This window comes from Acipenser ruthenus, chromosome 2 (assembly GCF_902713425.1).
Source record: "Acipenser ruthenus chromosome 2, fAciRut3.2 maternal haplotype, whole genome shotgun sequence".
In the NCBI taxonomy this organism is placed as follows: Eukaryota; Metazoa; Chordata; class Actinopteri; order Acipenseriformes; family Acipenseridae; genus Acipenser; species Acipenser ruthenus.
The window spans coordinates 13358387-13430100 of record NC_081190.1 but is presented as its reverse complement, the minus strand read 5'-3'; the positions used below and the strand labels follow the sequence as shown (position 1 = coordinate 13430100).

The 71714-nt window shown below is 37.9% G+C and overlaps 5 protein-coding genes and 1 long non-coding RNA gene across 10 annotated transcripts in view; 5 read left to right on the top strand and 1 right to left on the bottom strand.

Moving 5' to 3' along the window:
- LOC117403669 (C-X-C motif chemokine 10-like) overlaps positions 1-2783 on the top strand; it is a 4684-nt gene extending 1901 nt beyond the window's left edge. Inside the window, exons 2-5 of the mRNA XM_034005946.3 lie at positions 822-1179; positions 1533-1659; positions 1761-1850; positions 2266-2783. Coding sequence (XP_033861837.2) covers positions 1125-1179; positions 1533-1659; positions 1761-1850; positions 2266-2281 — 288 coding nt within the window. The 5' untranslated portion in view covers positions 822-1124 and the 3' untranslated portion in view covers positions 2282-2783. The remainder of the gene's footprint in view (positions 1-821; positions 1180-1532; positions 1660-1760; positions 1851-2265) is intronic.
- Positions 2784-4243: 1460 nt separating this feature from the next.
- Positions 4244-6523, top strand: LOC117973867 (C-X-C motif chemokine 10-like). The gene is made up of 4 exons (XM_034927304.2): positions 4244-4675; positions 5015-5141; positions 5722-5808; positions 5989-6523. The coding sequence occupies exons 1-4, from the start codon at positions 4621-4623 to the stop codon at positions 6002-6004; spliced, it is 285 nt and encodes a 94-aa protein (XP_034783195.1). The 5' UTR covers positions 4244-4620; the 3' UTR covers positions 6005-6523.
- A 9109-nt stretch (positions 6524-15632) lies between these two features.
- Positions 15633-21010, top strand: LOC131697914 (uncharacterized). Its single transcript, XR_009307540.1, has 3 exons — positions 15633-15763; positions 20056-20124; positions 20689-21010. It is a non-coding gene; the product is annotated as an uncharacterized LOC131697914 (long non-coding RNA).
- Positions 21011-31480: 10470 nt separating this feature from the next.
- LOC117403838 (alveolar macrophage chemotactic factor-like) lies at positions 31481-33694 on the top strand. 2 transcript variants are annotated; one of them, XM_034006284.3, is made up of 4 exons: positions 31481-31616; positions 32328-32457; positions 33025-33108; positions 33335-33694. In XM_034006284.3, exons 1-4 carry the CDS (start codon positions 31553-31555, stop codon positions 33366-33368), a joined length of 312 nt encoding a protein of 103 aa, XP_033862175.1. In that variant the 5' UTR covers positions 31481-31552; the 3' UTR covers positions 33369-33694. The 2 variants fall into 2 exon arrangements, with proteins under 2 accessions (XP_033862175.1, XP_033862174.1); XM_034006283.3 differs by having other exon boundaries at positions 32325-32457.
- An 8587-nt stretch (positions 33695-42281) lies between these two features.
- On the bottom strand, positions 42282-59300 carry LOC117404095 (CCR4-NOT transcription complex subunit 6-like). 4 transcript variants are annotated; one of them, XM_058989756.1, is made up of 13 exons: positions 59234-59262; positions 57635-57770; positions 55378-55499; positions 54146-54332; positions 53677-53762; positions 52234-52323; positions 51757-51825; positions 50748-50905; positions 48614-48768; positions 47547-47698; positions 46172-46405; positions 45664-45866; positions 42282-44947 (listed from the first exon to the last, which is right to left on the bottom strand). In XM_058989756.1, exons 3-13 carry the CDS (start codon positions 55487-55489, stop codon positions 44735-44737), a joined length of 1659 nt encoding a protein of 552 aa, XP_058845739.1. In that variant the 5' UTR covers positions 55490-55499; positions 57635-57770; positions 59234-59262; the 3' UTR covers positions 42282-44734. The 4 variants fall into 4 exon arrangements, with proteins under 4 accessions (XP_058845739.1, XP_058845746.1, XP_058845743.1 ...); XM_058989763.1 differs by lacking the exon at positions 59234-59262 and adding an exon at positions 58732-58841; XM_058989760.1 differs by lacking the exon at positions 59234-59262 and adding an exon at positions 58732-58841 and having other exon boundaries at positions 57635-57765.
- On the top strand, positions 59286-71078 carry LOC117404096 (large ribosomal subunit protein uL1m-like). The gene is made up of 9 exons (XM_034006791.3): positions 59286-59367; positions 60443-60551; positions 60835-61105; positions 63478-63561; positions 64723-64794; positions 65127-65238; positions 66919-67019; positions 69537-69618; positions 70884-71078. The coding sequence occupies exons 1-9, from the start codon at positions 59337-59339 to the stop codon at positions 70985-70987; spliced, it is 966 nt and encodes a 321-aa protein (XP_033862682.3). The 5' UTR covers positions 59286-59336; the 3' UTR covers positions 70988-71078.
- Positions 71079-71714: the final 636 nt, after the last annotated feature.

Below are 71714 nucleotides of genomic sequence, written 5' to 3'. Positions count from 1 at the left end.
AATATTGTATCTTGGATGTTGGCTCCAGCTGCAGTGGTCAAAGTAATATTATAGTACACAATGTAATTAATGTTATGTAGACTTTTGCTATGCTATTATTTATTTATTGATTGATTGATTGCATTTATATAGTGCTTTTTATACAAAATTATCGCAAAGCACTGTACAGTACATAGCAGAAAAAAAGAACAAACCACAATACATTTCACAATGCATGTCACACATACAACTGCCATAATCAGACCATTTAAATAACAGATTTAAATAACAGTATACACATAATACAAAAGCAACAATCTTAAAGTTACATTAAAACCCAGTAAGATAAGAAAGCATTTTTAGTCTTGACTGGAAAACTATAAAGGTCCCAGCTTCCCTGACAAATGAAGGCAGAGCATTCCATAATTCAGGAGCTCCACAAGAAAAATCCCTACATCCTGTGTTGCTTTAGTTGACCCTAGGAATAACCAGCAGCCCTGCATCCTGTGATCTCAGAGTGCAGTTTGGAAGATAAGGGGTCAGTAACTCCTGCAAATAACTAGGTGCTAATCCATTCAGGACATTGTAAGTTAACAGCAAAATCTTAAAATTAGTTCTATACTGCACAGGGAGCCAGTGTAAAGAGGCCAAAATGTGTAATATGTTCACTTTTCCTGGTTTTAGTCAGAATTCTAGCGGTGGTATTCTGAACAAGCTGCAAGCGGGATACCGCACGTTTTGGGACACCAGAAAAAAAGTGCATTACAATAATCAATTCTAGATGAAACAAAGGCATGCATTGTGTTTTATTTATTTATTTCCCTTTACTATCTTTTTTTTAGAAAGGAAACAATAGATTACATTGGGGTTCATTACCCAGCATCCTGTTCAAGAGAAGAAGTGATACTCAGGATTTATTTGAATGCTTGGATATTTCTTCTAAATCAGGTGTCTGTAGAAAGAGAATCTGTAAAACTGGACTTTCCCGCCTGTCTTGAATTTCTGCCAAAACAATGAAGCTTAGCAATGATTGGTAACCCAGCGTAAACAGTATAAATAGAAGAGCTCTTTCTACTCTGCACTTCATTTGAAGTTCTCAAGACAACAGAGTCCAGAATCCAAAAGAAACTCTAACAATAACAGCAATGAACTCCACAGCCGTCCTCTTTGCTGTTTTTCTCTTGTTTGCAGCTGTTGAAGGTAAGGCATCATATTGTATTTTAGCTCAGAAATGAATACTATTCTGCATAGAGAAATGTTTGGGAATCTGTAGACAAAAGACAAAATACTTAATGTATGTATTATTATTTTTTTTTAATACAAATTCAGTATTGTCATCATTTTTTTTTTTTTAAATACTGGATAAGTCAGAGAGTATGCTCCAATAATACTGAATACTGGTGTCTTTCAAACCTGTTAAGTAGTGGTGTTGTTTTATCCTCTTCCTTTTAGCTCATGCATTTTTAGACAGCAGACTCTGTCCTCATTACAGGTAATCTGCAAATATATCCAATATACGCCATGTTTATCCTTTCCTTGTGTATGTTTTCCAGGCTCCCCACTTTACAACAAGGGCCGTTGCCGCTGCATTGGGAGCAGTGCTGACTTTATACATTTAAAACGCATTGAGAAGTTTGAAGTGATACCAGCATCCCCAATGTGTCAGCAGATAGAGATTGTGTAAGTATCGGATCAGTTAGCATCATTAGGGAGCATCCTTTACTATCTGAATAAAGCTTATTGCATTATTTTACAATACTGACTGTCATTTTATTTTCTAGTGTTACAATGAAGGACACTGCAGAGGAGAGGTGCATGAATCCCAAGTCAAAGCAGGCACAAAATATCATCAGCAACTTGCTAAAGAAAAGGTATGTATTTACAGTATACTTCCCTTCAATGTCAATGCAGAGGGTGACTCTGGCAATACAATGCTTCTGTACTAAAGTACAGTGGCAGCCCAAGGACAGCTAGGATGATATGAGCCATTGGTAGAATGGACTTGTACCACAGTGTTAGCATTTCATATTTTGACATACTAAGCATGTTACAACTAGACAGTGGTAATCCATTGCTGTACCACAGTACCATATCAGAATATCCAGAGCACTGTACAGTACTAGTTTGAAATCCATTGCATTGCCATTTCTGGCAATCTTTCAAATCATTTTATTGTATACTTTTGAAAGTAATGAGATTTAGAATGAGTAGGTTTTTTTTGTTTTGTTCTGTGTGTGTGTTTTATTATGATTTTGAAAGATTAGTAATCAGTAAACTTTGTTCTAGGTCCTCACAGAAGTAAAACCACCAAGGCAATCCCAAAGCAATTCCGATGTGACCCACAGACAATTCTTCAGGAAGCTCTAGGGTTCTTTAAAGTCCCAGTTGTCATGGTTACTGTTTCAGCCCAGTCTAAGATTTTTTCCCCCCCAAGTATTAATTTTGAAAACAAATGTGTGACAGTTTGTTTTTAGTTTGAAACTTTAGGCATTGTATTTTGCCATATAAAAAATGTTTGTGTTACTGTACCTTAATATTATAGTACAGTATACAGATAGAATCTAGTGAATGACTGCATTTTTTGGTATTTCATCTGGGATCCTGTTCAAAAAAACAAAAGCACATTATACCTTTTTATAAAGGAATCTGTTCAGACCTGTGCTGAATTACTATACAGTACATCATTTGTAACATATGTACAGTTGCATGCATTGTGTAAATACACTTTTGTTGTTTGTGTTTTATGTAAATATAATGTACTTCTAACTTATCATGTTCATAATTAATGAACCTGTTTTAAAATGTTGAAAATATGTAAATAAATGACTGAATTTCAGAACATTGTGTGATTACTTGCCAAGTTCATGGCTTAAGAAGTTCCTTTATTTGGAACTGCTAACAACTATACCAATCAGAATACTTTGGTAACCCCATGCCCTCAAGGGAAATGATAATGCACCGCATCATAAAACACATTTAAAACCTGGAAGTGTAAAGAACACATCAACATAATGCAGCTTTTTACACCTTAAACATTATAACCCAGTGGGTGTTTCCTTCCAGCTGTTTTAAATATGGTTATAGCTCTATAAGAGGTATATATCTGTCATATATCCTGGTCCAGTAGTTGTAACTATTTACTCTGCCATGATGCTAGGGCCGCGCAAAGGTGTCAATGGTTTTGGATTGGATTTATACTCAGATTGGATGTGATATTCGTTTGAGTCAATTGAAAGTAAAGAACAAAGAACTGAACTAAAAAAAAAAAAAAAAAACATTTTGTAATGTATACATAGAATAAAGCTGAACATAACATAAATTAGAATATGTTACATCATATCACTATCACCACAGATGTCTAAGTTGTCATAGTCACAGGATAAGCTCTACTGATCTTCTCCGTGGTTCGCTCAAGAAAGTTTATAATCTCTGAACGATTATAGCCAAAATAAGACTGGGGATCTGGAGGATACAAGGTGTACACAATTCTGATTTATGTTTTGACATTAAAGCTTTAAATGCTCATATATCAAATGAATCATTTTGTTAAATAAGATGCTCATGCTCTCAGCCAGCGATGTTGTTTGTGTTACTTTACCTTAACATTAAAGTATAGTATACAGCCCTTTAAATTATACGATTAAATAATTAGAATCTAGCGGTGCTGTAGTGGCGTTATAGTCACACATGGTGGCAGAAAATGAATGAAATACATCAAAACACATACTTGTGGTAACAGAAAATACCTGTAAGATTAGACCTTGCTGTGCTGTTTTCTATCTTCCAGGATTACTTGAAAAAACTTTTTCAGAATTATGAACTGCTTGGGCAACTCTGATCTATCCCAACGCCTGGTGGCACTGTTTGCCGGAATTAGCGTTTTCATTCTTTCTGGTCAAGTAGCAGCACGGTGTACCCCTACAAAAGTCAGTGGATGCACCTATTCATTATTGTCAATCGAGAGTTTCCCAAAGCTAACTTTTACAGACAATATCTGCAGCTGCTGTGAGCCTGGCATCGCATGCAGCAGTATATGTGGCTGTGTTTCCTAATTATACCAATTGCAATACTCTTGCTGGCAATAGGTGTCAGCTGGGATGCAACTGAGGAACTGAACAGGCTGAATGCTGCATGAAGCTCATCTGTGTACAAAATGATGAACCAAAACCAACAGCCACTACCACGATCACATCTAAGAATGCATTGACATTCTGACTGCTTCTTCTCTCAACAAAGTACACACATAGATCTCCGGAACCTACTATGAAGATATTTATATTGGGCTGCAAACAATATATTAGATACGTAGGGTTTATTAAAAAGCATGTATGGTTCTTCTAAGTCAGATGCCAGGCCTTTGCAGAAATGAAAAATACTTGCATCACTTTAATAAGAAGAAGTGATACTTAGGATCTGTTTGAATGCTTGGATATTTCTTATAAATCAGGGGTCTTTGTTGAAATGGAATCTGAAGTGGCAAAACAGGACTTTCCCTCTCTGTCTTGAATTTCTGCCAAAACAATGAATCTCATGAATGGCAACCCCCATGAAAACAGTACAAATAGAAGAACTTTTTCACCTTTCACTGGTTCAGTACTCAAGACAAAAAAGAGTCCAGAAGACACCTGAACAAAAGCAGCAATGAACTCCACAGCCGTCCTCTTTGCTGTTTTTCTCTTGTTTGCAGCTGTTGAAGGTAAGGCATCATATTGCATTTTAGCTCAGAAATGAATACTATTCTCACAGAGAAATGTTTGGGAATCTGTAGACAAAATACTTAATGTATGTATTATTATTTTTTTTAATACAAATTCTGTATAGTTGTCATTTTTTTTTAATACTGGATAAGTCAGAGAGTATGTCCAGTAATACTGAATACTGGTGTCTTTCAAACCTGTTAAGTAGTGGTGTTGTTTTATCCTCTTCCTTTTAGCTAATGCATTTTTAGACAGCAGACTCTGTCCTCATTACAGGTAATCTGCAAATATATCCCAATATACACCATGTTTATCCTTTCCTTGTGTATGTTTTCCAGGCTCCCCACTTTACAACAAGGGCCGTTGCCGCTGCATTGGGAGCAGTGCTGACTTTATACATTTAAAACGCATTGAGAAGTTTGAAGTGATACCAGCATCCCCAATGTGTCAGCAGATAGAGATTGTGTAAGTATTGTGGCGAAGTGGGGTATTCTTTGTCATGCTTCAGGACCTTTTCACTGTCTTTCGGTGTAAAATAAGTACTTAAACAACAGCAGCTAGGGTGAAAACAGGGCAGTGCCTGTATATTTATTCATTAACCACAAAAATGAAACAAACAAAACAAAAGCCTAACACTTAGTGAATACGTTCTAAACTATAACTCGGCGGCTAAGCCATTTAGCAGTCCCCAAACAAGACTACCTTTTCAATAGATTTTCCAGGCCTGTCCCCACAGGTCTCTTCTCACAGACCCAGACCTAGCATTTTAACCTGCTTATATATCTGCCTGATTAATCCCAGGCAGGTGTCCCTCATTAAATTAGAGCCAGGTGATTCCATGTCTGGCTCTACTCTGACCCTATGGCATTCTGGGGGATGTAGTCCTGCAGCAAACCCCTGGACTACATATTTCCTCCCCCTACTCTGCCACAGTATTGACTCAGTTAACATCATGGGGGATCATCCTTTACTATCTGAATAAAAATTATTGCATTTTTTTTTAAATAGATTATGTTACCATACTGACTGTCATTTTATTTTCTAGTGTTACAATGAAGGACACTGCAGAGGAGAGATGCATGAATCCCAAGTCAAAGCAGGCACAAAATATCATCAACTTGCTAAAGAAAAGGTATGTATTTACAGTATGATTGCCTTCAATGGTATATAGAGTTGTGCTATGCTGTTTATATCCTTTATTGTGTCATAGTTAGAACTACTTTTTTTGTTTTTAAGTACATTGGCAGCTTAAAATGGTTCTGTGTTTATGTAGCCTGACATTATAAATTCTAGTCTGTAAATTATGTTCTAGGTCCCCACAGAAGTAAAGCAACCAAGGGAATCCCAGTTCTGATGTGGCCCTCCCCATCTGTCCTTCATGAAGCTCATAGGCATCCTCAATCCCAGCTGTCATGGTTACTGCTTCTCAGAATGTTGATAATGATTTAGGTACATATTATAAAACAAATGTGACCATTTTTTTAGCTTGTCTTTTGCCACATAATACAACAACATGTGTTAAATTACCACAATTGAATTGTATAGCATACTGCCTTTTAAATTACATGGTTACCTAATTAGAATCTAGTAAATGTCAGCATTTTTGTGGTTAGCAAATACAGCGTTTAAGTGAGACCATCTGCCCAAAACACATTAAGGCACATTAAGGAATCTGTTCAAATATGTGATGAATTTGCATGAATCATTTGTGTACCAGTATATAAACTTTGCTTGGATGTTTTGTACGAATATTATGCATTTCTAACATAATTTTTTAATTTTTAATTTTGTGTTTTACATTTTTTTTAAATATGTAAATAAATTACTTTCAGACTATTTTGTGGTTACTAGCCAAAGTGCTTTGGAGCATAATGAAATATGTGATTTAATCATACAATTACTGTAGGCTATATTACCAAAAAATGCTGCAGTGTAATTGTAACAGACTGATTATTATTTTATTAAAACACCCATCCATCCATTATCTGTAACTGCTTAATCCTATAGAGGGTCGCGGTGAGCCAGAGCCTAACCCAGCAGAAACAGGGTGCAAGGCAGGACTACACCCTGGATGGGATGCCAGTCCATCACAGGGAAACTTAGAGAGGCCAATCCACCTAGCCAGCATGTCATTGGATTGTGGGAGGAAACTAAAGTACCTGGAGAAAACCCACATGAACACAGGGAGAACATACAAACTCCACACAGACAGACACCTGAGGCTGGAATTGAACCCAGAACCCTGGAGCTGTAAGGCAGTAGCATTAACCACCGTGCCACCCTTTATTAAAACATTTTTGCAGTAATTGTTTTACGATAGTGTTGGTGTCCTTTACAAAAATAATTCTGATTTAAAGCTTTGTAAACAGGTCCCTTAGCTTTGCAAGAAGCTGGCCCAAAAAACATTCACTTTTCATGTAAAATAAAAAAAACAAACTGAAATATAAACAACATCCTATTAATGGATCAACTGGCAAAATGTTTAAAAGTGGTAGATCATGACAATAAAATGCATGCATATGGTCATTTGGGTTAAGATTAGATGCATACTGGCCATTGTTTCTTGCACATGTCTTGTAAATCTCTAGCCTGTGGTCTCATACGTTAGCTTTAGTGAAAACAAGGGTCTGTGACCCTGGAGAGAAAGGCTGCTGCAGAGGTAGAGTGAGGAGGCGGCTATGTGAAAATAAAACAACAGTGAAGATAACAGCATGAGTTTAAATGGGTTGGGGTCCTGTACTTTTTTAAAAGAATAATCCATTAATTTTTAGTGAAACTAAGTTATTTTCCCCCCAAAAAATGTCTCAGCATAATTTTGGAATTAAAACACAGTGTTTCCTTTCAATCAAATGTAAATACATTCAGTAGCGCTGTTTAATGATGCACTTGTGTTCCATATTTTGAAATGGTCCTGCAATTACATGCAATGTTGATGGATTCAAATAATCAGAATTTAAATAGATTGTTGCAAGCTTGAACCTGTGGGTTACCAAACTTTTTTAAAGGATTGTGATACAAAAGGCTTTGTAATTACAGTAAAAGGATAACAGTATATCAGATGACATGCATTATGCATAGATTGCCATCCATGTCAGAAATGATTCTTATTTGTATGAAAGGAATTGTACATTTATATTTAGATGTATAAAGGCAGATTCCATTTCAGATTGCCACACAGGATTATAAAATTCCCCTTGACTGAACGGCACAGCCTTTCATTTTGAAGCTGAAGCTTCCAAGGCAAAACATTTGTTTTTCAAAGTAGTTCAATGAGACACAGAATATTACTATAACTAAACATGAAAGGGTTTGATAAGCTCTTGCTTATGACAGGGGGGATAGATAACTGTGCAACTGTATTTCCTGTAAATTAATTCTAGTGGCATTTAAAAATCAACCTCACTTCACAAATCCAGACATTAGTTAGTAATCCTGGTAAATAGAGGACATGCAATAGTAGTATATTAAACTTCCTGTCATAATGTAAATAAGAAATAGAGCATGCACAGTAGTTTTCTTTTTCTTTCTGCAAAGCATTTTACAGGAAAACAAAGAATGATAAAAAGGGAACTTCGTTCATGTGGGAAAATTGACTACCTCATAGATTATAGACTGAACAGGAAGTAGGAAGTTCAAGTTCAAGGGTTAAGACTACCATCATTTGGTTATTGTTTATAAGTAGGGATTCTAAGATTAGGTTTTATAAAAAAAAAAGAAAAAAAAGAAAACAGGATCATTTAAGAATTTCCCTTTTCCCTTTCTCTTAAATAAAAGAATTAAAGCATTACATTTTTATATACGTCCATTTAATACACTTAATAATAGAATGTATTTACTCGTTTTTACAAAACAGATCCTGATCATAGCTCAAGAAAGTTTTGTTGATATATAATGGCACTGCAGTATTAATTAAGCTTTCTCTCTGGTTAATAACTTTTTGACATGTTTTTAATTAACAAAATCCTGTACCATAACCATGAATAATGAAATGAACTGCTACCATATATTTAATATTAGCAAGAATATGTATCAATGCAAATACTACCGTAGTGTAACACACGGACAAATGTTAAATTAAAAAACAAAACATAACAAAAGAAAATCAATCCCTTTTTTATACAGTAAATGTTGCAACATTGACGATATTTCATCTGAAACTTCATTATACAGCCACTGAGGTTTACATTAAGCAGTTTATATTTACTCTTATTCACTGTACATACAGTATACAGTATACTGTTCACTGCCCTGCTCATCATTGTGAAGTTGAACATCTCTTTTGCTTCATTACTGTGAAGCTCCATTGAAAGAAGAGCGCTGTAGTATAGAAACTCCACGACCTCCATGCAGGCCCACAGGTATTATAATCCCCTGGACAGAGCAGTGTTACTTTAACAGGAAAAGTGAAATGAATTACTGTATACACACAAACTAAATTAATGGCCTTATACTCCTGCAAGCAAACCTCATAACATGATTGAAAAGCCTGGTTGTGTGCCAGGTGAAAGCTGTATAATTGTCAGGATGTGAGTGGTGAATAAAGAAGTTAAGGTTCAAAACAGGTTGTTATAATTACAAAACAGCCCGTTTTTAATAAAAAGATCCACCCCATATACCAGCAATGGTATGGGGGGCAAACGGCGAGTCCCAAACAAAAAAGGTTTCATAAAAAAGTACAATAATCCACAAGTGCACGGCAAACTGCTCCAAGTGCAGGTACAGGGTGCAGTGATGCTGAGCTGTGCAGGGGTAGTGGTGCTCTGGGATTTGTGTGCTGGCTCAGTGGCTGTAGCTTCCCAATCTCTACTGGTCTGCAATATAAACAAAACAAAGGCACAGCGCTCTGTAACGTTAGTGTTTCAGCGTAAGGAGCTGTACTCATGTAGCTGCGTCCCCTTTGTACTGCCAAACTCCTCCCTCATGATCAGCCCGGCGCCACGGTCTATCCAATCGCCGCGTACCCACCAGCTGATCTCAATGGAGTTGTTTAGTTGTTTTACAGCTACACCCTTTCACCAAGATGGCCGACTTCCGGTTCTGTCATACCATCAAGTTGGCCCATCCCTGTGAAGAAGTACCACCAACCTTGCCTAGCCCCCTTCTTGGTTGGGAGTTACCAGCTCAGATCCATTCTCTCCCGTTCACAATACAGTAGACCCCCGTTAATCCGTGTAGATTGGGGCCGATTTGAGCCCGAATTAGTGAAAAACACGGATTAGCCGTGAGTTTACTGTTTGGGAAATCCCTATGTTAACAATTGAAAACTCGAAAAATGCAATAATACAAAAAAATATATAATGTCCCAACAATGGTAAACATATATAATGTACATAATCAGCGTTGTTCAGAGGCGGAGAGCGCTGTTTTAAAAAACTCACTGATCTTGCTCTTAAAGTCTTTAATTGTCATAACTGCTCTTCATATTCAGACTGCCAGGCTAAGAGAGTCTGAAGTGTGCTTTCAGCTCGCTTGTCACTGGTTTCAGTAACTACAATACAGTACTGTCCGTTGCACTATACTGTACTTGCACTATACTGTACTCAATTTAATTGAATTAAATTAAATGATGACCGTCCGCTTCCGCACAGATACGCTGATTTCCGCACTAATACAGCACGCAAATATGCGCTTGTGTATGGATCAGATGATTTCTGCACATTTTGATAACGTACATAAACCGCACAGATTATTGAAACACAAAATAATGAAACACGGATTAACAGGTGTCTACTGTAATACATTGTACTGAGCATGCTACAGTGTACAGTGAGGAAACTGCAAACTGCAAAGCCCAAGGCAACATTTCAGAAAAGAATAGAACTATTTCAATCAAATCTTCCTTTAATTTTCACACTTTTTACATTGTAGTGCAGCACCTGCTCTCTACTGTACATCCCATTTTAAAGTGTATTTGATCATGTGGTGCATTACATTTGTAAATGCTGATTGTAGTTTATAACTTTCCATATAATGCCTTAATACATTTTACATGACTTACATCTTGTGGCAGAAGCCGGTAGAGGTGATGTGGGGCTTTTAGCATCAGTAATTCACACTAAGATAAAAGTTTAATACCGCAAAATATTAAATAGAATTACAATAGTGAATGAGGCAGCAGATTTATATGCACAGATTTTGTATTTATTACAAACTGAAACTATTCTAAATTGCATTAAAACAGAACTACATTTTCTGGTTTTACAGTACAATGCAAAGTGTATACTGGCACCTAACGAAACTTTACAGGATCACACCCATAATTATTTAGTATGTGGAACTGTATTTTAGATTGATAAAGTGAAATATGCAGTCTCTCTACAGAAACTCTTGAATAAAATAGGTGTGGACTAGGGCATTTGGGAGATTTTCTATGTAAAATTTAATATATTCTGTCAAGTGCTTTTTTTTTTTTTTTTGCCTGAGTCCTGAGTGTTCTTTAGTTCCAGTTGCCTGTTACAGACATACAGTATGTAACGTAGGCTAGATCAGCCAGAGTGACCCTCTAGTGCACTGCTGCCTGTCGCCAGAAATTAAAACGTGGTGCTTGTCTCCAAATTAGCTGTTCACTAGATGGCGCTGGTGCTTATTTCTACAAAGACACAGCAGGTTTTTTTTTTTAGTGTGTGTGTATGTGTGTGTGTATATATATATATATATATATATATATATATATATATATACACATATACAGTATATATATATATATACACACATATATATATATATATATATATATATATACACACACATATATACATATATATATATATATATATATATATATATATATATATATATATATATATATATATATATATATATACTGTATTGTGACAGTGATTGAGGGAAGATACGTTACCCCCCGTTTAAACAGAGCTTCAGAGCTTAATTGGGATATAGTTTTATAACTTAATGATCAGTCCTCATGTGATATTTTGCCTATGGGCCCCCCACCTTTCATGTATGTTCTGGGGACCCTACAGTTTACGATCCCCTGATAAAGACAAAGTAGGTGGGACTAGCAGACTTAAAAGGTCAGATTGTCACATGATTTGAATGTAATGAGAAAGGCTGTTCCATCCCAGGGCTCCAGACAACTCAAACAATGCAGGCTTAAAGCCAGGTTCAATTTATAACAAAGTAGCATCACAGCTGAAATTATGAGTTCATAAAATAGTGGTGCTATATTTGACTGGCTTGTTCGAAAATTGTTCTGAATCATAGCTCCAATAGCAGCTAGGAGCAGGGGAGGAAATCCCAAATATGAGGCTATTTTATGATCATGAGAGCAAACTGTAACTGCTTTGATGCTATTAGGGGTTCACATATGTGAGCTCACAAATAGCTGCTGTCCCATCTTTTGTTCGCAGTACCATTTCTCACACATTTTTACATATAGTGAACTGCTTTTACAATGTGATGAAACTTGCAAAGCCATAACCTCCTTGCGGTATTTACTCCACATAAACCTATCCTGTACATTACTAGCCTTGCTGTCAACCGGAAAAAAAAGAAACATTGTAAAAATATAGTTAAAGTATTATTAATACAGTATCTACTGTAAAAGGGGAGAACCAAACAAACCTAACAAGTTACTGAATTATTGCTCATTTAAAAAAAAAAAAAAACGTTTACTGCACAAATTGTTTTGTGAATGCACAATGGTTTATAATCCAGCCTCAGATCTCTGAAAGCTTTCTGGCGCACTCTGCTGGAAAAAGAAAGTATATATTTTAAAGACACCACCAAAGTGGCTTTATATTAGGTGTCCAAAATTATCACCAAAATACAAACCAACCCTGGTCCAGGAGTGCCACAATCCTGCAGGTTTTGTAGGTATCTCTTAATCATCATTTGCTAAATACCTGGAACACTTGGTAATTCTGACCAATTAAGCCAATCATTGAATCAATTAGGGTTTGGGTAAAACAAAAACCAGAAGTGTCTGTGGCACTCCAGGACCAGGGTTGCCTACCCCTGCTCTAAATCACTGCAAGAAGAGCGATAAAAAACAGTTGTATCAACACGTGGGTGCAGATGTATAACGCTGTATTTAAACAGTTGTATCAACACGTGGGTGCGGATGTATAACGCGGTATTTAAACAGTTGTGTCAACACGTGGGTGCGGATGTATAACGCTGTATTTAAACAGTTGTGTCAACACGTGGGTGCAGATGTATAACGCTGTATTTAAACAGTTGTATCAACACGTGGGTGCAGATGTATAACGCTGTATTTAAACAGTTGTGTCAACACGTGGGTAGGGATGTATAACGCTGTATTTAAACAGTTGTATCAACACGTGGGTGCAGATGTATAACGCTGTATTTAAACAGTTGTATCAACACGTGGGTGGGGATGTATAACGCTGTATTTAAACAGTTGTATCAACACGTGGGTGCGGATGTATAACGCTGTATTTGAACAGTTGTATCAACACCTGGGTGGGGATGTATACCAGAACCCGCTACTTACTCTTTAATTATTTTCATTTTTGCATTCAATCTTGATTTGAAATTCTGTAGATTTGACTGAATAAATGTACTTTTTATACAACTTGATTAATCAACTCCAGCTAACAGTTAAATAATGCAAAAATAATTCACTTTAAATCCATACTTATTTTGCTAAATGAATGCTCCTAAATCCAGAAATGATTAAGACCTGGATAAACAGGTTTCATATTTGGTGCAAAGTTTCATTTCTGTTCTTACTGTACTGCGTTGGAGTTTTGTATAGGCAGGAAGTTCTTGCCTTTCTTCTTTTTATATATTTAAGGTAAACCTCTTCCACCCGAAACCACCCCTTGCAAGCATGCTTACAGTAAATGTACACTATTTTTAGATATGTTGAGCTAACAGAAAACAAATATTACAGCTGCATAGAAGTCAATGCTATTAACTCTCATTATTTGATCAATGGTACTGTATACTATTGCCATGTATTTGGAATGTTTTACAGTAAATACGCTGTCACGAATGAATCTAAAACCTGTCTTCCCTTGTACAAGGTGCAATCACCTTTTTTGAGTGAAAGGTTTATGCGGCAGAGATAGATGTCTCTTTGATAGAAACAGTTTACTTTATTTGAAGTCTTCCCACTGATGATGGGAATGGGAATATAGAGATGGAAGCTCTGCTAACAAGATTTAAGTTTTTGCAGGTATCAGGCTTTTAAAGACACACCTGTGGTGGCTTTGACAAACTCACTGAGAGCAGAAACTGATCATACTGTAAGATGGGCATATTTGGGTAAACTGGAATGCGAAGAAGGTATTCCTGCTAGAGGTATCCAGATATTTTGCAGGTATCAAGTGGAGGCTATTGTCCTTCACACCTGTGATGTGAAAAGATGGCTACTTTATCTTGTTCTGGACTTCACAGAACTACTCAGAGCTGAACCAGAGAGAGAAGTTAAATCATGCTGGAGCAGGGCTGACTTGCTTGACATCAATGGGAGAATCTAAGATGTTGAAGTATCCTACTTCTAAATGTAATATGCTATATTCTTTGTGTTAGTTTGCAATAATATACTATAATGTACCTTGTTATTAAGCCACTGTATTATTGTTTAAGTATATTTCTTTGTAACCAATAACAATGTTATTAGTGGAATTGGATGGAGTCTGTGTAAAGTGGTTCTTTGATAGAAACTCCTGTTAGCATGTTGAAGTTCGGGGCCTCTCTCTTATCAAGAGGTAGGATCTCTAAAATATACATGGCGCCTCCTTAGCATTCCAATCCAGTAAAGCAAAGGCAAGTAAAATGAAAATAACCCAAATAGTGTAAGGACAGTTAGAATTGAATTAAAAGAAATAATGGTTTATGATTTTACTGTAAGGTTGAACAATAAGAAGTGTATTAGCAGAAAGATTATAAGAATTTGGAACTAAGAGAATATTGTGCAGAAATTAACGTAAAGTAAGAATGTTAGTCAAAATAGAATGGTACCAGTCTGTGTCAGGCATACCGCAAGCTTACAAAAGAGAAGGTCATTAATCTTGGTAACCCTTACTTGTTTATAGCCTTGGAATCCAAGGTTTACATAATGAGTTATCTATTACATATAATAAATATCTCTTGGAACAAATGAGGGGGGCCATAGCATAGGACCATGGTATGCCATACATCTGAGAAGATGCTTACAAAAGAGTCTTCTATCAATGATGGATGACCTTGATAGAGAAGCAGGTGGTTCAGAACTTGCCTGAACAGGATTTTTGTAAAAAAAAAAAAAAAAAACAGAGAGGTCACTTTTAGTTTAAAGCACTGAATGGCTAAAATGAGACTGTTATATTTTGATTATGTTCCTGATAGAGTGAATTTAAGTGAGAATTATTGGATACATAGTTGCCTGCTTAAGAAGTTTGCTATGAGCCTTCTACCAGCCTCTATCCAATATATTTTAGTTAATTGTTAAACCACATCTATGCATGTAATGAAGCCAACCAAATAAGGAGAAGGTCCTTTGATGTATAAAGGGACATATATATATATATATATATATATATATATATATATATATATATATATATATATATATATATGTGTGTGTGTGTGTGTGTATCTATATTGACTTATTATTGGGATAATTACACCAGGATAGGTGTTATATATTAAAAAACACTTCTTCCTATGTATTTTTATATACTTGAACCGTATTCACATGCATGCTGTGTTCAGGAACTCTCTGGTACCAAGAAAAAATAACATTCAAAAGTTCACTCTACATATTTCTTAGATGTAGGAGAGGTGGACTAGGGGATGATGGCTAATTAATCTTATGAAAGGAGTTACCGGGTGTTTTAAAAGTGTTATTCACCTGAAGGACATGAGCTGTTAAGGCTGAGTAATGTTCATAACTTAATTGAGACTTCTAACGCAAGAAGCGAGGCAAAACCTCTATAAAAACCGAGGTAAAATCTTAGTCAAGTATCACCAACTTGCCAACTACAAGTTGTGTGGTCCATCCTCTGAAGATCTCCGATCGAGCTGATTGCAGTTTGGGTCGCGTTCAGAAGTCTTTGCCTTTGAAGACAGTTCCTGTCCTTACCTTATACTCTACACTTCCATATATAATCGGGGAGGTATGAACTATTTGGAATCTATATCTCTCCTATATTGATGCATTGCTATAAGGTATATGACTTATGTTTTAGTCTATGAGATTGATATATTGGATGTTTTAGGACTTAGCGGTGAGCATCTTTAGTTTTATGCATGCGTAGCCTAAGGGCAAAACATGTTGTAACCATAAATGTATTGTATTAATAAGTATTAATGCTAACAACTGTTAAGGCACTGGACTGCCCAGTTTGCCTGTCAGCTGAGATTCTACGTAGTCTGTAACTACTCAATCCATTTTTTAGCAGTTCATAATCCGAATGGGGTACTAATACTACTCTGATTCGTTAAAACTTCAAATTAAATGAGTATGTGAATTTCTTGATTATTAAAAGTCTTCTGGATACGTTGCAAGCCCAGTGCACGAACAATCCACTTGCAGGAGTTTGAAACATCTTAATGTCCTCCTGAACGTCTCCCCTGAGTTTAAGAGTGTGCTTAGAGTATATATATATATCTGCTATATATCTGCTAAATAAACAAATAATATAAAAATAAAAAGAGTACGTGTGAACCCGACAACAGAAACCACCCCTCATGAGAAACAGTCCAGTTGAGTGCAGTTACTTTTCTAAACATTACAAAACCTGTTACGTGTGCTAGAGTACGTGCTTACAGCATTTACAGTGGCTCCAAAACGTATCTGGACACCCCTGCTGGTTTGTGGTACTGTGCTTGAGGGCAGGATATTTTATTGTATGTTTTACTACTCAGACCAGCACCTCAAGTATTATCCATTTACTACCAATGCAGAGCGGACAAGTGGGATATTTGGTCTTTATTTCCCTAAAAAAAAATTAAAAAAATTCTGCAATGCTCGCCAAGACAGTTTGCTGTCTTTTTATGGGTATTTTATTTTAGTTAAATAACCATGTGATATGCAAATAGTGTATGGGCTTCAATAGGGCCCCTGCTGGGCTTTTTTTTTTTTTTTTTACTGCTTTAAAATAGGCAAGCAGCCAGACCCCCATTTTAAAATGGTATTTCACCCCTCTTTGGTGTCTCCTGAATACTCTTTGCCTTGTCCATAATAATCTGTATTCATTTACTATATAGTAGTGATTTTAAATTGAACAAACAACCATTGTGCTTAAGTGTTCGCTCTACATGTTTATTAGCACTGAAAAGTATACAGATTAAAGGAACTCAAGAGAAGTAGCATTTTTACTGTTGTATAGACATAAATACATTGTATTCATATATTAAATATGTGTTTCGGTGCAGTTAAATATTAGAGAGCTGTGCAACTGCTCAGCACAGAATTTGAATGTGTTGCATAAATCCAGGGTTTAGTCCATCGTCAATTTTATTGAAGCGGGAAAAGTCTGATGAAGAGAATACTGTAAAGTAGCTGAGGTACGTGGCCAATTGTGGTGTCACCGTTTTCAATGGACTTCAAAAAGGTGCCTCAGGTATGATTTTTTAAAGTAGGTGACATCAGCTGTGAAGATATAGAAAATACACCACGGTAAAAACTGAAAGCAGGACAGCTGATGTCATGAATAGGGTTTCTCTATGATGTTGTGGACTACAGAAGGTGAGACGTGAGCTTTGATTGGCTGAAAGATCCTGACCAGTCTCTGTAATTAGAATCTAAACTGAAAGGGTTACAGTACATTGGGTTGCATCAGTGTTCAGTAAAGTAAAAATATGTATTAACCCATTAACCACAAAAGTTAAGTCTAAATGTAATGTATCAAATTACATAAATACAACTTGTATTTATATTTTTTCAAAGAAAACACGGTTGGTGCTTTTTGGGTTAAAGGCTACCGGTAGTAAACAAACCCATCTGCAGTCCGTTTCTGTTCTTTTTGTTTTGTTAAAGGATACTGTATGCATATACTTTACTACACACACAGGGTTACTTAAGGGATGTACCTGTGGTTGAAACAGGTGCAGATCTTTTTCTTTTAAAGTTTGGGCAACAGTGTTTACAGGGGTAGAGAATATCCCATCATTGTCTGCAAAGCACTGAACCATTTATCTTTCATATACTCCATACATATTAGTGTATTCTGATTAATGTACTTAGATACCTTAACTGATACAAATTTCAGATGGGATATTTATTTTCCAACAGAAATACACTATCACTATGTAATTAAATCTACATGATAATTCTTAACTATCCTCTACTGAGCATGGCTTTCTTATCCTGCAATCCTGTAGGAAAACTCTTTGAATGCCAGAAAGGCTTTTGCAGGAACCATTTCCAAATGTAACAGATAAAAGCACTGGTTCATTTATGACACAACCCATAATGTTAATACAAATTATGAAGACAAAGCTGATCAAATTAAAAAATCTGTCAACATTTGTAAAAGGGCAGCACATGCTATATTTTAAAATGTATATGAAAATGAATTAGCTTTACCCAGCAGTATTTGGGATTGTTGAAATAACTGTGACAAATGCTAAATATGAACACAATTATCACCTTTGACCAGCAAAAAAATGAAGATGTCAACAAAAAATGAAAAATGTAGAACTATCAACTTTGACAGCTTTGGGGATTTCTGCTCTGGGTGTTAGATTCTGTTTTCTGGCTGTTATGGGGATGTTTGGCTTTAATCACATGCTAATCTAAACTGTATGGTAAATCTCCTTTAAGGTGTAATAAGCCTACTGTCCTAACTCCTAGTTCTACTCCTACTGTATGGATCCCCCAGACCTTGCCTGCTTCGGTAGTGAAAAAGATTAGAAACTGATCTCTGACTATTGTTCCAAGACTTTCTTTTTCCTCCTGTCCTCCTGCACCTTTGCTACAATCACCCTCACATAAGGTTGCTTTATTTAACACACGCCCTCTTGCTTCTAAGGCCCCTCTTATTGCAGACTTACACAGTGACTACACAGTGAAATTACATACACTACACAGTGAAATCACATACACTACACAATGAAATCGCACACAACACAGTGAAATCACATACACGATACAGTGAAATCACATACACTACACAATGAAATCGCATTCACTACACAGTGAAATCACATACGCTACACAGTGAAATTGCATACACTACACAGTGAAATCACATACACTACACAGTGAAATCGTATTCACTACACAGTGAAATCACATACACTACACAGTGAAATCACATTCATTGCACAATGAAATCACATACACTACACATTGAAATCACATACACTACACAGTGAAATCACATTCATTGCACAATGAAATCACATACACTACACATTGAAATCACATACACTACACAATGAAATTGCATTCACTACACAGGGAAATCGCATACCCTACACAATCTCATATATACTGAAATCTTATACACTGCATAGTGAAACCTCATACACTACATACTGAAATCTTTAAACCTCATACACTACACAGTGAAATCACATACATTACATACTGAAAACACATACACTACACCAGGGATCTCCAACTCTGGTCCTGGAGAGCAGGTTTTCTAGGTGTCTTTACATCATCAGATCTAAAGATCTGGAACACCTGTTAATCTTGACTAATTAAGCCAATAATTGGTGCAATTAAGTATCTGAGAGCTTGGCTGAAACAAAAACCAGAAGACCCAGTAGCTCTCCAGGACCAGGGTTGGAAACCACTGCGCTACACAGTGAAACCCCCTGCGCTACACATTGAAACCCCCTGCGCTACACATTGAAACCCCCTGCGCTCCACAGTGAAACTCCCTGTGCTACACAATGAAACCCCCTGCACTACACAGCGAAACTCCCTGCGCTACAGAGTGAAATCACATACTTTACATAATTAAAAAAGATTACTTTATTTCTTACTTTCGTTAATATTTTAATATTTTACAAACTAACAGGAAGTAAATACTGAAAGCTACACAAATACACAAACCTGCACTAAAATCCTAATTTTTGACTCGAGAAAAGATACACCGAAACTCATGGAATATTGAGGAAAATGTTTGTATTCATTCACAACTAAAACTAGTGCTGCATAAATAAAATAAAAAAAAAACTAACAGAAATGTACATTTTTTAACGCAGCCATTTTCGAACAGCAATATAGCCCTCATAAGAGAGTTTTACCATCTGGTAAGGCCATTTTTGGCTTGGGATATTTAACTGCACAAGGTGGGTCTTACCAGACAGTGAAGCCCTCTTCTTTGGGTTCTGTTGCTTAAATAATACATGATAATAATGTTTACAACAAACTTGTTTCAAATGAGATTCAAAGAAATCAATCACTATTCATTTAGTAAATAGCTAACCCGAGTGTCGTTCTCCTCCACAGACCAGGTGGCAGTTTTTGAGTCTATCCGACATGGAAAAACGGCAAAACACAGCGTGAAAACTTTTTCAAGTAAGTCAAAATTGTTCACAATTTAAAAAGGATGCATGTACAACACTATGATGTGTGGATGGCTACATGCACACAGCATGTATGTGTATATTGAAAAGACTTGTTCAACAAATATTTAATAAAATCACTGTGCACATCCTACTGTAAGCATTACAGCTGGCCTCTACTGTATGTGATGCTGTGACAGAGACAGAATAATTCTTGGTGATAAATCTCCCTCCCGGTGTGTGAGGGCGCTGTGTAAAGGGAACAGAGTGTCCTGGACTGGATGGCCAGATAATTCATTCCCAGGGTTAGGTGGAAGTCGGCCATCTAGAAAGGGGGCGGAGCTACGGTACACCAAGTCATCAACCCGGAAGGGAAGCGATGTGGCAGCCGTGGATTGGAGGAGCAGTTGCCATCGTTTACCAAGGGAGCGTGATTGACAGTACTTAAGGGGACATAGCGAGGTGATCTGTTCCTTTGTTATGGTTAACGCTAACCCGGAAGGAGAACTGTGTTATATATCGTGAGTGTTTTCTTTGTTTTGTCGTGTCTAATTATATACTTATTTGTTGTTATTAGACGGCAAACACGATCCGGAGCTGTCACTACAGACCAACACAAACCCGGACAACACTGCACTTGTGTCACGATTAACTGTATTTGCACCACGAGCACTACAGCACTCACTGTGGACTTGTGACCGTGTTTGTATATTGTGTGTGTATTAAAGACTGTGTTTATTTTTTCGAGACTGAACCCCATGGTTTCACTGAGCAATGCGCATTGTTGTGTATTGCCAGTTAACGTTATTATTTACTGTTGTCAAGTGACGTTGGATTACAAAATAAACCATCATTTCACCAGTAACGTTGTTGTCATTCTCTTTGAGCGCTGCATCACCTCTACATCTCCACACTGCAAACCACTTGCCACAGATGCATATCATTGCAAATGGTTAAACATATAGGAAAAGTTCACCGTGTTTAACACCTGGAAAACTTCAAAAATCGAAACTGTTAACATGCCCGATTTCTGCAGATGAATTTTTCAAGCCATGTATTTTAAAGGGTTTTCTATTTCTACCACCCTGCAACATAGCTTTATTTAAACATGTCTCCAACCAGAGGATGACAAAAGCTTGTTTTTTAAAGATGGATAAAAAAGGCAAGCAAATTAATTATATTTTAAAAATGAACTTTTTTATATTTAGTAAACACATAATGTATTAAACATAATTTGAAAGGATTATGAGGGCAACCAAATAAATTACATTTCAAAATGAACTATGGTATGTAAAATTATTCTCTGCATATCTTTACATTTTAAATTGATCTTTAACAATAATAAAACAAATGCTATCATTTCTGGTAATTCGTATTAGACTCATTAAGTGTGAAAACCTAAACTCACATTTGAACATATTTACTGTGGAGACCAAAAGTATTACCAGAAATACTTAAAAAAAAAAAATTTAAAAAAAAAACGCAGACATTTTGACTAAAAGTGAAATTCCCACTTGTGGTTGCAGCTGCACACGATAAACAACAATAACAGCTTGCCTCTTCCTCTTACTGAACATTTGTATAGCTAAATGACACACATGGCTACATTGATTAAATTTCCATTATGTATTACTGTACCTATTACAAGTAAGACCAAAATAAAATTGCATATAGTGCATTTATAGCATGTGGGTTTTCTCATCACAGTATTTCACCTATTTTTAAAATTGCGGGCCTGACCTTGCTTCGCTTGTGTGCCTGACACAGCCATGAGTGAGCAGGAAACCACCCTCACCACGATTAGACACTTTTAATAACATTTAGGAAACACACTGGAACAGGCAGGTCAGTTATGGTAGAATTTGATTTTGCACACACTTAAAGAGTCACTTCAATGACTTTTTACATATATATTTTTTTTTATCCTACTTCCCCTTACCTTTTTGTGATATTTGCAATCGCTCTGAATAGTTCAGAGGGTCATTGCTCAAATACAGTGCTCCCTCATTATAAGGCAGCCCTTCATACCGTGGAGCAGGTTATAGGGAGGTATGGCCTAGAGAAGCTGGAAGCTTTAATCAGTTCATACATCAGGAAATGGTTGGGAGTTCCACGCTGCCTCAGCAGAGTGGGACTTTATGGTAAAGGAATACTGCAGCTACCAGTCTCTGCTCTAACCGAGGAGTTTAAGTGTGCCAAGGTCAGACTGGAAATGACATTAGTAGAGTCACGCGATAAATGCGTAAGGGAGGCAGCACCTGTGTTGAAAACTGGAAGAAAGTGGGCGGCAAAGTCACTTCAATGACTTTTTACATATATATTTTTTTTTATCCTACTTCCCCTTACCTTTTTGTGATATTTGCAATCGCTCTGAATAGTTCAGAGGGTCATTGCTCAAATACAGTGCTCCCTCATTATAAGGCAGCCCTTCATACCGTGGAGCAGGTTATAGGGAGGTATGGCCATAGCTCCCTTTGCCTGACAATGCCATTATACTAGCAATAGTGTTCTCATTAGAAGGCACAATATAAATTGCACAATATAAATTGCATTATTACCCCTTTCTGAACCTGCTTTGTTGGAGCCTCTGCCATGTTTACTGCAGGTTTTTTTTCTTCGAATTTTACCTAGATGTGCACATGTAATTAGTGATATCATAACACTGTTATCACAAGCCTGGAGTTAAATGGCCAAGAGCTTGTGAGAAAACTGCATGGGACACAGTAAACACAGATCTCTGCGTTGCATTGGAAAGATTAAGTGGAACAGTTGAAAAGAAGCTGGATAAATTTGGGGACATCATCTACGCATATGGAAGTGAGAGGTTTGGAGTTGAAAAAAGGAAGGAAAAAGTACAAACTATTCCTGGAAAGTCTAGACGGCAGCAGGAGATTGAACGCTTAGTTAGAGAAAGGAGACAGCTGAGGAACCAATGGAGAAGAGCAGAACAAAGTCAGAAGGAGGGACTCAATCTCTTACAAAGGGTCATAAAAGATAAGTTTGCAACATTGCGCAGAGCTGAGCGCCTACGGAAACGCTAGAAAAAGAAGGAGCGTGCGAGAGCTAACTTTTATAAAGACCCATTCAAATTTGTAGTTATTCACCAGTGAGAAGAATGGCACACTAAAAGCATCTAAGGTTGAGCTGGAGAGATATTTGGAGGAAACACATACAGATTCAAAAAGGCAGGAGCCTATGTCAATTCCGTCAGACATCCCACCTATCAATCCACCAGAATACCAAATGGAGGACTGTGCACCTAAGTGGAAAGAAATAGAGCAAACTGTGAAAAAAGCAAGGGCTTCCATCTCCAGGGCCTATGGAGTTCCGTACAGAGTGTACAAGAGTGCTTCAGGAGTTCTATGAATTCTGTGGAAATTGATGAAAGTGGCATGGGAAAAACAGGTTGTACCAAGAGCATAGCGCCGAGCAGGTGGAGTCTTTATACCTAAAGAAAAAGATTCTACAAGCATCAGTCAGTTTCGTCCCATTTCCCTATTAAACGTAGAAGGCAAGATTTTCTTCAGCATTATTGCTCAGAGATTGTCAGCTTACCTATTAAAGAACTGCTTCATTGACACTTCAATACAAAAAGCGGGCATTCCAGGTTTCCCAGGTTGCTTAGAACACATCAATGTGATCTGGCAACAAATTCAATCAGCTAAAAAGGAGAGGAAGGAGCTCCATGTGACATTCCTGGATTTGGCTAATGCATATGGTTCAGTGCCACATGAACTACTTTGGGCAGCATTTGATTTTTTCAGTGTACCGATGACAATAACAAATTTAGTGAAATCCTATTTTGGAGATTTGCAATTCAGTTTTTCAACTTCAGAATTCAGCACTACATGGCAATGCCTAGAGGTTGGAATAATGGCAGGATGCACCATTTCTCCACTGGCTTTTACCATGGCAATGGAAGTAATCATTAGGGCATCAAAATGGGTAGTAGGAGGAGAGCGCTTGGCTTCTGGAATGCGACTACCACTAATTCGAGCATACATGGATGACATGACAACCATGACTACAACAGTAGCCTGCACTAATCGATTATTGGGCAAATTAACCAATAACATTGAATGGGCACGAATGCAATTCAAGCCCACTAAATCAAGGAGCATCTCTATAATTAAAGGCAAAGTAGTAGATACAGTGCCTTGCGAAAGTATTCGGCCCCCTTGAACTTTGCGACCTTTTGCCACATTTCAGGCTTCAAACATAAAGATATGAAACTGTAATTTTTTGTGAAGAATCAACAACAAGTGGGACACAATCATGAAGTGGAACGAAATTTATTGGATATTTCAAACTTTTTTAACAAATAAAAAACTGAAAAATTGGGCGTGCAAAATTATTCAGCCCCTTTACTTTCAGTGCAGCAAACTCTCTCCAGAAGTTCAGTGAGGATCTCTGAATGATCCAATGTTGACCTAAATGACTAATGATGATAAATAGAATCCACCTGTGTGTAATCAAGTCTCCGTATAAATGCACCTGCACTGTGATAGTCTCAGAGGTCCGTTTAAAGCGCAGAGAGCATCATGAAGAACAAGGAACACACCAGGCAGGTCCGAGATACTGTTGTGGAGAAGTTTAAAGCCGGATTTGGATACAAAAAGATTTCCCAAGCTTTAAACATCCCAAGGAGCACTGTGCAAGCGATAATATTGAAATGGAAGGAGTATCAGACCACTGCAAATCTACCAAGACCTGGCCGTCCCTCTAAACTTTCAGCTCATACAAGGAGAAGACTGATCAGAGATGCAGCCAAGAGGCCCATGATCACTCTGGATGAACTGCAGAGATCTACAGCTGAGGTGGGAGACTCTGTCCATAGGACAACAATCAGTCATATACTGCACAAATCTGGCCTTTATGGAAGAGTGGCAAGAAGAAAGCCATTTCTTAAAGATATCCATAAAAAGTGTCGTTTACAGTTTGCCACAAGCCACCTGGGAGACACACCAAACATGTGGAAGAAGGTGCTCTGGTCAGATGAAACCAAAATCGAACTTTTTGGCAACAATGCAAAACGTTATGTTTGGCGTAAAAGCAACACAGCTCATCACCCTGAACACACCATCCCCACTGTCAAACATGGTGGTGGCAGCATCATGGTTTGGGCCTGCTTTTCTTCAGCAGGGACAGGGAAGATGGTTAAAATTGATGGGAAGATGGATGGAGCCAAATACAGGACCATTCTGGAAGAAAACCTGATGGAGTCTGCAAAAGACCTGAGACTGGGACAGAGATTTGTCTTCCAACAAGACAATGATCCAAAACATAAAGCAAAATCTACAATGGAATGGTTCACAAATAAACATATCCAGGTGTTAGAATGGCCAAGTCAAAGTCCAGACCTGAATCCAATCGAGAATCTGTGGAAAGAACTGAAAACTGCTGTTCACAAATGCTCTCCATCCAACCTCACTGAGCTCGAGCTGTTTTGCAAGGAGGAATGGGCAAAAATTTCAGTCTCTCGATGTGCAAAACTGATAGAGACATACCCCAAGCGACTTACAGCTGTAATCGCAGCAAAAGGTGGCACTACAAAGTATTAACTTAAGGGGGCTGAATAATTTTGCACGCCCAATTTTTCAGTTTTTTATTTGTTAAAAAAGTTTGAAATATCCAATAAATTTCGTTCCACTTCATGATTGTGTCCCACTTGTTGTTGATTCTTCACAAAAAATTACAGTTTCATATCTTTATGTTTGAAGCCTGAAATGTGGCAAAAGGTCGCAAAGTTCAAGGGGGCCGAATACTTTCGCAAGGCACTGTAAAACATTCTTCATTAATGGTGAGGCAATACCAACAGTGTCTGAGAAGCCAGTGAAGAGTCTTGGGAGATGGTATGACGGGGATCTAAAGGACACAGTTTGTGTGGGAGAAGTTAGACAACAAGCAGTGGAAGGGTTGAAGAGCATAGACAGCTGCGCTCTACCAGGTAAACTAAAACTCTGGTGCTTTCAGTTTGGTCTACTGCCGAGGTTGCTGTGGCCACTGACTGTGTACGAGGTTTCTTTGACAACAGTAGAGAAGCTGGAAGCTTTAATCAGTTCATACATCAGGAAATGGTTGGGAGTTCCACGCTGCCTCAGCAGAGTGGGACTTTATGGTAAAGGAATACTGCAGCTACCAGTCTCTGCTCTAACCGAGGAGTTTAAGTGTGCCAAGGTCAGACTGGAAATGACATTAGTAGAGTCACGCGATAAATGCGTAAGGGAGGCAGCACCTGTGTTGAAAACTGGAAGAAAGTGGGCGGCAAAGAAAGCTGTGGAAGATGCAAAGGCTGCCCTTCGAATTGGTGATATCATGGGGCAAGTTCAGCATGGAAGAGGGGGTCTTGGTTTTAGTTCAGCTCCTCCTACATGGCACAAGGCAGCCCCAGCTCAAAGGAGGAAGCTGGTAGTCAACGAGGTGCAAAAGCAGGAGTAGAGGATGAGGTGTATAAAGGCCATTTCCCAGGCCAAGCAGGGAGAATGGATGAGATGGGAGAGTGTGGAACAACGCAAGATTGGCTGGCAAGACCTATGGTCAATGGAACAGAGCAGGATCAGTTTCCTCATCAGGTCAACATATGATGTTCTCCCATCACCACAGAACCTAAACCTCTGGGTAGGAGAGGATCCCTCATGTCCTTTGTGTTCATCACCTGCAACATTAAGGCACATTTTGACAGGATGTAAGGTGGCTCTTAGCCAAGGACGGTTTACTTGGCGCCATGACCAGGTGCTGCGATGTTTGGCCTTAGCATTGGAAGACAAGCGTAACATGACCAATAAGTTGTCACCTGTTCCATCAAAACATTACACACAAAAGACAACATTCCTCCGCCCAGGAGAGCAACCACCAAGAAAAGGTGTTAAAACCAATCCTCGCCCAGGACAACTGGAAGCTGCTAGAGACTGGAAAATGCTGGCAGATGTTGGTCAACGGCTTATTTTTCCACCTGAGATTGCCACCACTAACCTTCAACCAGATATTGTCTTGTGGTCTGGATCAGCACGCCTTGTTCACCTGGTAGAGTTAACAGTGCCATGGGAGGATGCTGTAGATGAGGCGTATGAGAGGAAGAGACTGCGGTATGCTCAACTAGCCACTGAAGCGGAACAGCGAAGATGGAGAGTTCGGGTTTACCCAGTGGAAGTGGGTTGTCGAGGATTTGTGGCACACTCTACAACCCGGTTTCTCAGAGGCGTCGGATTCAGTGGCCAAGAGTTGCGTCGCACAGTGAAGAACTTATCTGAAGCAGCAGAGAGGAGCAGCAACTGGCTGTGGTTGAGACAGAAAGATTCTGGATGGGGATCTCAAGCACAATAGAAAGAAAGAAACGCTGATGTACAGGTAAGTAAGCTGGGCTGAGTTGAGTGGGGGACGGAGGGGGGTGATGCTGGGACGCCAGAATCACCGTTGAGCCCTCTTGAGGTGTCGTGGGCTAGTCGACGAAACACTGAGGATGGAAGGTGCCCACTTGAAAACCCCAGAGATGTACCCTACTTAGCTCAATCCAGACGGCTGTCATGCTGATGCGCTGGGGAGGCCGCACTGTGGTTGATCCCCGGAGCCAGCATCACAGCCGTTGTGTGTGCTGATGCGCCAGGGAGGCAAAATAAGCTGATCCCTGGAGCCAGCATTACACTTCAGCCATTAACACCAGACAGAAGGATATCTACATCATCATATGGAAGGAAACGTAAATGGATGGAGACACATATGGATCACATTAGTTTACTGTAAAGCTACGTCTTAGTTGGTGCTTATCTTGGCGAGAGCCGAGTTCAAATCAGCATGAAGTTTTAACATCTACTCTCGTGTAATGGAAATCATGTGAATACAATTTAATATACTGCCCAGTCCACATTGTGCTTGTTAGATCAGATATGACAACACATTAGTGAAAATGATTTGATGCTACTTGCTCTTTAAAAATGATTTGGAAACAAATTAATTTTCTCATATATTTCACAATGGTGGGTTCACAAAAACATACACACCTAGTTAAAAGCGGATTCCATTCATTCAAATGAATTACTTGAATTTGTCTTGAGACAACTCGGATGCTAAATTAAAAAGAAAAGAACCCTGGTTTATGAATCTGTTGATAAGTAATGTAATCATTTAAATTTCTGGAGGTTAGCCTCGGGGATGTAGTTATCCTAACTATAATGTATTAGGAGTCATTATGCAGTTATGCAGAATATGTTAAAACCAAGTCTCGCCCAGGACAACTGGAAGCTACTAGAGACTGGAAAATGCTGGCAGATGTTGGTCAGCGGCTTATTTTTCCACCTGAGATTGCCACCACTAACCTTCGACCAGATATTGTCTTGTGGTCTGGATCACACACACAAGAGCCAATCATTACTTATCCTATTTAAACCATTCTGCTTTCATTCAAGTGATTCTGCATGTTACATTAACACATTTTTTTTAATATCTGCCTCTTACATCATGAATTAAACAAAAGTAGTATATAAAAAGTAGCAGATCTTGACTGCAAAATATGTATATATATATATATATATATATATACTGTATATAGATTTTTTTTTAAATTAAACATCAAAGTTAATGAAACAAAAGCTTATTTAAGAAAATGCGATATGAAAATGTTTTATAAAAATACCAAATAAATAATGCGATCGCACACATTTATTCATGACGCTTCAATGTGTTTAATAATTTTACAGTGGTAAAAGACAAAGGGGTATTCCCCTGGCTTCAAATTTGAGAAGGAAACACAGATGTTCTGTAACGGTAATACAGTAAAGACTAAGAAAGCTTTTATGAATAGTGATTACATGGGGGATTCATGAGGCAACAAAGGGTATTTGCTATTTTAATGTACAGGACAGAGACAAAAAGATTTGAGGCTGCTGTTTAGTTTTTTCAAGTACAGTAAGCACTTTCTGTTCCGCAACAATACACAAGTAAAGATGTTGCAACTTTACATGAAGCTTTGTCCGCCCATCAGTACTCAGATTTTATCAACCTTAATTTCAAAGGTTAGCAATAAAGTATGCCACACTGTAGGAGTTATTTCATTAAATTAAAATCAGTCATACAAAAAAAGCATCACCAATCAAAAGACTAAACACTGTTTTCCACAGGTACCATTTTACTATTTATTACATACTACTAAAATACGAATCAAAACTGAATTCATGCAGGTGTTGCATTCTCAGTAGAAAATGCAGTATACAGTATTTAACAGCATGTACCCCATTGTGTTACACACTGCTACCAGTGTGTGCTTTTTATTTTTGTAGTTTAATTTATAACTAGAAATGGGAGTTTTTGTGAATGAAAACAACAAATCCCAGGTAGCATTATCTAAGGGCTATGTCATAAAGAGTGAGGTTGAAAACAATGTGGCTGTGAAAAGGTTAATTTCTACTGGACACCACCTGTAAACCTGAACTTTAGAGAGAAAGATACAATACAGCCGGTAAAGACGCTATCTGAAAGTGAGTGGTCGGTATCATTAATATGGTCAGAAGTTTTTAAAAGTGTCTCTATGTAGATCAAACTTCAAAAGTCACATGACCTCAGTAGGGAAAGCATATTATTATTAGGTCAGAGGTAAATGTCATGGTCATGAACACATTTAACATGCAGATTATATATAACCCTGCAAATATGAAGTCACTATCTCGAATGGGTTCTGAGAGACAAGGCTGTGACATTGTAGCAGCAGCAGCTTTGCAAAAAAAACTGACTGGCATATGTTTTAGTCAGACAGGTAGACAAACATGCCCCAAGATTATGATAGACTAAAAACATTTCAGCACAATTGGAAAAGTGGTGCTCTAGCGAAATTCAAAACTGGAAAATGACATAAAGAAACACAGTTGTCAGACAGGCAAAACAGCCTCCATATTCCTGGAGATTATAATTAATTATGTAACTTTTTTTTGAGACAAATGGTCACCTGGCAGGGGTTTATAGGCAAGGGCTTGCTGATGAAAAATACTTTTCTTTATTTATCCACCATTGCTGATGTTAAGCTGAGACAGTTAGATTGCAACAGCGGAAAAGAGACCAGACCGCACTGGAAGTATGGAATATATTGGGATACATTGTACACCCACAATGGAAGAGAATCAGATGGAATCAGAAGTGTAATTAAGGTCTCTAACTAGGAAATATGGAATGTTTGAATTGATTATTAGAAAAGTGTTGAATGTGGCCAGGTGGGAATTGAATTATTTATTATCAATGACCCCCTGGCCACATCATCTATAAAGAACAGTGAAATGCTTGTTTGGGGTGGTGTGGTTCAGTGAAGATGATTGCCATGCCTGAACCGAGCGAGCCAAGAGAGAGAGAGAGAGCGAGAGAGAGAGTGCACCAGGATAGCCGAGGCTTGGGTGCTGTTTTGTGTAAAGGATGTGTTTTGTTTTGTTTGGTTTTATTTGTTTAAACCTTTTGTTTGTTCCTGTGTTTTGGAAATAATGAAAGTGTGCAAAGAAGCACTAAACTGCAGTTCTGAGTCTCGGTTGACTCTTTCAAGGGCTCAGATCAGCCACGGACCTTTGTTTACAATAGATGATGCACTTTATTTAAACAGCTGAAATCTATTTTTGCCATGTCGCACTCTTCCCAAAGAGTCTTGTAATGCTTTATGCAATCTAATGAGAAAGCTTCACTAGTACTATATAGTACTTTAGACAAAGGCTGAAATGGTAATACCGATAGTTAAACTTTGTTTGCTTGTCAAGGCAAATATCTTGAGAGAAAATATTAATTTTCATGTGCACTTTTACACAGAATCAAGACTGCTAATGAGTCCTTATAAAATGATCTTCAATAAAATGGCAGTACAATATGCAATGGTTATGTACAAAGAGTCAATGGTAACAATTTCAAGGTACAATTTCAATTTTGGATCAGTATTTGGTGATATTGCCTAGGTATGTCCTAGGTAGGTATATTGCCTAGGTAGGTATGTAAGGAGGCTGTGTGGTCCAGAGGTTAAAGAAAAGGGGCTTGTAACCAGCAGGTCCCTGGTTCAAATCCCACCTCAGCCACTGACTCATTGTGTGACCCTGAGCAAGTCACTTAACCTCCTTGTGCTCCGTCTTTCGGGTGAGATGTAGTTGTAAGTGACTCTGCAGCTGATGCATAGTTCACACACCCTAGTCTCTGTAAGTCACCTTGGATAAAGGCATCTACTAAAAAAAAAAATAAATAAATAAATAATATGTCTGCTATATACTGGATAACTGATGTCTTAGGATGAATACAATTTTCCTGTGTATTAACATACAGTATAGTGAGGTCATTTGAATAAAAAAAGGGCTGAGCCAGTGTTGCTAATTGCATCCCACTAGTTCTGCTTCTGAGCATATATAAATATGAGGAGTCATTATGTCTTTCCATCACAGCTAGAAGCTAAAATCACTTAACCTGAAAAACTCTGCTGAACCACTGCCAAGATGACAATCAAGATGAGGCTTTTCCTGTTAGCATTGTCTGCCTGCTACATTTCTGCTGTGTATGGTAAGACTCATTCTAGTCCCTTTGTATGCATTTTATAATTTTGTATGAAATGATACATATTTAATCTAAATAATAGAAAAGGCTGAATGAACAATTACAAAAAAAATGTATTTTTTTTAGTATACTTTTGCATATACCACTTATATGCCTCTGTTATATACCTCTTAATTATTTCTAACAAGTTTTGTATCCATGGTGTTTATTTTAATTATCCAAACAGCAGAAATACGAAGGATCTAGCGACTCATCACTTGCCTGGGGAATAAGTTTCTCAATGTTTACTTTGGGCGTTCGTCAGAGCAAAGTGAATTCCTCTTATAAACATTGCAGTGTATCCAGATCATGCTCTACTGCAACAAAGTTTGTTTTCTGTTCCCAAAATACACCATTCTTTTCAAAGCACCAGCAATGTTGCACGAGGGATCTGGATGCACTGAACTGATTATAATGGAAGTTCCAGAATGAAAAAGTTGAAAGAATTATATTCTTCAGCTGATTTATGATCCATGATGTTTGAATATTAAAACAATTGTGATTAGGTTGAAAAACATATTGCTGTGATGCTGAAAACATGGGATACAGCAGAGATAAAATAATGTGTTACTTGTAAACACTGCAGGATGTTCTGTAAGTGACAAATCAGTGCCAGGCTTTATTCAAATTAAAAACAAGCACAGTTGCTAATGTATTTATTTTAATACTTTCAAGCAGCTGGGTTGCCATTCTCCAATGACCCGAAATGCAGATGCATAACACAAACATCTGCTAAAATCAACCCAAAGACCTTCGATCGCATTGAGATGATTCCCAGAGGAGCGCGCTGTGGCAAGGTGGAGATAATGTGAGTAGACAATGCACTTTAAACTTTCCACTTTCTATTACTGAAGCCTGCAGTGTAATACAGCGTGACCTGAAGGCAGAACGTTTGTGGGAAACCAAGAAGGTGATAAATGGTGTAGGCAGAGGTTAGTTTAATAATTAACATTTCTTATTGTACATGAGCACAGACAGTGACTTTATCTTGTTTCTGTACGAGCGTGGGTGGCTGCTACAAGAGTGTTAATATTACTGGGGCTGGTAGATTTGGGTGTCTGCCTGCTGAACCCTAAATACTGTACTGCACTTTGTTTAAATAGACATTCCCTTTGCACTAGACCATGACCACTTTGAAGTGGCATACCATACTTTCTTTTTAGAAAGGGAAACCACGCATTTGTTTTTCATAGTTCCTTTTTTTAGTGTGCATAGCTATAAAGTACCATCTGCTGGTACTGATAGTTAATTTTGTGATAGAAAATACACCTGATTTCAATTAATAGCATCCTTCAGCATATATATATATATATATATATATATAACACATGATGAAAAATAAATAAAAAATGTATTTTTTTCCCCCAATGATTAGAGTCACCTTGAAAAACAAACACATTGTCTGTGTGAACCCTGAAGCAAAATGGATCCAACATGTTATTAAGGGCCTTATACAGAGGTAGGTGTGCCTTAACATACCAATATTCGTGAGAATTCCTTATCTGTGAAATAAAAGTTTTATTTTATTCAAATAAAATAAAAGCCCTGTAGTTAAAACTAAAACTGCAATAGCTGCTTCAGAATGCGGGTGCATTCTTTAAACTGAACTGTTTTTCTGCAGTAATATGACCAGTCATACAAAGGGTGTTCAACGGGGTCAATAATTGTGTGTCTATTTTGTGCAGAAGAAACACCAACGAGCAACTGGAGCAGCACTGAAGCAAATACAAAAGCATGAAGAGACATCATTTTGTTCCCTGATACTGCAGAACAATCTACTTCTTTTAATGATCCTCTATTACAGACAGGACCATTCAAATATTACTATGTAATAATTATATGAAAAATGGATTTTAATATTTGTTTCATGTGGGCATTATATGTGAACAAATTTAATTTAAAAAAAAAAGTTGTATTGGTTTTTGAGACCATTTAAATGACTGCTTTGTAAGAACAAAAAAAACTGAGTAAGAAATCTTATAAATACTGTAAATGACTGACCATAATGTACACACTTTTTTTAAAGTAAATTGCTTTTGCACCAATCCCTATTTTGTCATTTTTTTATTGAATAAACCAAACAAATGTTTAAATAAATGTTAGTATTTGTTGACTGTAAAAGTGCTATCTTTTTTTATTTATTCCTAGTACAAGTCTCTTTTTATCACTGTGTCAATATGGCATTGCCACCTGTTGTGTGGATTTTTCCATAAATTTTTCAAGCCAAAATTTAGTTATCGAAACAACCACAAAGACTATTTGCAAATCATTGGGCTCTTAGCAATGCAGTTAAAACAATGTGGCAGAGAAAAGGCTCATTTGTACAGGAAAGAGCTGGACCACATGTAGTCACTGGCATACTAAAAGACTTGAGTTACACCACCCAAAGCTAATACCAGACACCAGGAAAAATAGCAAAATACTGTTTTTATTTTATATATATATATATATATATACAGTCCCTTGCAAAAGTATTCAGACCCCTGACCAATTCTCTCATATTACTGAATTACAAATGGTACATTGAAATTTCGTTCTGTTTGATATTTTATTTTAAAACACTGAAACTCAAAATCAATTATTTGTTTATTTAGCAGACTTACAATTATTGTAAGGTGACATTGGTTTTATGTTGAGAAATATTTTTAAGAAAAATAAAAAACTGAAATATCTTGCATGCATAAGTATTCAACCCCCACACATTAATATTTGGTAGAGCCACCTTTTGCTGCAATAACAGCTTTAAGTCTTTTGGGGTAAGTATGTACCACCTTTGCACACAGTGTTGGAGTGATTTTGGCCCATTCTTCTTGGCAGATTTGCTCCAGGTTGTTCAGGTTGGTTGGACAACGCTTGTGGGCCGCAATTTTCAAATAGTGCCACAAATTCTCAATGGGATTGAGATCAGGACTTTGACTGGGCCACTGTAGGACATTCACCTTTTTGTTCTTGAGCCACTCCAATGTTGCTTTCGCCTTGTGCTTGGGATCATTGTCCTGCTGAAAGGTGAATTTCCTCCCAAGCTTCAGTTTTTTAGCGGACTGAAGCAGGTTCTCTTGCAGTATTTCCCTGTATTTTGCTCCATCCATTCTTCCTTCAATTTTAACAAGATGCCCAGTCCCTGCTGATGACAGCATCCCCACAGCATGATGCTGCCACCACCATACTTCACTGTAGGGATGGTGTGTCTTGAGGCATGGGCAGTGTTAGGTTTGTGCCACACATAGCGCTTTGAGTTTTGGCCAAAAAGCTCTATCTTGGTCTCATCTGACCACAAAACCTTTTCCCACATCGCAGCTGGGTCACTGTCATGCTTTCTGGCAAACTCCAGACGTGCTTTCAGATGGTACATTTTGAGTAACAACTTCTTTCTTGCCACCCTCCCATACAGGCCAGTGTTATGCACAGCTCTTGATATGGTTGACTGGTGCACCATTACTCCACTCCCAGCCACTGAACTCTGTAGCTCCTCCAAAATGGTTGTTGGCCTCTCTGTGACTTCTCTCACAAGTCTCCTTCTTGTTTGAGTGCTGAGTTTTGAAGGACGGCCTTTTCTTGGCAGTGCCTGGGTGGTGTGATGCAGCTTCCACTTCCTGATTATTGATCCAACTGTGCTCACTGGGATATCCAAACACTTGGATATTATTTTGTACCCTTTCCCTAATCTATGCATTTGTATTACTTTATCTCTAACTTCTGTAGAATGCTCTTTGGTCTTCATTTTCCTTCAGATTCACAGCCTGACCAATGATCCTTCAACAGTGGGGTTTTTATCCAGAAAATATGACAGTAACTTTAATGGTTCACAGGTGGAGGCCAATGGTAAGGTAACTGTGTCCTCGTTAGGGCAATTTTTTTCATCGGTGTAAACTGGGAGCTTCCACAGCACAGGAGTTGAATACTTATGCAAGCAAGATATTTCAGTTTTTTATTTTTCTTAAAAATATTTCCCAACATAAAACCAATGTCACCTTACAATAATTGATTTTGAGTTTCAATGTTTTAAAATAAAATATCAAACAGAACGAAAGTTCAATGTACCATTTGTAATTCAGTAATATGAGAGAATTGGTCAGGGGTCTGAATACTTTTGCAAGGCACTGTATATATATATATATATATATATATATATATATATATATATATATATATATATATATATATATATATATACAGTGCTGTGAAAAAGTATTTGCCCCGTCTGATTTTCTGCATTTTTGCTTATTTTTGACCCTGAATGTTATCAGATCTTCAACAAAAACCTAATATTAGATAAAAGGGACCCTGAGTGAACAAATAACACAAAAATTTGATACATATTTCATTTATTTATTAAAGAAAGTAATGCAACACCCAATGCCCCTGTGTGAAAAAGTAATTGCCCCCTTAGACTCAATAACTGGTTACGCCACCTTTAGCAGCATTAACTCACAGTGCTGTGGAGGAATTTTGGCCCACTCCTCCATGCAGAACTGCTTCAACTCAGTGACATTTGTGGGTTTTCGACCATGAACTGCTTGCTTCAGGTCCTGCCACAACATCTCAATGAGGTTTAGTTCTGGACTTTGAATAGGCCATTCCAAAACTTTAGATTTCTTGTTCTTCAACCATTCTGATGTAGACTTGCGTGTGTGTTTCGGATCATTGTCTTGCTGCATGACCCAGCTGCGCTTCAGCTTCAGCTCACAGATGGATGGCCTGACATTCCCCTGTAAAATTCTGATACAGAGCAGAATTCATGGTTCCTTCAATGATGGCAAGGCGTCCAGGTCCTGATGCAGCAAAGCATCCCCAAACCATGACACTACCACCACCATGCTTGACCGTTGGTATGAGGTTCTTACTGTAGAATGCAGTGTTTGGTTTTCGCCAGACATAACGGGGCCCATGTCGGCCAAAAAGTTCCACTTTTGACTCATCTGTCCATAGAACATTGTTCCAGAACTCTTGAGGATCATCCAGGTGCTTTTTGGCAAACTTGAGACAAGCATTCATGTTCTTCTTAGTGAGCAATGGTTTCCGCCTTGCTACTCTGCCATGAATCCTATTTTTGCCCAGTGTCTTTCTGATGGTGGAGTCGTGAACACTGACTTTAGCCGAGGCGAGAGAGGCCTGCAGATCCATGGATGCTGTTCTAGGGTTCTTTGTAACTTCCTGGACGATTTTATGCCTAGAGATTTTGGCAGGACGGCCACTCCTGGGAAGATTCACTATATTCACTATATTCGCAATAACTTTTTCACACCTGAAGATTGCATGTTTGATAACCTTGCACACCAAACAAATGAAAGAAGCACCAAACTTTGGTGTCATTTTTTCTCTCAGACTCCCTCTATATATTACTAAAACCTACCAAAAAATCTGACCAAATACAATGTGAAAAATGTAGAAAATCACACAGGGGGCAAATACTTTTTCACGGCACTGTGTGTATATATTTATATTCTCTACAGTATATTATATTATATTATACATTGTCACCTCCAAAAATATTTGCACCCTTGATAAAGATGAGCAAAAAAGACTGTATAAAATAAATAATACCAGTACTGAGCTATACTGTAATTTTCCAACATGTGGAATATATTTGACTGTATTAATGATTCAATGGAATCAACCAAAATTACACATTTCTCAAATTATAAATTTATTTCCAAAAAAAAATTAAGTGTCAATTATTGGCACCCTTGTTTTCAGTACATTGTGCACTCTCCCCTTGCAAGGATAACAGCACAGTCTTTTTCTATAATGTTTAATGAGACTGGAGAACACATTGAGAGGGATCTTAGACCATTCCTCCATACAGAATCTTTCCAGATTCTTGATATCCTTCGGTCTGCGCTTATGGACTGCCCTCTTCAATTGAAACCACAGGTTTTCAATGGGGTTCAAGTCCAGAGACTGAGTGGCCATTGCAAAATGTTGATTTAACCATTTCTTTGTGGATTTTGATGTGTGCTTGGGGTCATTGTCTTGCTGGAAGATCCACTTGCAGCCAAGATTCAGCCTCCTGGCAGAGGTAACCAGGTTTTTGGCTAAAATGTCCTGGTACTGGGTAGAGTTCATGATGCCGTTGACCTTAACAAGGGCCCCAGGACCAGTGGAAGCAAAACAGCCCCATAACATCAAAGATCCACCACCATATTTTACAGTAGTGTGACAGGTTGACCAAGGTAAGGAGACTCAGAGTCAGGATATGCAGGGAAAATAAAAGACTTTTAATTAAACAAAATACACAAAACAAAAGGCACAATGGCCAACCAAAAAGACAAACACAAAAACAGGCTTTTAACAAACTATACCAAAAAGAACCACTCACTTTCTCACACAGGTCTTCTCAATCTCACCAACACTCACCAACTAACATACCCAACCACTCCCTTTTATACAGGTGCCTGGGCTAATTGGGCAATTCGCACCTCATTAGCCCAGGCACATTCCACACATTCCTCACACAAATTCACTGAACCACACCCCAAACTCACTCTAAACAATACAAAAAACACAAAACCACCACAAAATAGGCTGCACCCCATCACACACCTCCCCTCCTTGTGCGCAGCACAACATGGCCTAAATGGCCACCTCCCCCCTTAAAGTCCCAAAATCGTCTATTCTGGTGCTGGGGAGAGGGCAGAGGCTTCCCCTGGCCCACAAGCAGTCCGGTGGCCCCAAGCAAAGATAGTCCGGCAGCCCCGGGCCATAACAGTGGACCCTCGGGAGGCGACGGTGGCAGCGGACCCTTGGGAGGGGAGCCCCTGGCCATGAAGACGGCAGCGGGAGCTCCACTTCTCCCTCGTATTTTGTAACTGGTGATTCCCCAGGCAATGCGGAGCACCAGGCAACCCTAGGCAAAGCAGGACCCTAGGCAAAGCAGGACCCTCGGCGACCCCAGGTGAAGCAGAACCTTCGGCGACCCCAGGCGAAGCAGGACCCTCGGTGACCCTAGGAGAAACAAAAGCGGAGCAACAGGCAACCCCAGGCGATGTGGAGCAGCAGGCAACCCCAGGCGATGCAGAGCAGCAGGCAACCCCAGGCGATCCAGACGCGGTATCCCTGAGCGGAATGGCTGTGGCATCCTTGGGCAGTGCGAGGCAGGCATCCTTGGGCGGTGCGAGGCAGGCATCCTTGGGCGTGGCCAACAGTGTAGGAACCTCCGGCCAGGGTGGCAACGACCAGAGTTCCTCTTCCCTGTCGGCAACAGGAGGTAGAGCCCGCTCCAGCTCCTCTGGTGGCGGAGACGGGAACAGCAGCTCGTCTCCCTCTGGTGGCGGAGGCGGGAACAGCAGCTCGTCTCCCTCTGGTGGCGCTGCCGGCTCCTCCGACAGCGGGGGTAGGGCTGGTGGCGCTGCCGGCTCCTCCGACAGCGGGGGTAGGGCTGGTGGCGGGCGTCTCGGCTCCCTTCAGCAGCTCAGGCTGTGGAGCCTGAGCTTCACGCCCTCGTCCCTACCAAAAAAAAATAGGGGTTTGGGCCTTCAGCTTCTCCCCTCCGGACACAGAACGCACTGGCTCCTCCCCTCCGGACACAGGACACACTGGCTCCTCCCTTCCGGACACGGGACACACTGGCTCCTCCCCTCCAGACACGGGATGTACTGGCTCCTCCCCTCCAGACACAAGACACACTGGCTCCTCCCCTCCGGACACAGGACACACTGGTTCCTCCCCTCCAGACACAGGACCCCTTGCAGCGGCAGCTCCTCCTCCTCATACTGGGTGGGGCAGATGGCCACTGTGTGCCCATATGCCCACTGTGTGCCCATATGCCCCACAGCCGGGACACAACTCTATTTTCGTCTCATCTGATCATAGCACCCGGTTCCAATCGAAGTGCCAATGCCGTTTAGCAAACTCCAGGCACTTACGTTTGTTGGTTGCTCTCAATAAAGGCTTTTTTTTCTGGCAACCCTTCCAAATAGCCTATTGGCATGGAGGTGGTGTCTAATTGTAGATTTGGAGACTTGGTGACGCCAAGATGCAACCAAGTTCTGCAATTCTCCAACTGTGGCCCTTGGATTTCCCTTTGCCTCCCGAACCATATGCCTCACTGTGCGTGGGGGCAAGATATACTTGTTCCAGTGGTTTTGAACTTCTTTTAATTATTGCCCTAATAGTGGTAAGTGGTATATATTAGGTTTTTAGCTATTGTTTTGTACCCATTGTCTGATTTATGAAGGTCAACAACCATTTGTCTCTTTTCATTTGTGAGTTCTTTGCCTTTCCCCTGGTGATGGATGACAAATGGATTTCATATGTGTTACCTCATTTTTATACCCCAGTGAAACAGGAAGCCATGGAAGGCCACAATACAGTTCCTTAAGACTGAGATGAACTTAAAGAAGTAGAATGTTAATGCAGATTTAATTTTGTTTGATTTTATTTATAAGAATCGTTAGGGGTGCCAATAATTCTGACACCTATCTTTTTGATAAAATGCATGATTACTTGTTGATAAAAAAAACTCTCTCTGAGCAATTGTATTAGAATAAAATAATATGGTTTTCCTATATATTTGAGCATAAAATATAGCCCAATACCTGTGTTGTTTATTTTATACAGCCATATATATATATATATATATATATATATATATATATATATATATATATATATATATATATATATATATATATATAGGGCAGCTGGCTCTTTGAGCTAATATATATATATATATATATATATATATATATATATATATATATATATATATATGAAATGCTAGTCGGTATCCTCATGTAGATGACAATGAAGTTCACAGCTTCGTGAATGATGTGTGGATAATATTTAAATGGCAAAGGAAAGTCACAAAAACAGTTTTCATTTGAACAAGAACATGGGCCTTAATGGTTTAAATATCTAGTATCATCTGTTTCAAAATGGTATTTTTCATCTCCTTATGATATACTGCCTAGTTCCTCAGTTAATATCTATATTTAAACATGAACCAAGAATGCCCAGCAACACCTGAGTTTGTATTTTCAAAATGGCTATTTATTGCCTATAGGCAAAAACAAAAAGTCAGGTGCAAGGGAACAAGCATTTATAATTCAGCCCTATACTCACAAGTGATGTAGTACCCAACCTCCATCTGCAAACATTACATATTAATCTAAGGAAAAACAGAACATAGCACATCTTAAAAAGGCAGGACTGCTTTAATGCAGTTACTGGCCTGGTGGGTTTGTTTAAACCAAAACCAGTTGTACAGCACATACAATATATTGCATTAAACTCATCTTACTGTAGTAAAGCATCATGGATTTTAACCAACTTGACAATAATAGTAACCGAGAAAAGAGCTGGTGAATATCTAGTAGGAAAGGCCCTATTAGTATGGACGGTCAACAGTTACTATTACTGACATAATTAGTTCATTTTTAACATGAGACTGATCCAGAGACATCACACATACCCCGATCATGCTACACCAAAAAAAACAAAAAAAACCATCACAACTATGGTTCTGTTTTTGTGTAAGCATCACATACAGTAAATACCCACTTATATTATTTTGTTCTATAATTAACAGTGGCATTTCTACATATTAATCAACAAAAGTGGTGATCTCACTTTAGGTTCTGTTGCCAATGTTGGAAATGCCCGAATTGATTCAAATTGGACATTAATAGAAATATATAGGGTTGACTCTTTATGGTCTTAAAATAACCTCATCCTGTATAGTCATTACTGTTAATAATCGGCCAAATTGTTAGCAGCTGTTGTACTTCCTTGAAAAAGAAAACCCCTTTAGCTGTAACAGGAACACACTGTTATTTTATCACTTTGTACACTGGTACTGTCTCTGTTGTTTGACTTCAGCATTGGTAACACAAAACGATATCATCACAGTCTCGCAAATTAATTTGGGGAGCACCATACAAACCAAGCATATTTTAGCCCAAGCAACAGGAAGCAAATGATCAAAAAAAACAAAACTAGACCCAAAAGGAAGAGATCCAAAGCATGTTTGTCCTCGGCATCTATCACCAGGATTACTGAACTTGAATTCACCAACAAAACTCTTAGAGGATTACAAAAAAAAAATGCTACTAGAAATTCTTGACAGTGGAGAATTGTTCTGCATGTAACAACATTTCCTGGTCTTGTGTGAAGACTCACATCACTTCTAAAGTCATGCTACAAATTATTTCTGCCCCCCATACAGGGTATACCGAGAATACCTTGTATCCTTCCTATAATCTTCTTTACATGTACCAGATTTCAAACCTTTGCTGACTGTTTCATACTTCTGATATAATCAGTGAACTGATTCAGTATTGTAAACCACAGTAATGCCACTTTAGACCCCACTTGCTCACTTCCACACACACACACACACACACATTCTCAACACATGAAATGTCAAACTGCAGTTTATAATTTTCATTTTTGTCCAAAAACAAGGAACATTAAAGTGGAAAAAAGTAGGATGTGTACTGTATTAAAGAAACATACATCTTTGCAAGTTTTTTTTTTAAAGTAAATACCAGTATTTAAATAAAAACTGTAACTATAGATGTAAAACAGATTCATGGGTAATTCAGTAACTGCACTGTTACATCTTAAAAAGCATACATTCAAACAAGTATGTCTTACCTCATATAAGTTTCCCAGAGTACTCCCGGAGTACTCCCCCCCCCCCCACCCCCCCCGACTAATTGTTATTGCCATTTTTAATCTGCACAAATAAATCTGATTCTGCTACATACAAACTATGAGATTTAACTTCCAATTCAACTGTATACATACATATAATAGAGTAATACAATTTTAAGTCATGGATTTTCTTAGTAGAAATTAGTAGGCCAAACTTCACGTGAAAATGTGTTAAAAAAAAAAATAGTTGTATCGGAACTTTTTGGTAAAAATGGGTAAAAACTTCTTCCACATGCATCTGGACAAATACGACATATCACAACAAATCAAATGTATTTGTAAAAAAACTAAAGGTTTTTGAATTTTGGAAAACCATTGCTATTCACAAATATCACCATTCCGGGCCAGCAGCCCAATAATGTATTTGGCTTTGAAAGTGATGACATGAGAGACCTGCATTTACTGTTACTCCACAACTTCATAACGCATGAATATTAACTAAAAAAAAAAAAGAGGGGGGGGGGGGATACAAATTAAGATAATGAGGCACATTAAGCATAACAAATCATGTTAGAATGCACAATACACAGTAGAGACTGTAAATTGGCTGAAAAAGGAGGTAAAAGGGAGATCTGGTTTTGGAGCACACTGTCATATCTGACTTTTAACATTTGTTTTCCAATTTTCATGTTCTCTAAAACGAAACAAAAAAAATAATGTGTGTGTTTTAGGTTACATACATTTCCACAGATCTATTAGATCTATTGTACTGAATGTTTAAATAGATGCCTGCAGAAGGGTGCTGGGAGTTGCATTTGTTTTTGATTCTCTGCATGCTTTTGGCAGTGCTGCTGCTGCTTAAGTAGTAGAAAAAACTAGGCACATTGTTATAAAATGATAGTCTACAAGAACCACAAATAAAAACCTTTCTATAGTTTACAATCCAAGTGACAGGTCCTGCTGTATAGTATGGTGTATGAAATATGAGGATGGGTCATTACAGTCGATATCCACTAGTGTTGCTATGTTAATGATCATAGGCAAAATTATTAGATCAGTTACCAAGGTTAGCAGTTTTGCTAATCCTCCCCTGCCATGATTTTTGTTTAGTACAACATGTTGCCTATATTTAACTTTATAGTGTGCTTTACAGCTTGTGTTGTCGTTACATTTCAAATTATGACAGTCCTAGATTAAGATTTAAAAAAAAAAAAGTTTTTGGTTATATTATTTTTTAGCAATTATAATATTTACAATGAATTTTAAAAGAGAACGTAATGTGTTACATGTTTGTGGGAAATAGGTGGCCATTTGCAACAAAGAATATCCAAACAAACACACATTCACACTACAGTACCTCTTTTCATGAACTTTGAAAAAGCAGTTATGTGCTGTACCTCCCTCCTTCCAAATCAACTGTTTCTAATCTTTGAATAGTTATATAAAGACAGAGAAAAAAAAGAAAAAATCAATAAATGGCCTTCTCTGTGGTTCATATACAATCATTACAAGAGAAGTTCAAATTTAATTTTATACAAACATATCTCACAAAATACCGGGAGTGAAGTATGGACAAAACATATTGCTCACAAAGTATTCAATTCAAAAGAAACAAAAATGCCATGGCAGGAAAATACTGCAGCAATTACAAACAGCAGCGATGCATAAACGGTAATGTCCACTGAATAAAAAGTACAGTATATCTGGTTTAATATTTTTTTATACATATTTTTGTGCTTCGGGCAAGTTATGGCTTGATTAATGTGACCATTATGACAAATTATAATATATATATATATTAGACAGTTTAAAACAAAGTGGCCTGAAATGTTGAAGCCATTTTAACAGTGGAATATAACCAGCACCTGGTACTAAAGTTATACAATTAATTAAAAAGGGTAGTTTTCAGTTTATTACTATTATTTTAAAAACTATTTTACAAAAATATCTCCGGGGATATTTAAATATTTTAATGCAGTCCTTTATTTTAAAGTTCCCTTTTATAAATAAATCTGAATGAAGAATTTGAAAATTTCACATTTTAGGTCATTTTTGTTTGTCTGGGAGAAGGGGGGGGGGGGGTTAATATATATATAAATAAATAAATAAAAGAAATGCAGAGTAAGCAGCGTTTGTTTGTGTGTAGGGCTGGGAAAATACTAAAATCCTCTGCAGAGAATGTGTCTTTTCCAGTTGCAAAGCATATGTATTGGTGGAGTTTCAGTTTTCCTCAGTGGTCATTTCTCCCGACTTTTTTTTCTTTAAAGCTGCGTGCATCAAACGATTATGATAAAATAACACTGTTGTAATCCCAGCCCTTTTTGGTATAAAGCTTAGAAGAAGAAACAAATAAATTATGTTCAAACCATAAAAAGGAACAGCCTAGGAAAGGATCAGTATGTGAGCCATACTTCACTCCTACATACTTTTTTTTTTACAATTGTACAGGTCCTTAGGAAGAGGCCCTAGTCCTCATGGGAGGGGCTCTACTACCTTCGGACAGGCAAGTGGACCCCGTTAATAAGGGACGGGGTAGGGGGGTGGAGCTCAAGTTGAGTCAGCAGGGAGAAGTGGTCGGAGGGGATGTGGGGGTGTGGGCAGCCGGTGATGCTGTTTTCAATCAGCCACTGAGGATCCAGAGGTCCCAGGACCCCTAACACATTCATGTGAGTCTTGGAATAGAAAATGTAGTCAATAACACCCTGAAAAAACAAAAGAAAAACACACACACACACACCAGAGGAAGAATGTTAGTTCTTAAAAATAAAAATCATCAAGTTGTATCTCAATTAAACTTTGTCTGATGTTTCAGGGTTTTTATTTATGCTAACTTGTAATACTTTGTTTTATATATGCTTCACATGGTTCATTTCAGTATTGAAGCATTTTCTGATTTACTTTAATGGGCTATAAAGATGTAATAAATGCTCTTTTTGTTTTAGATTTTTTAAGCCCTGGATATTGATTACAGTGGATAACAGTAACTGAAATAACTAGCTTCTATACATTTAAAACAGCCATTCACCTTAAGCAGCAAGAAAAGCTTTTTGAGTTTTTTTTGTGAATAAAACCAAAGCTTTACCCGAGGCATAATGTAAAGGAAATGGCATCTCTCACAGGAATGCTCAATGTCTGTAATAAGTACTTTGAATTTGTGACACCGATCAAGAAGATTGCCGAGCAGACTGCAGAGATTCACATTTAGGAGAGCTGGTTTTTGACAGTGCCATACTGTTTACAGAGATGACCTTTAAATGCAAGTGTGAAAAAAATATATAGTAATTCCTGCGTTGCAAGCAAAAAACTGTGGGTTACTGTTTACACCACATGTAATCTAATGTGCTTTTCCTCCAAATGGTAAAACAGCACTGTCCTATTCAGGTCAAGCAAGCTGTACTGTAATCAAACTGTGACTTGCCTTAAAGTCGTAGGTGTAATTGGTGTAAGGCATTATGTTGTTATCATAGGCGCTCTTCAGGTGAAAGCTGTGAGTGATTCTGCTGTCAGAGTTTCCGTTTTTCCCATTGCAACTGAAGTTCATGAGACATTCATTGTATCGCAGTTCCTTAAAGTCCTTGTGATTTTCTTCTACTCCTCCATTGCTTAAATATTCAACAACACCTAAACAGCAAAGTAAAAAATATCTTGGTAACAAAACGCTGTCACTCTTTTTACATCTGAATACACTTTTGATGATCTACCATGCTTTACTAAAAAGTAAAGATGGTCAAATTGTGACAGAACATTTAGTCAATGTAGGTCATGGTTATTAAACCCAACATTATTAAAAAAATTTGAAGTATTTAATTTGTATTTCTCAAAAGGGCCAAGTTATGGATGTTACTTTAGTGATGTCAGGAGTTCAGGAACTACAGGCATTTTGAAGTACCACTAACAAAGTGATCCTCATAAGAGTCTTTTCATACCTGAATCTGGCAGCGAGTTCAGATCCGCACACAGCACGATTGGGATGGAGCTGGGATCAGAAGCTGGAGAGCCTGGCTTGCCAGAGCTGGAGGCCTTCTCAACAATGTTCTTCAATTCAGAGGTAAACATCATAGTCTGGATCAGCTTCACATCGGAGTACTCAGGGTCCCAGTGCATGTGTGCGTTGGCCACTAAAAGTAGTTGTTTCTCAATACTATGAAGCGGCTTCATACCTTAAACCAGGAATTAAAAGAAAAAAAAAAAAAAAAAAAAAAAACTTTGATCATTTTTATATAGTGACCTACATATTACTGCAGTGGCTAAGCTTTTCATAAAGCAGGAATTATATTTGATTGGAATCTATATACAGATTACCTTATAAAACATATTTTCTATGTAAATCTGTTCTACAAAAACTCACAAAAACAAAAAAATAAGGTATTTAAGGGACTGGTTAGCTAAGTTGTTTATGTGGCTATTTATAGTAAGAACAACTTCTAAAAAGTCAGATAAATGAATCCTGTTTTAAATACCATTATACACAGCTGTAACAATTACTATATTCACACAATTATTGTTTTGAGATTCAGCTTTTATTAGGGAGCTCCCCTAAATGCTGTGTGGGTGCGTGCATTCACTGCTGAGTGACAGGTGGGTGATCGAGACAGAAGTTGAAGTTGATACGCCCCGCAGGCAAACAGGATTTATTTACATATCAACACACTGAACAGCTCACGTCACACTACCAGCAATGGTAACTCTTGCTACCGGCAGTTTCGACTTGCTTACTCACTCTTCGGTACTACACCTGGTAATCACACACAGCAACCAGGCTCTCCCAGAAGAGTCAGGTACTTCATTCATTAATTACAATAAATACACACTATTTACAATTTACATTTACATAAAAAACCCTCTTCAAGCACAGGGCTCCTGCCCTGCCACAGTGCTGTATTTATTAGTGTTGTGTAATTTACACAGTAGCAAAATACATAGGTTTACGAAACAAACACATTGATGATGAAGAGCTTGATCATGGCAGATAAACAGTTAGGCCGGATATGCCACACGTCAGATTTCTGTGAAGCTTCTCTGGAGCTGTTCTCAACATATCTTATATTTTCATGTGAACAAACCCCGCAATGGAAACATTTACATACAATATTGGGAGAATTTGTGTGACCTTTATTAATGATTTCCTATGTATTTTCACCAGCGGGCCTGGGTTAAGTATGCAGACTATAGGGAAAAAACCTCAAGCATTCCACCACCTCTTCATGTTTATTTTCCATTTCTGGGTAACTACAAATATCAAGCTTGTGCCATGCATGGAAACTATGCGTGAATGGTGATGGCATAATAACATTGTTGTACCTCCTACAAAGATATCATTGTTGACCTCTAACAATACTGCTACGCCAATGTTGTCTTTCGTCATTACTCGATTCAACATAACTTCTGAGCCTTCAGAGTTTGCCATGGCCACCTGGTTGAATTCCACTGTGTTCTTCTGCACCAACGTAAATCTGAAACATAAAAAATGTATGGGATAAGAATAGGAAGGACAGGATAGGAAGTTCATAGTTTCTTGTAAATAAAAAATAAAACAAACTAAGAACAGGATAACAATAAAAAAAAAGTTACCAATGTTACATCAGTGGAGTGAATACAGGAAGCATAGGAAGTGGGTTTTTTTTTTAAACAAAATGGATAAATTATACAGGGGCATCAACTATTCTATTTGCATTACTGTACTTCATCTCCACTAATCACGTAAGACCTGATTTTACAAAGCCTTACGCGTCCTTGCGCAAAGCTTTAATTTGACGTCATCTCTTGTATTAACACCAGGTAACGCACTCAGACACATCCAGTTAGCATTAACAAAGGGGTCTATTCACCTGCCTAACTTGGATTCTTTATCGAGCCCTCAGAATGCAACTTAAACAAGGGAAACAGCGACATCTTGTGGGTAAAAATGTGCAATGTCAACAAGGCATCAGGCATTCAAAATAAAGTAATTGCGCAATTCTCTTATGCGGACCGTTAGATTTTTGTGGTCTGCACTTCCAACAAAACATGCCAACGCTTCCGTGTTTCTGTGAATAGTAATTGTAAAACAATCCTAATTCAGATATAATTTAAATCATATTATCATTGTGAGGACTGTCCCTTTTTTGGGGCTCCATATTTGCTTTCACAATCTTTGTTAATAAGTCTACATTTTAAATGTCAGGGCTGCATCCAAATCAAATTAGTCACATGACCACGTAACATATTGTATTTTAGCTTCAATGTGCTATTACACTTATTCTTTCCAAACTGTTTCCTGCTAATATAGGTCAAAAAAGGTCAAAGAGAAGCCATAAATGTAAGAAAATACAAAAAAATGTGGGTAGGTTGTGCTGACACAAGAAAATGTAGTTTACTTCTCTACTCACTTCTCAGTTTTGAAAAATATTGCACATCCATCCACATGTTTCCTTTCTTGCTCTGACACTAATTTGGCACGAGACTTTGGACAAAAGAACCCATCATACCCACGCTCCTTTAATGCTTGCAGAAAGAGGGTGTAGTATTGCTCGGTTTCAACTTCCTGTAAAAAAAACATTGCCTACGTGAGGACTTATTTCCAGCGGTAAACTGAACAAGTTTTGTCAGAGGTAACAAGAATACATTTTTTTCAGGTACACATCTATGGAACCCCTAAAGGGGTATGGTGTGAATTTAAAAAAGGTTAGTATCTCATGCGCACGAGTGTAGTGCTTAATACTTGTAAGAGATTGTGGTAGCCTCATTTGATTTTCTCTTCTTTTGTAATTTCTGTCAGTCTTTGCAATACTGTCATTTTAGTAGGTGAGCCATCATTTTGCATTGCAGTTGCACCCACTTTGAGAACAAAAGCAGGTTCGGGCTCGATCATCAATGAGTCGGTCCCAATAATATCTCGCAAATCAGAGACACATGACTCAATTTACTCCTAAAATAGGTTTCTTGTGAATTAGTATTCAGGAGCTATGAACCGTTGTAGGACGTAGCACACAGTATAATGTAAAGGGCATTGTAAATGGGAGAGAATGAATCTGAGCTGCAAATCTACCTCCCGACCAGGAAGGGCACTAAGTAAGGTTGATGGTACACCTTCACAAGGACGGGCCGACTCGATGGTAGGATGGAACTGGAAGTCAGCCATCTTGATGGAAGGGCGTAGCTGTAAGACTGCTGAACAGCTCTACTGTGATAAGATGTGTTGTGCGCGGTGGTTGGACAGAGCGTGGCGCTGTGCTGATCACAGGGAGGAGTTTGGCAGCACAAAGGGGACACAGCTACGCGAGTACAGGCCCTTACACTCACACACTAACCAGCCGGAGCGCTGCAGGTTTGTTTTGTTTTTGTATTGGCAGAGCTGTACGGAGCCGGGAGCTGAAGCCATGGAGCCAGCACTTTCACCTGGAGCATCTGCACTGCCACACCACCTCAACCACTACGTGCACCCAGAGCACCTGCACTGCCACACCACTTCAACCAGCACATGCACCCAGAGCACCTGCACTGCCACACCACCTAAACCAGTACGTGCACCCAGAGCACCTGCACTGCCACTCCACCTCAACCAGTACATGCACCCAGAGCATCTGCACTGCCACACCACCTCAACCAGTACATGCACCCAGAGCACCTGCACTGCCACACCACCTCAACCAGTACATGCACCCAGAGCACCTGCACTGCCACACCACCTCAACCAGTACATGAACCCAGAGCACCTTCACTGCCACACCACCTCAACCAGTACATGCACCCAGAGCACCTTCACTGCCACACCACCTCAACCAGTACATGCACCCAGAGCACCTGCACTGCCACACCACCTCAACCAGTACATGCACCCAGAGCACCTTCACTGCCACACCACCTCAACCAGTACATGCACCCAGAGCACCTGCACTGCCACACCACCTCAACCAGTACATGCACCCAGAGCACCTTCACTGCCACACCACCTCAACCAGTACATGAACCCAGAGCACCTGCAATGCCACACCACCTCAACCCGTGTGTGCACCTGGATTAGCAATTGTGATTGTTTGTTTATTATTTCTGGAACCTTTTTGTTTGGGACTGCAAGCCCGGGGTCTGATCCCAGATCCCATTGCTGGTACAGGGGATTATTATTTAAATAAACATGACCTTTTTGTAAATATATCCTCTGTTTGGACATTATATCATTCATCACATCCTGACAGGCATATACCGCAATTTTTTTTTACCGTATTTGAGAGAGGCGTATACTGAAGTATATTGTAAGTAGAGCATGAGTCTAAGCACACCAGTTTTGCATAGTTGTTATCCCATGAGGAAAATACGCCGATTGTCAACCTATCCACAGAGAACACCCGGTGTCTGCTGCATTAACTCGTGCGCGCGAGACAGTAACCGGCGAACACGAGATAGTATTTTTTTTTTTTTCCATGATGTCCCTTTAGGGGTTCCATACATATCTATATATTAAAAAAAAAAAAAAAAGCAGCAATGCACAGTATTTCAGTTTTCTAATTTCAGATTTTCTCTTACCTGAAGACTAATAATATCTGCATCACAGTTGACAATCTCTTCCAGAATTCCCTTTTTTCTGTACTCCCAGTTTAACGCCCAAGATGGGCAGTAGCCGTAGAGCTGCCTTGTGGCATACTTGTCACAAAGTACATTGAAACACATGATTGTGAATAGGGCTGAAAGAGAAATGTAACACATTTGTCAATTTCTCCTCAAGCAAGAGAGATGTAAGCCGCTGTATAATACCTTAAACACACCAGTACCTGACAATTTAGAAGTCAACTTGGTTGACTTGATTGTTTTTTACTGTTGTCCTTCATGGACAACGTTGAATTTCAAATCAACAACATCATCTGCTTTTTTTTGGGTGTGGGGGGGGGGGGGGGGATGCAATGACTATTATTTTCAATATAATGTCTATTATGAAATCTGAAAAAGCTTGACTCAAGCAATAAACTCTGCTTTCAATACTATATGCAGTACATTTGCAGTTTCCTCTTGGGTCTTGGGTTTTTGGCATGTCAATATAAGGATAATGTCACCATAATGAAAATGTAATGCTGGGTTAGGATGTCACCATGTCTTGCTCACAATTCATTTCTCAAAGCTCTTTACTTCAAACTGTGCAGTTTTAATTGGTTAGATCGTAAGTATTTTTAAGTAGATGGGGTTTTTGTTTAGTGTTTTTTTTCAGAAACACATTGCTTATAACAATCTGAGTAAAAGGCTTTGAAAAGCTAGCGCCATATGTTTGTACACTTGAATGCATTTTTATGTTGTGCTCACAATAGATTTCCAAGAAATCTGATATATGTCCATCTACTTGGGCATGCAGTCTTGTAAGGCATAAGAGCTTTTGTAAAATGAGTGTGCAAAGGTTCCAATTATTTCAAAATAGCACTGACTTAATTGATAGGAAATAACAATATTGAAATAAAATAAATAGTTACATGTACCCGTAATTTTTTATTTTTTTTAATTATGAAAAAAAATGGGACTGCAAAATGGATTTATGAAAATAGTTTACCTGTAGGGAGCATTTGGTCTCGTTCTTTCAATGTGATCCACGGCCTCTGTGGAAGATGCTCTGGGTGGACTAAAATAAATGAAAACTAGTTATGTGAATTGTTTCTTCAGAATACACAAGCACACAGAGAATTACACAAATCCATTGTTTATGTACGCATTGTTTATCACCCAAGAAGGCCAAAAGTCTGTCAAATCCAGTTTGGTAGCTAAACTGCTACTCTAGTAGGACCCGTATGTTTCTTTTCCTTTTTTGTTGTTTTTAGTTATTATCCTGGTGCTTTTGCTACACTCTGTGGTTTTGTTCATGCTGGAACCAGGATTCTTTTAGTAATACTACTGTTTTTTTTTTATTTTTTATCAATAGTTGAATGCTACTTGCACTCGGGGTCTTTTTGTGAAATTAGGGGTGCCACTTCAATCATAAATGAAATACAGTGAATAACAAATAAATAAAAAAACAGCCACTGGCTTTTACCTGCTAGATTATCAAGCATATAATTTAGTAGCTTTCTTGTTCCATCAGGTTCCTGGTACAGGTTGAGAATATCTTGTGACAACGGATTCCCTTCAAAAGAGATGAAAAGAGGAAAAGGTGTCAGAACAGGGATTTTAATTTCCGGTTGTAATGTTTTGTTTTCAGTCTTAAACCTACTGAGCATATCTTGTAACCATGTGTAGTTTTGCTGAACTAGTCTGGCATGGTTAACTTATTTTAATATTTCAGAAATAAATATAAATTTAAAAAGTAAAACAAGTGTACATAATTTAAAAACCCAGGCCAGTCTGTTGGATAAGCAACACTATCATAAAATGACTTGTGAATTGACACATGGATGCAATGTGACATACCCTACTCACACTGAGATTCTGTGGATGATCTGAAATTCAAAACCTGGATTTTATAGCATCGATTGCACAGCAGCTATAATTAAGCCACACTTACTCCATTTCAAAACTCCTGTTAGGGATGGCCTTGACGCTCTCTGTAATTATTTTATTAATTTAAATCGGTTTGAAAAAGTTAGCTAAACAGAAATACATATGCCCTATTCCTTTACTTTAAGTGAAATGATTTTGGTTAATTGGCATAATTTTAGTGTTGTTTTTCAATTACACAGTGTGAAGTTTGAAACCAAAATAAGAAGAATTTGGTAATGGCATTGGACTGAATGGCATAAATTAATATTAAATAGATATGCAATTGAATATTAAATTAATATTTAATAATATGCAATAGCTGGTTTCTTGCTAAATGTTAACCAAATGTCGACTGAAAATGTAATTGCATACCACGTCCGTTTATAATATGTTTTGTTACCCTTGAAAATATGTAATAATCTCCCATTGTTTGCATGTTTTTAATTGAAAATACAGTTACTCTGACTTAAATGTCAATGGAAAGTAACAAGAAATAATTGAAAGTAAATTTAATATCAATTGCATATTTATTAAATAATAATTTAACATTAATTTAATATGCAATAGCATATCTATTTAATATTAATTTATTCCACGCAGTATAAAGCGTTACCAATAATTTCACTGCCCATTTTCTTCTAAATCAAAGTGCAAAAGGATCTTTGGCTTAGTACACGGCCAGGTGACGCATTTCCTTCAAATTCAAAATGGAGAAACCCTGTATAAACAAATGTCTAATTACTTAGAAGCTAAAGCTTTACGAATAGGGCCCATAGTTTTCTGTAAAACTCCAAAAGTACGTTTCAGTTCAGCCTCATGGATTTACTGTAATGTGACATGTTCCAGTGTCCTTGGTTTTCAACCAGTGTCCTGGAGACAAGGCGTACTTTTGAGATTTTGACTGCTAGTGACAAGTTTGCATGTTAACTTCTCAAGCAATACTACTAACCTCCTAATTCATGTTTAGCACTAAGCAAAATTCCATAAAGAAAATAACTACCTTTTAAACCCAGGGTCTGTAGCTGGAACAGCCGCCCAAGTTCATAAGGCAAAACTCGTAAGAGATTGTTATTTAAAAGCAATTCCCTGGAAAGAAAATGGAAAATACACTCAGTGAGCTTTTCTATTTTTTTCTATGCCGTCAAATTTTTATTATCTAGTCTATACTATGATTTATCACTAACCAGGTTGAATCTGTTAGTCTTAAAAAAAAAAAAAAAAAAAAAAGGATTAGTTTAATGGAACAAGGTTTACTTGCCTTTTTTTAGTTCAGTTATTTTGCTTAGCCTACAGTTTATCAACCATTTCCCATGCCATGCACAGTGATATTCAGTGCTTGATTGTCTAATTAATCGGAGCTTCCCCCAAACATGCAGAGTTGCTTCAGCTGAACCACGACCACGAGACAAGTTATGCCACTCCTCCTCCTCCTCCTGAACTTGCACTTCTGTCAACAGTACTCTCCTTACCTGAGCGACACCATGTTTCCGAGTTCTGCTGGCAAGCTGCGGAGTTTATTGGATGACAGGTTCAGGTAAGTCAGGTGTTGGAGCTTGGCAATGTCTGGTGGAATGCGACTCAGGTTGTTGTCATTAATATGTAGTGCAGTTAAGTGTGTCAGCGTCCATAATGAAGTGCTTAAGCTTCTCACCCTACCTGAGAAGGAAAGAAAGCAGTACGTAAGTATAGGGACAAATGCTGGTGGTTAAATACAAATCAGTGCCCACGCATTCAGATACAATTATTCTAGGTTAACAAAAAAAAAAAAAATAATGCATCAGATTATACCAAAAAGGTCTACAGGAGGCAAGGGGTGTTTGATAAAGCTTTGTGACAATTCAAGGTGGTCGTCTTGCTCATTATGTTAAGTGTGACAGACAGATACGATCAGTGCAGCAGTGTGGCCAGCAGTGTGGAGTAGTGGTTAGGGCTCTGGACTCTTGACCGGGGGGTTGTGGGTTTAATCCCAGGTGGGGGACACTGCTGCTGTACCCTTGAGCAAGGTACTTTACCTAGATTGTGCCAGTAAAAACCCAACTGTATAAATGGGTAATTGTGTGTAAAAACAATGTGATATCTTGTAACAATTGTAAGTCGCCCTAGATAAGGGCATCAGCTAAGAAAAAAATAAATAATAATAATAATAATAAAGTGCGTAAGGGGTCCACATTTTGAATGAGGGCACAAAGCTAACCGCAGACACTTCCTGGGGAGGAAATCATTATTTTGAGAGTTCACATAGATCTCTATGCAGAAGAAAAACACCTGCTTCTAGTCTACAAGGTTTTTAAGAGTTTTAAGTTTCTGGAGAGATACATGCGCAACAATTACAGAATAAATGCTGCACATGCTGCACAATATGACTAATGGCTATACCATGCTTTTTAACTTCTTGAACAATTTCTGCAAAATGTGTTCAATGGTGTTTTTACTGTATGGTTAAATAAATACACAACATGGGAATTTGAGAAATTTGAGAAAAGGAGTATATAATTTTAAAACTTTAAGTTTCTGAAAAGACAAATGTTCAGATTTTATAATATCAAGTATTGAAATTAGAAAGATTTTCAAAATATATTATAGGATTGTTTTGACAAAGCAATGTACTACTCAAAACTAAAAACAGAGTTACCACACAAGTCAATTAACAATGCCTCTGACAGCGTTTCATGATCATGCAATTGCGCAGTGGTTTACTGACCAGAGATTTCTAATTCTGCCCAGTGTGACTTCTTTCCATTGGCAGCCTCCTCAGCTGACATGATGGTATATAATCTCCGAGGATCTGGGGGGTCATATTTTTCCTTTGGCATCCCTGTTAGTCTAGAAAAGTGGATACAGGGCATTAAAGCAAAGCTCATCCTCACTAGCATGAAAGAACACTCCTGTAACACACAGCATCCAGCAATGCTGTTTGCAGGTGGGGGTTCCGCCAGGAATGCTGCATATGGATTGATTGATTAATAGGGTGCCAAAATATTGTCTATCAGGCTCAAGATAATGACTCTGACAGCACACATTTCTACAAAATCCGCAATTGCTCCTTTACATTTAAATATGACAGCACTCTGGAAATTGAGAGACTAGGAAACAGAAGTAATATAAGAAGATACACTGAACTCTCCAACCACAAAAGCAGATGCAATACATACAGCTGGAACAGCACTTTAAGACAATCAAGGCATCAGTTATCAAGCAAGCACACCCAGCTATGAATTGGTACCTAATTTAAAATATAAAGCAGTAGGACCTGCATACTACACTAGTAATCACACACCCACATTGTCAGACTTGGGCTAGATCAATGAACTTGTACCCAGTCCTGTTTTATTGATAGCAGGTGCTTGAAATCATTGTGGAAACTTACCCTTGCTGAGTTAATAAAAACAAGCATTTACTTTTTATCTTGTCCTTGACTAACCCTAAAAGCTGGTAAAGCTAGCCAGTAGGCCTCTATATCTTACTGTACAGCTGTTTTCTTTAACAGTATAGTAGCTTTATCAAAATGTACTTATGCAAATATGAGGGACCTACAACTTCTTCATGTGTCCCTTTTGAATAAGAGGTCATACTTCCATTTTGTCTCAGCCCAAATCTCTATGGAAACTTTCCAATCATGAATCTTAACTGCACTTCTCAACAGCGACTGGAAATAGTCTGTGTAATCTGCTGTTGTTCTGGCATTAGTTATGTACTGTATCTGTTACAGGTACAGGCAAAGACAAAACTACTACAGGCAATATAGTGAAATTTGCAGCATGCGTGGGTCAAAAGAGATACAGCCAGTACATACGATAGATGCATATCAAATGAAAGCATACCAGTATTCAGTCTCTCTATATACATTACGCAAATGTTGTACTGTTCTGATTCTTTATTCAAAAGTTATGCTCTTTCATTTGACATTTATTTGTTTATTAAACTGTCCATTATTCTACAGCTTTAATTACCCGGTCATGCATCATTAATAAAAGTTAAAAGAAAACAACAACAACCACCAAAATACCTCAGAACATTTTCCACAGCACTTAATCTGTACGTAATACCTCACCTCATGTTGATAGGTCTAGACTCTATAGCAACAGCTGAAGTGTACACATTATCATATCACGGGCCTACAAAACAAACTTTTCATAACCTAACAACGAATGGCTCAGTTTTATCAGATAAAAACAAAAGCGCCATTAGTGAAAACAAACAAACAAACAAAAAAACACATATTTATTGCACAGCAAGGCAACAAACCGCAACATTCCTCGTAGTGGCTGAGTTCTGTCAAAACATAACCTCTCAGGGCTGCTCTGACAAGTGACAGCCGCACACCTCCGCCTCGCTGTCGTTACAGTAACATACACTGCACAATCTAACTTGTGTTGGGTTTTTTTTGTACATTTAGGTTTTGAACATTGCAATTAATGATTTGCGACTAGTTGAAAGTAAAAGTAGTTAAGAGTGCAACTTGCAAGCATACCGATGTCTCTTACAATGCGAATTCGAAACATTAATTATTTAAAAATACTAAACAAATACATTGCCATTGATCAATCATAGTGTACGGGTGCATAAAAGTCAAATAAATTTAAACGAAACAATATATCATAAAGAGACGGTTTTCATCGTTAAAATTCATGTTTACGTACAGTGGGCCTAAATAACATTTAAAAAAAAACTAACTAAGACTATTTAATGTTTAAAGCCTTTAAATAATGTACAGATTTGATCTTTTAGTGGAATTGTGTCGAATCGTTCTAAACCACATATTAAAAGTTAGCTTCATGTTATGTAAATGCCATTCTCAGGTGAAGCCTGGGCCTCGAGTACAGCCGTGCCTTGCAAGACTCTATCCAACAGCCTGGCGAAGTCAGACAACAAAATAAATAAAACACACAAACAACACTGCATAATGTAATTCTGCAACTAACGCAGTGTGAAGGTAAAATATATACATATATATATACCTGCATTCAGTGAATGTTTGAGATGAGTCGTTGGTGAAATTAAAGACATGTAGACAGAGTGCTCTGACGCTCCGCTCCTATGTATTCCAAAGAGTCTGAAGGAAGGAATAATTATGGCTGCTGCTCACGCACTGTCCTTAAAAAAAAAATAATGCTTGAAGAGCTTGACAGGTTAAAAAGTACTGCTGAAAAAAAAGTAGTATTACAGAATTCACAGAATTACAGATTTTTTTTTTTTTTTTTATTTATGTAATTTGGTATTTTTATCCATCTTGAATTTACATTAACAACGACGCATTAAGATTTATGACAATGCATTACAGGAAAATACCTGGGGTATAGTATTTTTGTCATGCTGTCTGTTTTTGTAGCAAAAGGTGTGCACAGAAAAAAACTTCTGTCCAAGTATTAGTCAAAGTACCGTTAGTTACCGGTAAACGTGTCATTTTAGGACATATACCTTTGATGATCCATTCAGTTTTATTATCAGTGCCACTATGACAGCATTGTGCCAGTAAAAAGCATATGGAAAATAAATAGCTAATTCTAGGCCATAATATTTTATTGCTGCAGAAAACAGAACTAACAGAATGCCAGCACAGTATTATGCACTGCTTGGCTGTTATGCTCAAAGGCCATTGATGAAACACCAGGTAAGTTTTTCTTTAAAACTACTGAAGCAGTAAGTTGAATGGGACCCGTTAAAGAAGTCTTAATCAATTGGTAGAAACTAGTTGCTTGAAAGCTGCCTAGCCTTAAACTCTGTTGAACACATATGGGATCATTTTCACATGCAACTCTAATACACTCTGGGCTATTTACATAAACTTTCTCTTGGAACTGCAGACCAATGTGTGATGCCCATGTGTAGGGTTGTTCATTTCTACTTCTATACAGCTCCCACAAAAATATCGCTTAAAAAATGTGTTTGCTTAATTTTAGCACCGATCTGTTTGCTCAAATATGAGTTGCAACCACTATACAATCATAAGCCATACAAGTTCTATAGGCCTCCCAGACAAACCTTCTATATTATTATTAGTAGTAGTAGTATTATGTAAAGTGTTATGCATGGTCCGATACCAAATTCAACTCACCTAAGTTCCCCATAAAAAGCCCACAGTTTAAGATAAATAGAAAAAATCCATGAATTGGGCTAGACTCTCAAAGCTATTAACTCCAAATCATCATTATCACATTTTTTTCCCTGAAAGTAAAAAAAAAAAAAAAAAAAAAAAAAAAAATCTGTTACTTAAAAAGGAATCAAAATAGCTTTAAACTTTACATGCCCCCAGATTAAATAACTGAGTAGTTTATTTCTTGTTTGGTTGCTATACAGTAAATGGTTTCGATAACCTATCGCATTCAGTTGTATAACATTTAGTTTCATAACATATGTTACTGTCTAGTGATAATTATTGTATATCCTAATTTCCCATACTCATTTAAATGGCGTTGAACTTTTAATTTAGAAATCCTACATTACACCAAGCACCTGCGAATCCGTGTATGATTTCAAACACTTTTTTTATAGGAACTGTGGAGAATAATAAAACACCTTAAACATTCTTCACGGCTGTTCATTTAAGATTAACTCACCATCACAATCCAGTCAGTGAACACAAAAACTTGGTAGGAACTGGCAATGAGAGGTTTTGGTTACTGCACGAACCACTTTAAATGATACACCATACATGTAAACATGGCAGCTTGCACGAGGAGTTTCCGCAGAGGTCAGTTCAAAACAGATTAAATAAACAAATGCCTTTGTTTTTTAATGTTTATTGGACATACAGACATAAGTAGACATTACAAAGGCGTCTTAACAGAAGAGCGGCAATGACGTTTTCCATTTTCGAAACTTGTGTCAGTATTCTGTCGGAGAAGCTTATATTCATGGTCTCATTTGACAAGAAGCTGTTAAGTTCAGTACAGTACTAGACGGTTGTCCGTGGTTATGAAATCTTGTACATAATAAAATGTACATCGTAACCTCGCTTTACTTGCGACTGACCTCAGACAAGTTTGTGCTGAAGCCAGAACCGAAATACTCTAATTTAGCTCCATGCCTCAAACTGAGCAACGTTAACCAACGTGGTAGTATTTTCATTTAACATGCATGTCCAGCGTTAATTTATAATGACAATCGCCTTTTTATAATGCAAACATCTAATCCTATACTCAAATCAACTCTCAAGACCCACATGTTCTCTTGTTTGCTCTCTAAGCCTTATATGCCATTAGCTGTTGTCTAAGTTGCTATTTCAGGCTTTTCACTCTATCTTATTCGTTTAATTCTGCGTGACAATGTTTAGAATTCACATCCTAGCCTTGTATTTAATGTACTATACCCCGTATATAATATATTATGCATTGTTCCCCACTATCTGTAAAGCGCTTTGTGATAGTGGTCCACAATGAAAGGCGCTATATAAAATAAATATTGATTTACTGACTGTAGTGACCTGTTCTGAGAAAACCAATAGGGAAGGTATTCACTTAATCTGACAGAGTCCTTAGAAGAACAGCCTCTTTGACAAGTGTTATCAGGTGCCAGCAATCCATTTAGCTCATGCTACTTGCTAAGTATGATTTGAGTCTGTAAAAACTGTATTGGTTACTCAATTGATGCAGGAAATGATAAAGGTGACTATGGAGGGGTTTAACATGGGACTGGTTGTGGCTACCTGATCATTTAGTTAGACTTCTTAACAAGTTTGTTCTAACACAGGACTGCTTGCAGTAGAGGTACAAGCAGTACTGTTTTCTGCTGTATCTGTGATTTTTGTTTTGTTTTTGCTTCTATAGTTTTAACTGGCTGTCACAAATCTTTGCTCATCAGTAACGGCCAGTGTTCCACAAATGTTTCTCAGATTGTACCTAAACAAGTTCCAGTCCGGCAGTTTGCTGCAGTAAAGTAAGTATTTTTAATTAGATTTGGGTAGCTCAAGATTTTATAAATAAACTGTTTAGTTACAGTAGAAAGTTACAATGCACAGTATTTATAAGCACTACAGTACATCTTACCCTCCAACAAGTATTGGGACCAATGAATAAATGCAGACAGACTTGGGGTATCCTTTAAGGTTACAGCTTGGCAGGACGTGTTGTGGAATCTGAGTTGTGCATCTTGGATGAATATTTTAGTAAATAGAAAATAACGATGACAAGGTTTTTTTTTTTTTTAACTTCCATATCAGAGCTGTGAAAAAAGAACAGAAGGAACAAAAAGATGAAAAGCAGAAGGTGATAAAGGAGAGAAAGATAGATGACACCAATCGACATAAGCCATTTGGACTGACTGCATGGGAACCTATAGATGATGTGTACATAACACGGTTTTACCCAAAGCCTGTCTATGATGCAGAGACAGCAATCGGCATGCTGAAGAAGTTCCAGCAGTTAGACTTTACCTACCCAAAGCAGCCTATTTACATTGACTTGAAGCTTGATATGAAGCTGGAGAAAAAGGTTTGTGTTTTCAGAACTACCTGCACTTTCTGATTTCCTCTCTCTGATCACTGAGGCCATTTGACTTTTGAAGTTACAGCTGCATAGAGAGAGTACTTTGAGTTTTTGACTTAGCATTTGGTACACAGTTGTATTCTTTGATTTTATTTCTGAAGTTCCATTACAGGTGTTGTCCAGTGACAAATAACCTTTTCACTTCCACATTGCTTTAAACTGACCATATCAATGATACAGACTTAATGCTTTGACATAGGGGACCCAATTTTGATGAATGCTAAAAAGAAAACACAAGGCAGTGTGCAAACTCAAGAGTGCTTGCGTTGCATTCTGCCATATCTCCCATGTTATGATTTTTGAACAGCGCAAAGGCAGAAAGGCTTTGCAAGTCAAGAGAAACTGACTTCCCTTTAATGTGGAATACTTACTGTCCCTGCATTTTCTGTGGTTGTTCAATAATAAAATACGCTTTCATTATTTCTATTATAGTAAACATCCTACCACAAGAGCTTATACTGAGTGAGCTGTATCTTTGCCACATGGAACATAGTTAACATTATTGTTGCTGTAAAAAAAATTGGTTTGTATGACACAATTTTCTTTTTATAAATAAAACTTTTCCAATAACATTTTTTCTTTCCAAAAACAGCATTGTTTTTTCAGCAAAAAACCTTGTCAACCTTTAGCTTTATAATTTCTTATTAACCTGTTTTTTATTTCTTTCAAAAATGTCATTTTTATTTATTTATTTTAACAATTTCCAGCTCTCTTACCTATGGCCAACACATTTATTGGAAAGTATAGCATAAAAAATACAGTCCAGAGAGTGTTACTCTTTGAAATGACCTGCTCAGAGTAGGTTTGCTTAGATCACAAAGGCAAACATTTGCCCCGTCTTAAGAATCTCTTCGGTTAAAATGATAATGAGGCCACTCCCCAAATATTTGACTGTAAAAACTTGGAGCAAAACTTAGTACCAAAATTACTTCACAGGACAAAGTCTGATGTCTGTTTGCCCCCATCGAGCACCACATAATCAGCCGCTAACTACCTTTGCCTTAACCTGTGCTCAACATTGGGCACAGGGTCTTTATAAGTGATGTAGAGTTGTATTCTATGAGTAGCATTGCAGGTGGTGTCTAATGAACATTAACCGTTTCAGTGCCACATTGTTTTTCACATTTCCATTTTACGTCATGTTTACAAACTGAGGGGTGGTATGTTCTTGTCAATTTTCAGCTGCCGCTATTTCAACTGATAATATCTCAAACTATACAATATAAGATGCAGCCTTTATATTTTCAATGCTAAGAAAACGTAATATTTGTAGGGATATATTAATACTGTTGCTAAATGTCATTCTATGAATCTGTCGATAGTTTCATTACAGGTGAAAATCTGTTCCCTGACATATTGTTTTTACTGTGCCAACATATTTCTATTTTATTTTTCCACTATCATGATATCATGTATCTGGATTAAACTTGTTTCAAGATGGTTAGATAAGATACTTCCATTGACAGAATGTAACCTAGTTCTGCCGTTCTCCAGACGCAATCCTTATATAAAATACAGTGAAGAATAATTAAGCCAGAAGCCAAAGATACTTCAGATGCTTTTATCTTTCCTTGCATTTCAAGTACATCATGCCTCTTGAGCCTACACTGATTTGGTAGTTTTTATGGATGTGTTTTTGCTGTTTGAAAATATTGTGGTAATTACATTTTGTAGTAATCAGCATTGATAATCTAGCCCTATGTCTTAAAACAATCATCATTATAGGGAACAAGTGGTCAAATAATTTTAAATATGTTATTGTGCAAGATTCTGTTGTGTGGCAATGCTGGTCATTTATGTAAGTATTGTATGTTGTGTTCTCTCTACAGGGATGGAAATAAGACTCCTATTGCATAGTAGTTTCACCAGGTTTTATTATGAGCTTGATTCGCTACTGTGTATAAGTAACAAGCTCGGGTGTGTCTTAGTAAACTCATAGTAAGACCATGAATGGATCAAACTACTCTGAAATGGGAGTCTTATTTCCATCCCTGACTCTAGGTTTAAAATGAAGGGTACACCACTTTTTTTCTGTGACTCTGTCCGTTTAGTTGCATCCTCCTATAGTCGGCAGGTTTTTATTTAGAATCTAACTATCAATGGTCTGTAACCAAACATTTAAACTGAATTACATCATAATCTGAAATCTTTAAAGTTGCTAAATGTGCTGTAGAGCTTATGGAATTGAATAAAAACCATGTCCTAGTTTAGTGGAAAATAGGCCCACATTTGTACACTTTCTAACCTGGTGTGTTGCACCTTCTGACACACAGTAACAATATTAAACATTAAACATATCCTTCTTTCCTTTTCCTTAGAAAAAAGTTGACCCGTTTGTCAGTACAGTTCACTTACCACATTCTTTCAAGACAGACGTGAATAAAGTTGTAGTATTTACAGAGGTAAGTTGAATGTAAATTAGAAGACAAAATTACTTAATGGCATTTGATTACTGTTGGATGTTAGCTTGATTTTTTTTTTTACTTACTGTTCTAAGTCATCCTCTATCGACTTCCATATTATTTGGCAAGAATACTCGACTAATACTTACTTTACAGCATATATTTATATTATTTCCCCAAAAACTGATCCCTGTTGAAACAAGTGCTTCATGAAATACACAATGTAAGATCCGTCATGTGTTATGCTGTGCAGTTTAGTGAGATTTCCAAGATTCCCGATAGCGACATACACAGACTTAAGGATTTTATTTAACAAAATTAAAAGAAAATGTTGAACCGGGCACCCCCCTCCATTCCAGTTAGAGAAATAAAGCATCACAGTTCCTTGTTTTCAGTGTCTTTTTTATTGAACACATACCAATGTTACCAATACTGTAACTGTTTAAATATTGACATTGCCACTGTACTCAAGGCTTTGGGGAATAACTTCTGCAGCTTAAGGAACTGAACAGTTTATCCATTAACCTTTAAAGTAACAATGTCCACATTAGCCTATACATTTTCCAGCATGTGACACATCTGGTCTTCAATACAAACATGAACTGTTTAGCCTTTTACATTTTGACCCGTGTGTGTCCTAGAGTTTATGCAATAAATTCCAAAGACTTTATAAATTCTAGATATGTCTACTGTGATGTTGAGGTCAAAAAAGTGCTGCAATACCAACTGACAGAGCGACTTGCCTTTTATGTTTATCAGCAAGCAAGTGACCAGAACAGGTACAGGTGCAGAGATGCTTTTACGCTCTTTTGCACATTTATTTTTTGTCCGACAAGGACTCAAAACAAAAATCAGTGTGCAAGAGACATGCAGTTCATCTCTGCCTGGACACAAATAGACACAGACTATTTACATACAAGCTTGTGTTTAATACACAGAAAATACAGAACTAAATCTGGAAATGACCACTTTACTAGAGGCTTGGGGGAGTGACGTGTGCAGCTTAAGGAACTGGGCAGTTCTTATTGGATCAGATATTGTTACCATGACAAACTGTTCCTTGACCCATGTAAATGAACAATAACATTTTAGGCATCCAAAACCTGTGTTCTCTCCTTCTTCTTATAATAAAGAATTGGTACTTAATGTCTTTCTAACCAGAATGCAGAAGATGCCAAAGTAGCCAAAGAGAATGGAGCTGCTTTCGTAGGTGGAGCTGAACTTGTGCAAAAGGTATGTGTGCTCTAAGCAATTAAACTGTACGGTATAGCACTCGAAGCAGTTACAAGCATACATGCTGGATGATTTTTAAAACTGATTATACTGTATTATGAAACTAAACAGACGCGTGAAAAACATGAATCCTTCAAAAGGAAATTATACCTGTTAACATTGTATTCATTATTGTTATGCAATTTAAATCAAGCAAGTTTTGTGTATATACAAAGTAAATATATACCATATGGGAGAGGGCTTCTTTCCAGACTTTGAGATCCAGTTAGATCAGTCCTTCACAGTGACCATGTTCCCCTAACCCAGTTCTATTACTTTTATCTGCTTTCCAGATTTTGGATGACGAAATTCAAGCTGATTTTTATGTGGCAGTGCCAGACATTCTCCCCAGACTGTTAACCCTAAAAAACAAGCTCCGAAAAAAATTTCCTAAGAGCAAGAGAGGTGAGTGTATTTGAACAATATGGTCCTGGATAGCATGGCAGGGTTGTAAATACGGCTCAGCAGTTTGATTCATCCCTGGTTTTAATAAGACACACCTGAGCTTGTCACCTATACACTGTGGCTAATCAGGCTCATAGTAAAAACTGGAACTGGTGAAACTGCTATGCAATAGGAGTCTTATTTCCGTCCGTGCAGGGTGCCCTAGGGGTAACTGCCAAGGGCTGGGAATCCTTCCTGATATTGAGACAAAATGCAGTAAATATTTTTAAGGAATGCATCAACCCTATTTGTTGACATTTACAGTGTGGACATTTTTTATATGTTAGCCTTTCGGCAGAATTTGCGGGGGGGGTTGGGCGTGCCGGGACCCTTAAGTGTTGCCTGTAATTGCCAATCTCCTATTTAAACCCTAATCACACACACCTTCCCTGTCTAGTGTTTTTTGTTTTTCTCCTTTCATCATGCCTTTGCATCGGTTCCCTCTGGGGGGTAAGTGAGCCTCACTTCCCTGACCTTAGGCAAGCTGTGCTTTCTCAACCTTATTTTTTTTTTTTTTTCTTTTTTTTTTAGAAATTTAGTCGTCTCCAATTTTTTACCCCGGTTTTCTCCCCAATTTAGTATGCCCACTTATTATCTGTATCCTCGGCTCACCGCTCGCAACCCCCCCGCCGACTTGGGGAACGGCGGCTGGAACACGCGTCCTCCGAAACGTGCTCCTGCCAAGCCGTCATTTTTCGCACTGCAGATCCACAGCAATGCCACCAGACCTATAGTGCCAGAGGACAACACAGATCTGGCGGCTCCACTGCAGAACCACAGGTGCCCTATCGGCCACAGGGGTCGCTGATGCACGGTGAGCCGTGGATTCCCCTGCCGACCTAAGCCCTCCCTACCCGGGCAGCGCTCAGCAAATTTTGCGCCATCCCCTAGGAACTCCCGGTCACGGTCGGCTGTGACATAGCCTCGATTCAAACCTGCGCTCTCCAGGCTATAGGGCACATCCTGCACTCCGCGCGGAGCGCCTTTACTGGATGCGCCACTCAGGAGCCCCTTTCTCAACCTTATTAAAGGCAGTACTCGGCCACGCTATCCTTTCGCAGCTCATGCGCTCATCTTGCCTCATCTCAGTGAGGCTCTATCCTATATTTAACATTTTGGGACGTGGCCCGCATTAATCTCTCAGTACTCGAGTCCCAACTAACCCATCTATTCTTGTTCTTTACCGGTTCCCTACGGGACGCTCCTCTGCTCCCAGCTTTGGAGACTGCAGTCTCACCTCATTCGAGGGCAGCACCACATTGGTCAGGGGACCCTTTTAGTATTATTCCCTTTCAGGTCTCCGCGAGACGGCTCTGTCGCAGCAGAGTTTTTCTTATGTTTTTCAGATCCCCGGGGCCGCAGCCTTCAAGACCAAGCCCTCTCCTCCACAGAGGACGGCTCTCTGGTGGGGGAATCTCTTTTCTATCCAGACTGCAGTCTGTTCAGAAGTTCGGGCCGCAGTCCACTTCTCTAAGTCGGGTCCCTTCGCCCGTTACTGTCACACTAACACCTCCTTTCTGCCTTCTCTGTACTACACTATAGTCCTGGCACACGCCCCGTGAATTGCTCATTATTATTCAGTGCAAAAAAAAAAAGTCTGTACTGTATTTTGGATAAAAGTATTTCATCCTTGTATTCCAGGTTCTGTTGGAACAAACATTCCTAAAATGCTTGAGCTGTTCAAGACTGGCCATGAATACCTGGTGGAGAGAGATTGCTATATTCTTACAAAAATGGCTACGGTAGGTTTAGATTGTGATTTCTTGAATGGGGTGGGAGGAGCTGCCAATAACATATTGTAAAAGAAGATGCCATTGTAAATGCAGTTCTTGCAATCTTTAAAATTAACAGTGTGCTGTAGACAGTAAATAATTGGTGTTTGAGGCTGAAATGTACAATTTTCGTGACTAAACAATTATCACCACTGGACTGACGACTTTCAAAACAACATCTGGTGATGGTTTATCTGTTTGCGTAAGCCTTCTATTGAGTCAACTGAAGTGTGATTAATGCCAAGAGCCCTGTATCACCTGGTGCTTCTCACACTCAATCAGGTACCTTTTGTGACTTTATGGACAAGCTGTTGTCTGTGATTTTAAAATGTGATCATCGTCTTTCACACCTCAGTAGCTTTCAAGAGTTTGTAACTGATGGACTGATCAAATGGATGGCAAGCTTGTGTGCTTTGCTCTGTTTGGCTCTGTCGTATGGCTAGTGGTTGCATTCTATCTTACTATTTGTGCACTACTTTTATTCTCCATCTGCTGTAAGACCAAAAACAAAGACCGTGATATGGAGAAACAGGCCTTGTCTCCTGCAGAACTGCTGAGCAGACACTGAGGGAGACCAAACAGAAGCAGAATGGGCTTTTCTATATTCATTAACTGCAGACATTGTGTTTCCACCGACAGTAGGCAGCTCTTTTTTTTGTTACCTGAAGATAAATGCTAATGAGTGTTATAAATGTGAGTATAAGAGAAGTCTTCAATACATTATTTTTTATTTTATTTTTTTTGTAAATATAAAGGTAACTTTTACAGGATGGGGGTAATTTAGTAAATTGGGGGAAAACCTTTATTTGTTTTTGTGTGTTTGGTTTTCTATGTCCATTTTGCTTTCTGTTCAAAAGTGATAGATGATGATGATGTTGTTTTTTTTGGTCTGCTGCTCAGTCACGTACTGCAGTGCAAGTGACAAATGTAAAGTAGTATTAATGCCTGTTATATGGAAGACGGCTTTAAAATGTTGCAGTAATGAAGCAAGGGTCATACTACTTTACACAATATGCCAATGAAGAATCTAATCACTGTAATATTAAGGGGGGTCATTTTGTAATCTGTAGAAGACCAGTTCTTTGATTCATGCAGTCATTCTGTGGGTGGTCTTACAGACTTTTTTTAGACTTGTGTTTTACGTTGTAATTGTTAGTTAATGGAAGCACACCCACATTGTACTTAAGGAAATGTTTTAGAAGATATGTATAGCCATCCGTATTAAATGAATATTGAGCACTTTGATTTACTGGCAGCTGCTTCTGAAAGCTGACCTTTTCATGTGAAAGTTCAAATGAAAAGGTTCACTTCTTTTTTTGCTCATAATAATAAGCAGGTTGCCTTATTATTAACAAGTTAAAATAAAACCGCAGTAACAGTGAAATGAGTGCAGTTTCTAACAGTAGAGGGAATACAGTAGGCCTATTTTTTTCTGTATGCTTTTTCTTGTTATGCACATTTGATTCTGTTCACTTGTTCTTCTTTACATTTGTTATATATATTTAGATCAATCGTGTAAATAAGTCGGAAAATCTTTTTAGGTGTTGACGGAACTCAATAAAAAAGACCCACTGGAGACAGTTGAAATCTGACGATTTTAATAAAGGAAACCAGCATCTAGTGTTTCTCAATAAATTGTACAGTGTACAGTGGGTTGATATCTTGTTTATGGAAGATTATTGTATTGGTATGAATGGTTTCTGAGTGAGATGCTAGAAAAGTGTTTTTTCACTTGCTGTTTCAGAAACTGCTAGATACTTTGCTGTACATTGTGTGACTGATATTGCAATAGCTTTGTAAAGAATCATAATATTGAAATAGAAAAAAATGTAATCTCACAGGAATCGTCACTGCTGCTGTGCCTAGTAATTCCCTTTAAGTGTTTTTGTCGGCGTATTACATTAAGACAATTTAAAACGCGTTAATTTCACAAGAAAAGTTGCATTTCACTCATCTATACCATTGCAACCAATCTCTCCACATTGAGTGATTTTAAAAGCTTTACTGCAGGTGATCTTGAAAATTGATGCATAACTAGCAGATGTTACTGATTAGTCACATGTGACCTCTCCTTATAATTATCTGCTGATGTTGTAACCAGGAGATATAGTTGTTGGGCAAGTTTAATCAGAGGTTGAATCTTCCCCATCATTATAATCTGTCAAACACTGCACACAAAGACACACTTCTATGGAAACAAACAAAGTGAAGAGTGGAATCAAAATAACTGGGGTGGAGGGGGCGGCGGGCACGACACTCTTAGATCTTTGTAGATACCCAATTGGAATGAGAGACTGACGGGATATGACATCTGTGTTATTGCACGCTGCAAACGTCCTTTTGGCATAATAAAAAAAAAAGATTGTAATAAAAACACCAAAAGCCATGCCATTGTTTTTGTTTAACATTTAATTGCTGTTTAAACTAATGGTGCATTATTAGTTTTGGATTTAATTAAATGTTATATGGCCTATTCATTTCTTGCAGTTGGATATGCCTACAGAACAGATAATTGACAATCTGGACACAATCATCAAGGACGTATGCTCACACAGGCCTTTGAACTTGGGTAAGATAACCTTATATTGCTATGATAAGAACTGTTAAGTTATACAACTATTGTTTCCTCTCATAATGTTTTGTCGTGATATTAAAATATTTTACAAAATCATTTTAATATGTAATATCTTTATTTTATTTTCTGTAACTTGAAATCAATTCCATCTGGGTGTTCATCACTACCTGCATCACTACCGATCTGTTTGCATTACAGCCAGGCTCTGAGATCATTAAACAAAGCCTACAATATGAATACGTGTTATTAAATGTACGGCTGTATCTGTTATTTATTTATTTTTTAGAAAAGTAAACATCCAGCAGATTATCTTGTTACCACAAGTTCCCAGTCCTTATTGAGAGAGCTTACAGTTTCACACAAACTGTTGACTGTATTCTGTTTAAGGTTATAAGATTTTTTTTTGTATGAAAGCATTACTTCTAGGAAAAGTAATTTGCTTGTTACTCCAAATTCTTATTGGCAGAACAACTATAGACTGCTTACAGTATAACCCCCTAAGAAAATGCCTAGCATGGATTATTTCTGCTTTGTAATTCTAAAAGAGCTTTGAGAAACTACAGTGTCATAGTAATTACAAAAACAAAACATTAGGATGTTCATTGAACCGCAAACAAATATAGCAAGTTGACAATTATAAACCTAATGAAACAAAAGCTCAATCAGAGGAGGTACTGTCATTAATTGCCACAAATAGACAATTTCTTATCCAACCAAGTACTGAATTAGCCATGCAGTTACAATTCCCATGTAAAGAAAACATACTGACATGTACTGAATTACCGTAATGTGATTTTAGCCTCTTATATACAGTCACAGCCTGGTTTTCTTCTTCACAGAGTGTGCTGTATGTCTAAATTCTGGTTCTTGTAATTTATTTTCCTCCAAACGCTGGGTGCTAAGTCAGAACAATCCATTGATAAAGGGTACTGTATTGCAATAGCTCTGATAGGTATGAGGGTTCGTTTAAAAACGGAAACATTGTCCCAGTGAAGTGACATTTAAGAGCACAATTTCAAACCAGAACTCACTGCTAATGAAAATAATAAAACAAACTAAGGCTAAACGAGACAGCATATTAATGTGGGGCCTGTATTCTATCCTGAATCACATGTGTATTAATACAAGTTTACAACTTAAATTGAGAACCATTCTCTGTATGTTGAAGGGGACAGTGTAGTTAATTCAGTCAGTTAATTGTGGATTATGAACCTTTAACGCACCCTTCAGATTTACAGTTTCTTCTAATCTGTTTACAGGCCCATTTATTGAGAGAGCAATTATTTGCAGTGCAACCAGCGAAGCATTGCTTTTCAAGATTGAACAGTTTCTTCCAAAAATTGAGGAGGAGGACGAGAAATGAGGACAGGGCTGAAATCCTGCTTGTAATTTCTTTTTTTGTTACTATTATCTGTAAAATACTGTCATAACATAATAAAACATATCAGTGTGTCCATCTGTGTTGTTTCTTTTGAATACTTTTTAAAGGATGTTATAACAAGGGAAGGGGAACAAACAATGATTTGGTAGTAGTGTCACCATGTGTTACGCATTTTTAAATGTATAATTTGTTGTATTGTGGTTTATTAACACGTCATTTGGTGGTCCTGATTATGTTACTATACAGCACTGTCACATTTAGGATCCCAATGCAAGTTGCATTTTAAAGGTCCCTCTTAGTTTGGTCTCCTACTTTACATATTACTGTATGATTATATAAAAGTTGACTTGTATTTTACAGTATTGCAGTACACATTGATACCAGCAGGGACTGCTCCGAGCATAGCGAGTGAAGTTTACTGTAGAAAGTAATACCAGAAGACTTTTTCTGTTCAAATAAAGACAGACAATTGATATAACAGACTAACAACCTCTATAGGCAGTACCCAATTTCAGTAACTTGTGACGAAGAAAGTTCTAGCAAGTTTAAAATGTATTTAAAATGTAATAAATAATGTGAGACCTTTTTAAATTGTTTTTAAGGGTGCAGTCTTTTGTTAAGTTGGTACCTGATGCGTAATAGACCCAACTCGATGGCCGATACGGCTGCGGCCATCAGACCCAACAGTTTTTGGAACCACACCAAGGGG

Excerpts from the sequence above, each read along its gene's own strand:
- LOC117973867 (XM_034927304.2), top strand. The coding sequence starts at position 4,621 with ATGAACTCCACAGCCGTCCTCTTTGCTGTTTTTCTCTTGTTTGCAGCT. Across the intron at positions 4,676-5,014 it reads CTTGTTTGCAGCTGTTGAAG|GCTCCCCACTTTACAACAAG; the intron begins GTAAGGCATCAT and ends TATGTTTTCCAG. Across the intron at positions 5,142-5,721 it reads TGTCAGCAGATAGAGATTGT|TGTTACAATGAAGGACACTG; the intron begins GTAAGTATTGTG and ends TTTATTTTCTAG.
- LOC117403838 (XM_034006283.3), top strand. The coding sequence starts at position 31,553 with ATGACAATCAAGATGAGGCTTTTCCTGTTAGCATTGTCTGCCTGCTAC. Across the intron at positions 31,617-32,324 it reads CTACATTTCTGCTGTGTATG|CAGCTGGGTTGCCATTCTCC; the intron begins GTAAGACTCATT and ends AATACTTTCAAG. Across the intron at positions 32,458-33,024 it reads TGTGGCAAGGTGGAGATAAT|AGTCACCTTGAAAAACAAAC; the intron begins GTGAGTAGACAA and ends CCCAATGATTAG.
- LOC117404095 (XM_058989765.1), bottom strand. The coding sequence starts at position 55,489 with ATGCCAAAGGAAAAATATGACCCCCCAGATCCTCGGAGATTATATACC. Across the intron at positions 54,333-55,377 it reads GGCAGAATTAGAAATCTCTG|GTAGGGTGAGAAGCTTAAGC; the intron begins GTCAGTAAACCA and ends TTTCCTTCTCAG. Across the intron at positions 50,906-51,756 it reads AGACCAAATGCTCCCTACAG|CCCTATTCACAATCATGTGT; the intron begins GTAAACTATTTT and ends TTTCTCTTTCAG.
- LOC117404096 (XM_034006791.3), top strand. The coding sequence starts at position 59,337 with ATGGCAGCTTGCACGAGGAGTTTCCGCAGAG. Across the intron at positions 63,562-64,722 it reads AAGTTGTAGTATTTACAGAG|AATGCAGAAGATGCCAAAGT; the intron begins GTAAGTTGAATG and ends CTTTCTAACCAG. Across the intron at positions 65,239-66,918 it reads ATTTCCTAAGAGCAAGAGAG|GTTCTGTTGGAACAAACATT; the intron begins GTGAGTGTATTT and ends CTTGTATTCCAG.